General features: G+C 31.9%; 2 protein-coding genes across 2 annotated transcripts in view; both read left to right on the forward strand.

Moving 5' to 3' along the window:
• Nucleotides 1–234: 234 nt before the first annotated feature.
• On the forward strand, nucleotides 235–39,489 carry LOC134680760 (receptor-type tyrosine-protein phosphatase epsilon-like). The gene is made up of 24 exons (XM_063539986.1): nucleotides 235–362; nucleotides 1,628–1,697; nucleotides 3,417–3,620; nucleotides 4,060–4,275; nucleotides 5,592–5,792; nucleotides 15,382–15,522; nucleotides 16,948–17,059; nucleotides 18,290–18,369; nucleotides 18,750–19,033; nucleotides 20,881–20,968; nucleotides 22,269–22,336; nucleotides 27,377–27,413; nucleotides 27,798–27,895; nucleotides 29,761–29,892; nucleotides 30,327–30,472; nucleotides 31,157–31,292; nucleotides 33,489–33,638; nucleotides 34,558–34,657; nucleotides 35,324–35,397; nucleotides 35,797–35,922; nucleotides 36,398–36,508; nucleotides 37,221–37,372; nucleotides 37,817–37,952; nucleotides 39,181–39,489. Exons 1-24 carry the CDS (start codon nucleotides 357–359, stop codon nucleotides 39,259–39,261), a joined length of 2,949 nt encoding a protein of 982 aa, XP_063396056.1. The 5' UTR covers nucleotides 235–356; the 3' UTR covers nucleotides 39,262–39,489.
• Nucleotides 39,490–44,647: 5,158 nt separating this feature from the next.
• LOC134680766 (multiple epidermal growth factor-like domains protein 10) overlaps nucleotides 44,648–72,089 on the forward strand; it is a 37,252-nt gene continuing 9,810 nt past the window's right edge. Inside the window, exons 1-9 of the mRNA XM_063539998.1 lie at nucleotides 44,648–44,763; nucleotides 46,624–46,696; nucleotides 47,548–47,763; nucleotides 59,059–59,259; nucleotides 61,849–62,049; nucleotides 62,703–62,885; nucleotides 63,940–64,137; nucleotides 67,507–67,647; nucleotides 69,406–69,543. Of these exons, the coding sequence (XP_063396068.1) occupies nucleotides 46,624–46,696; nucleotides 47,548–47,763; nucleotides 59,059–59,259; nucleotides 61,849–62,049; nucleotides 62,703–62,885; nucleotides 63,940–64,137; nucleotides 67,507–67,647; nucleotides 69,406–69,543 (1,351 nt within the window). The 5' untranslated portion in view covers nucleotides 44,648–44,763. The remainder of the gene's footprint in view (nucleotides 44,764–46,623; nucleotides 46,697–47,547; nucleotides 47,764–59,058; nucleotides 59,260–61,848; nucleotides 62,050–62,702; nucleotides 62,886–63,939; nucleotides 64,138–67,506; nucleotides 67,648–69,405; nucleotides 69,544–72,089) is intronic.

Genomic DNA, 72,089 nt, shown 5'->3' on the forward strand with positions numbered 1-72,089 from the left:
TATGCAGATCTATATATAACAGCCGGTCTTTTTTTGTGAGGGGGGAGGGGGGACGGGTGGCGCGAAACAATCGGTCAAGCGTTTTTCTTTTATCCACCCAAACATTTATTGGGATTTATACGGTTCATTTGCTCTATTGATCATCAACAACAGTTCAGTAATGAATAATGTATTATCACTTTTCTTTACCTTTAAAACTATAAAGTTTGTATTTTTCGATACATAATTAAGATTGTATGCCTGGCTGATCCAGCTTAATACTCTTACTAATGTAAAACGGAAGTATACACAATCGGTATGTCCTATCTGTACTTCCCGGTTAGCAATATACATAAAATTATGTTGATTTGGCTACGATGAAGGTACGTATTTTTCCTCATTTAATATGTTATGCTTTTAAAAATTAGAGCTAGAAAACAGAATTCACAATTAATGCATGAAGTGGTGACAACTGCATGTTAAAAAAAATAGTTTGTTTTTACCGAATTATTTTCATCAAATGTCGAATAGTTTTCGGTGAAAATTAATTGTGTTTTTTGTATTCTTACATTTAATCTGCATATAAAATTCGATAATTGCCATTCAAATAAACGTCACCAAAAAGGTGACGTTTCAACCATCACTATTCACATGTAAGAAATAAATAAGATTAAACAGTAAAGCGATATACATTCAATTTTGCTAATTATGAATTTTATATTTGAATAAGTTACATGTGTTGTGTCAACGACAATGTAAATCTAGACGTACTAAGTTCCTGTCGTATTAACTTCGTGTTTTGATGGTCAAGATATACTGTACACTACATGTAAACGTGTATAAGTTTATGTGGCTTGAACAATAAGAATAGGGTTGAGATATCAAAAACCATGCTTAACCCCGCTGAACTTTTGAAAGTTTTGTGCGGTTTTTTTTTATGTTCATTTGTATGCTTCGAAACTAGTGTGGCAACTATTTCGCTCAACCATTAAACCTTATTGTTAAGTGGTTAGAATAATCCAGCCGCTTGGTTCGGGATTTTCACGGTGAGTTGTAGACCTATTTGTGGTATTGATAAAACATTGAAAACAAAACATGTTTAATTATTTCATGCGTCCGACCTGCTTTTCTGGATTTATCTTTATCAGGAACGCTCAGTGCCAAACATTTGAAATCCGAGAATGTATAAGTACCAAAACGAAACCGTTGAAGAGCTATATGATAAAACCAACTATTTAAATCTAAATATAAGAACAATATGATCACAATAGTCGGCTAAAAAAGACTTAACATGAAAAATGGAATTAAATGCAAACGAGAAAACTACCGGTCTAGTTTATTACAAACAATTTTCCGAAAATAAAATGCGAAAAACATGATTTAACAGGAACCACATTACCTCAGGATCTGCGGTGTTAAATATGTTTCTGAGGGCTTAACCCTTCCCTCACCCGGAACAGATGTGTAGCCGACCACATAGTCTAAGAAACAAACTGTAAAAAACATCAGCAGCAATTAGTTAAACAAATAAAAACAATCATAACGAGGAACAACAACAATTCAAACTTGATACGATGGTGAAAAGATATTCAGCTATTTCAATTATTTTCAAACATGATTTTAATACCAAATTGAAATTGTATTTCAGATCCGTTTTCAGCTAGGACTACTTTTAATTCTAATCATTGAGACTATCATTGTGACAGTATCAGCGCAAAGTAAGTAATAAATACGTAACAATATTACATTTAAAAATGTATCTATCAGTCAAAAGGGGGCTAAAGATACCAGAGTGACAGTCAAACTCATATATCGAAAATAAACTGACAACGCCATGGCTTAAAAGTAAAAAGACAGATAAACAAATAATAGTACAGAAGACACAACATAGAGAACTAAAGACTAGGGAACACGAACCCCACCAAATTTATGACTACGCTGTTTTTCTCGTTTTGTTGGTATAAAGGCTCCTTCTTCTTTTATTAACCATTTTGGACTTTTATATGTTAATGACACAAAATCAAGAATAAGATAGATGTATTGTAATAATTTTGTGAGTGAGAATAACGTCTACTACCCGCGGGCCGCGTTGACAAGAAAATAAGACAGAGATCAGAGCGCAATCATCATACGGATACGGAACGACCCATTCCAATTCCGGAATGATACAGAAACCAGACTGTGAACTTAGCAACCTGTATTTAATAACGAAAGTTATGTATCCAACACTTCAATCATAATGTAGTTTTGAACACCAAGTTAAATAAACTAAAATATTTACAGCCTGTGTATTTATTCGAGCTCACATTCAATATGAAAGATACTTGTAGTAAGCTAAACTGTGAACAAAATCGTCTTTGACTGTTTGCGAAACTTTTTTTTTTGTCTGTTAACCTATACTTTTTTATTGTAAAGTTGCGTGCTTTTCATTTAATGAATATAATTAAGTTTTATACACAATTTTGCTGAAAGTATAGTTGATAACAAATTATGTAGTAACGATGAAGGTGCAAGTTTCGATGTACTCACCAAACTTTTGAACTCAAAGTTACAAAGGGGAACTGAAAAAATCATTATACCAGAAATGATAATTTTAAATGACTGTAAAAATGTATTTACAAAAACTTAACAAGTCTAAGGCAACTGGTTTAGATGATGTTTGACCAAATATTTTGAGTATGTGTAGTGAACTTCTGTAATACATTAACATTTTAGCACAAGCAGCGTTAGAACCATCAACTCAGGCCAAGTGTGTTAATGAATTCACATAAACGGATATTATTTAAAGCATTTTTTAAATTTAATAATAAAACCTAAATTTGAATGAGCAATAAGATAGATAAAATGTCATGTACAATATCTAAAAGAATCGATTTATTACAAAAGATAATAAGATATTTACCTAGTCATGATGCGTATACGTATTATCTATTTTAATGCTAATACTCTGTCATTGTTTGATTATTGTTGCGATATCTGGGGAAGGTAATATTAAAGAAATCTGCTAGGGTTATAATAGAAGGACATAATGACATATCCAGTTTATTGTTTTATAGTTTAAACTAGTTAAATGTGGAAAAACACACCCAATACCAAAAGGAAACACCTGTATTTAACCATTAAATGAACAGACACATTTCATTTGACCGGTAATCAGAATTATAATTTACGTGTTGTTTTTCTCAGACCAGAAGTGATCTTAAGTTAATCAGAAGTTAGACCGGAAGTGACTTTCAATTATCAAAAGTAGCCAATTTTATTTCAGAAAAGTGCGAAGAAACAATAATTTCCATCATTTTAAACGATCTTTGAGTGGACGCAAATGTATAACTTTGAATTAAACGAAAATAGATTATATCTATAGAAACCCATAATTTCGGAAAGACTACCATTTTTATCCAAACAATTTATGAATGATTCTACCATTTTTGTTTCAGTAAATCTTGTACCACAGGGAGTAGCGGTACAAAGAACAACTTATCTTGATCGTAACGCAAACCTTGCAATTGAAGGACCTGCAAATAATGAATGGGCCGACGGATGTTCTGCCACAGCTGCAGGACAAGAATACGCATGGTGGGGCCTTCAACTTCCAGCAGTTGCCCATATGACAAACTTTCTGATTTATTACCGCAAAGATAGTAAGTTATAAACATAACATACATACATTTATGTAAAGGACAGTGGCGCATCTATGGATATGGGTCCAGGGGTTAGACATCACTTTTGTGACGATCACTGCTTTTTTCGAATGTGGACATATGGCTGGATCCGACTGCGAAGCATACACGTACATGTTTCAAGTAAATCTTTTTTATTTTTTTATTTTAACATTTATTTATAGTTTATATTTGTTTTAACACTCAATTATTTCATATGTTCATACTTATTTTGTACTGGAATAATGCAGAAAGAGAGCTATTTTGATCTCAAATCAGTTCATGCAAGGTTTATTTTGAAAGATGTGGTATATTGGCAAGTAAATTAAAAAAATAACTATCCATCATAGATCAAATGGCGTACAAATAGATGTTAACAAATATATATCACGGTACGGCCTCATCTGAATTTTATTTCCAGCTCCTTTTCGCATGGATGGGTTTCGTTTGTATCTTGAGAATGGAACTGCAGACCAAAGTAGCACTAGCGGTCTGTGCTACACAGACCAAGGAATTCCTGGATATCCCGCCATAACTCAAAACTTAACTTGTAATATGCTGGCCGAAAATATGTATTTTGTCAATAGAAGGAACAATTTTGAATGCTATGTAGAACTGTGTTACGTTGCAATCTATGGTAATGTATTTAAATGTAAACAAAACATTATTTATGTAAAAGACATTGCTTTGAATTCGAGAGTTAAATTATAACCCTGTGAATTTCAGTACGGGATACATAAAAGTATGTTCGTCTATAATCGTACACTCTGGCTGCTTTACACGCTAGGCTGTATACAGTATTATATACAAATTTATTCACAAGTGTACAGTTTTGAAGACTGCCCAAGCACCAGTTTGCAATACATACCTTAATTCAAAGTAAATTAAGGGTCTTAAAACATAAAAGGTTCTCATAAAATATAAATATAATTGTCATAATAATCGGATTATTGTCCTCCGGCTAGATGTAGTAATATAGCGACAATTGCTTCTTAATGAAAAAGAAATATATAAATGTAGTTACATTTGTGTAACAAGTAAAAATGTAATAGAATAGTATTTATTTATGTACTATTTATCTGTCCTGAGAGTTCTTGTATTTATTTGTACTGTATTCTAGTCATGTTTTGTTGTCATTTTCAGCGTATATTTAGCATTGCCATAAAGCCCGAGGTTTCGTTTGCTACAAAACAAGGTTCAACGCACCATTTTATTTTCATTTTAAAGAAAAAAGGGAAAGATTAAAACCTTTTTTTAACTTGTAATGTTTAAAAAAACGTATTTTGTATAAGATTAAATCGGGCAGTTAGTTCCCTTCCTGAATTTAGTTTAGATTCAATTTAGTTTACCGTACGGTATTTGTTCAGCTCATTGTTGATAATGTTTTGATGACACTCTCGGTCTTTTAGTCTCTGGACAAGTTTTGTCGTTTGGAACGATAACAGTAAAGCTACATCTGTTTTGTATATAATATAAGACATACATGTACTTTAAGAATATCTTGTAATGTTTCTTAACTTACTATACTTGTTTCAGCTTGCGATGAATCAAATGGTATTGGTTCAGGTAACCTTGCTGTGCCCATATTTTCAGAGGCAGATTTAGCCCCCCCCCCCTTTTTTGGAAAAAATGGTTGCTTATATATAGGAATCACTGAAGCGTGACTGGAGTGGGCCCCCCTCTTAGGTCAGTCAGTGGGCTCCCACTTATGAAAAACCCTGGATCCGCCACTGATTTTGACTTTTGTATTTATAAAGGTGGTCATTACTTGTCGTTGACTTCAAATCTTATATTATAATATGTACATGTATAACAATGGACTCTTGATTTGAGAACTGAACAGACGTGAGTCACGTCAATTTGAAACTAGTCGTCGATCTTAGTTGATAAAATATAAATCATAAATGCACAGTTTTTTCAAAGAACAATAACTTCCACATTTTATGTTTTTAGGATGCTGGAAAGGTACTTGGGGAAGAAATTGTTCTGAATTATGTCCACCGAATTGTATTAATCAAAACTGTTATCCTGAAACTGGATTATGCGTTTGGGGATGTGATGCACATAATTGTTTGAATAATCAATGTGACAATAAAACAGGTTCTTGTACTGACGGGTGTGCAATTGGACAAGCCGGACAGTATTGTAATAAGCGTAAGTATTCTATAAATGAGAGTCACATTTTTCACTCACCATTAAGAATCTTATTACTCAGGGGCGGATTTAGGCGGGGGCGTGGCGGGCGTGCGCCCCCCTAAAATTTGCAAAGCATGGGTTGTCTTCAACTTTTTAGCTCACCTGGCCCGAAGGGCCAAGTGAGCTTTTCTCATCACTTGGCGTCCGTCGTCCGTCGTCCGTCGTCGTCCGTCGTCGTCCGTCGTCGTCCGTCGTCGTCGTCGTCCGTCGTCGTTAACTTTTACAAAAATCTTCTCCTCTGAAACTACTGGGCCAAATCAAACCAAACTTGGCCACAATCATCATTGGGGTATCTAGTTTAAAAAATGTGTGGCGTGACCCGGTCAACCAACCAAGATGGCCGCCACGGCTAAAAATAGAACATAGGTGTAAAATGCAGTTTTTGGCTTATAACTCAAAAACCAAAGCATTTAGAGCAAATCTGTCATGGGGTAAAAATGTTTATCAGGTCAAGATCTATCTGCCCTGAAATTTTCAGATGAATCGGTCAATCGGTTGTTGGGTTGCTGCCCCTGAATTGGTAATTTTGAGGAAATTTTGCTGTTTTTGGTTATTATCTTGAATATAATTATAGTTAGAGATAAACTGTAAACAGCAATAATGTTCAGCAAAGTAAGATCTACAAATAAGTCAACATGACCAAAATGGTCAGTTGACCCGTTTAGGAGTTATTGCCCTTTATAGTCAATTTTTAACCATTTTTCGTTAATTAAAGTAATCTTTTACAAAAATCTTCTCCTCTGAAACTACTTGGCCAAATTAATCCAAACTTGGCCACAATCATCTTTGGGGTATCTAGTTTAAAAAATGTGTGGCGTGACCTGATCAACCAACCAAGATGGCCGCCACGGCTAAAAATAGAACAAAGAGGTAAAATGCATTTTTTGGCTTATAACTCAAAAACCAAAGCATTTTGAGGAAATCTGACATGGGATAAAAATGTTTATCAGGTCAAGATCTATCTGCCCTGAAATTTTCAGATGAATCGGTCAATCGGTTGTTGGGTTGCTGCCCCTGAATTGGTAATTTTGAGGAAATTTTGCTGTTTTTGGTTATTATCTTGAATATTATTATAGATAGAGATAAACTGTACAGCAATAATGTTCAGCAAAGTAAGATCTACAAATAAGTCAACATGACCAAAATGGTCAATTGACCCGTTTAGGAGTTATTGCCCTTTATAGTCAATTTTTAACCATTTTTGTAAATTAAAGTAATCTTTTACAAAAATCTTCTCCTCTGAAACTACTTGGCCAAATTAATCCAAACTTGGCCACAATCATCTTTGGGGTATCTAGTTTAAAAAATGTGTGGCGTGACCTGGTCAACCATCCAAGATGGCTGCCACCGCTAAAAATAGAACATAGGGGTAAAATGCAGTTTTTGGCTTATAACTCAAAAACCAAAGCATTTTGAGGAAATCTTACATGGGATAAAAATGTTTATCAGGTCAAGAACTATCTGCCCTGAAATTTTCAGATGAATCGGTCAATCGGTTGTTGGGTTGCTGCCCCTGAATTGGTAATTTTGAGGAAATTTTGCTGTTTTTGGTTATTATCTTGAATATTATTATAGATAGAGATAAATTGTAAACAGCAATAATGTTCAGCAAAGTAAGATCTACAAATAAGTCAACATGACCAAAATGGTCAGTTGACCCCTTTAGGAGTTATTGCCCTTTATAGTCAATCTTTAACCATTTTTCATAAATCTAAGTAATCTTTTACAAAATCTCCACTGAAACTACTAGGCCACAATCATCTTTGGGGTATCTAGTTTGAAAAATGTGTCCAATGACCTGGCCATTCAACCAAGATGGCCGCCACGGCTAAAAATAGAACATAGGGGTAAAATGCAGTTTTTTGCTTATAACTATGAAACCAAAGCATCTAGAGCAAATCTGACAAGAAGTTAAATTGTTAATCAAGTCAATATCTATCTGCCCAGAATTTTTCAGATGAATTGGACAACTGGTTGTTGGGTTGCTGCCCTCCAATTGGTAATTTTTAAAGAAATTTTGCCGTTTTTGGTTATCTTGAATACTATTATAGATAGCGATAAACTGTAAACAGCAATAATGTTCAGCAAAGTAAGATATACAAACAAGTCAACATGACCTAAATGGTCAATTGACCCCTTAAGGAGTTATTGCCCTTTATAGTCAATTTTTAACAATTTTCATTAATTTGGTAAATTTATGTAAATTTTGACCAAATATAGTTCTCTGTTACTAATGGGCAAAGTTCATGATAGATATAATTGTAAGAAGCAAAATCGTTCAGTAAAGTAAGAACTTCAAACACATCACCATCACCAAAATACAATTTTGTCATGAATCCATTTGTGTCCTTTGTTTAATATGCACATAGACCAAGGTGAGCGACACAGGCTCTTTAGAGCCTCTAGTTTTAAGTATCACACGAGACCATTCCATCTTTTTAACATTCAAGTATATAAAACAGATAGTTTAACAGGATAAGCGTGATTACAAATCAACTTACCTACGATTTATTTAAGTTCTATAAATATTGTATACTTCAATGGAAGGTGTCAAACGCGGAGTTGCGTTTTTAACAAATATAATGTTCGGCTTTATACAGTGGAGATCACTTCTAACCTCTCATTAGAACTGTCAGAATAATCTGTCATAGAACTGTTCTAACCTGTCCTAGAACAGTTCTAGCTAGAACTGTTCTACCCTAGAACTGTTCTAGGTAGAACTGTCAGGATCAGTTCTAGGTAGAACTGTCAGGATCAGTTCTAGGTAGAACTGACTAAATCAGTTCTAGGTAGAACTGTCAGGATCAGTTCTAGGGTAGAACTGTCCAAATCAGTTCTAGGTAGAACTGTCCAAATCAGTTCTAACCGTAGAACTGTCAGCAGAATTGACTAAATCAGTCAGGACTGTAGAACAGTTCTAAATGACGTCACTACAGTAAGGGCACTTTAGAATTTAGAAGAAATAAATCACTTCCAATTACTTTTCTATTTAATAGCAGATTTTCTATATTTTTTACTAATCAAACGTTACATGTACACATATCGAACTGAATTGAAGGTTATCCAACTCATCGGAGAAACATTTATAAGATTGCATAGAAAACATCATTGTTTACGTTTCTTCGTTCCCCGTCTTTAACAGTCTCTTCATAAAACTCTGCATTTGATTCATGGAAGTTTAATCTTAATTTACCTTGTTTACCTTGGATTTACATTCATGATTTAAGATTCTGTTTTGACAAATGTTCAAACGAAAATTGTACAGTGGATGAATTATGGGATATTTTAACGAAAAAAGTGTTGTTAAACGTAAAAAAACTATGTAGGCTACATTTGCATTATCTCGTAAATAATCTGGGAATGTGGAAGTTGGAACGTCAGAAAAATATACTCAAAGTGAACATGAATGAAACATTTGCCACTGGACTTTAGGCTACAAACAAAACCAATCATTTTCCTCCTTCAAATTATTCCAAGAAGAGAACTTCTCATACATGTACTTTTCATTTTAAAATAAAGTATATGAATCAGTCGTGTAGTGTTGGATAATGCCGTTAAATAGTTTTGTTTAAAAAAAAACCATCATGAACTACTGAGTTAACAAGTCACTTTTGTGACGATTCATTATTTTATAATTTAATTAAATTTTTGGATGTAACGGGTCACTGATTGGCTGACGTTATTTTGTTATCCGCCCATAGATAAAAGTTAGTCATGTGACCGTATCGTCATCAACGTTTTTTCATTGTTTGCCAAGGTTTAAATTGGAAGTTAGAATTAAATTATAAGAAATGACTAATATTTTTTTCTGTCTATTTGAATAACATAAAAAATGTGGTGCATGCACACTGTTAAAAAATCCTGCTACCCGCGTTATTCAGTGTGCTCCAAATTTTTTATGTTATTTCTTCATAGACAGAAAAAATATTACAGTCATTTCTTAATAAATAATAATATTATCGATACAGAGAGGAAATAAGGGCTCGCTAAATCGATTTTGAAATTTGGTATTGTCTTTATCATGCAGTATCTATCCTGACATAGAAATATTATTGGTTTACAATGAGGCCATACATGTATTTATTTACATGATGAAGTATATATGTTCAAGTTTTGTTTGATGTGGTCAAATAATGTTGTTATTAAAACAACTCAGTCTGATATATCGAAACTACTGAAATTTGTTAGCAATTCAATATTTTGAATATAAAGAGGACATGCTGTCATTTGAATTATACTATCCATCGTGATCGGTTGTTGTCTGCTCTTTGGTCGGGTTGTTGTCGCTTTGACACCTTTCGCCATTTCCTTTCTCAATTTTATAAGTGATTTACTATGCAGCTATATAATTATCTAATAAAGTGTAAATATGGTCAGTTTTGGTTGCTGCAGACACACAATTTTGTTATACCAGTCTGTCTTCGGTATGAAAACTACTGAAATTTGTTTATGATGCAATATTTTGATTAAAAAGAGGACACGCTGACACTGTTAATTGATGCAAAAGAAATTATGTGTTCCAATATTTCTATCATTTGTATTATACAATCAATTCTTACATAACAATATATAACAGATTTACTATGCAACTAAAAGAGTTAACGGTACATAAAAAAGAGCATATATGGTCATTTTTGGTTGATGCTGTCAAATATGGTCAGGTTTGATTGATGCAGACAAATAATTTCAGATATGAAATCTAACGATGTTTGTTTCTGATGCGATATTTTGAATAAAAGTAGGAAATGCACTCTCAATCAATGAATTTTTTTTTTTGTGGTCTTTAATTTCCAATATTGCAGTAATTTATATACTACAGTCCATCTTGACCTAAAATTATAACTGAAGTACTGTGCAGCTATATAGACTTGCATAAAAAAAGCAGATATGGTCAGTTTTAGTTGATGCGGTCAGTAGATTTTATTACACAACTCAGTCTAAAGTATGAAAATACTGATATTTGTTTACGATGAAATACTTTGAATAAAAAGAGGACATGCTGGCACTATAAATTCATGCGAACAAAGTTTTGAGGTCATCATTGGTCATTGTCTTCCAATATTGCTGTAACTTGTATATTCCAGTCCCTCTTGACCTAAAATTATATCTGAATTACTGTGCAGCTAAATAGATTTGCAGAAAAAAAGAGCAAATAAGGTCAGTTTAGATTGATGTGGTCAAAACATTTTATTACATGACTCAGTCTGAAGTATGAAAACTACTGATATTTGTTTACGATTCAACATGTTCAATACTTTGAATAAAAAGAGGACATGCTGGCACTTTAAATTCATGCGAACAAACTTTTTAGGTCATTGTTTTCCAATATTGCTGTAACTTGTATATTACAGTCCCTCTTGACCTAAAATTATAACTGAATTACTGTGCAGCTATATAGCTTTGCCGAAAGAAAGAGCAAATAAGGTCAGTTTATATATAAAAAAGAAGATGTGGTATGATTGCCAATGAGACAACTATCCACAAAAGACAAAAATGACACAAACATTAACAACTATAGGTCACTGTACGGCCTTAAACAATGAGCAGAGCCCATACCGCATAGTCAGCTTAGATTGATGCGGTCAAAAGATTTTATAACCCGACTCAGTCTGAAGTATGAAAACTACTGATATTTGTTAACGATTCAATACTTTGAATAAAAAGAGGACATGCTGGCACTTTAAATTCATGCGAACAAAATTTTTAGGTCATTGTTTTCCAATATTGCTGTAACTTGTACATGTATATTACAGTCCCTCTTGACCTAAAATTATAACTGAAAACTACTCGTAAACAGATATCACATTTGTTTAAGATTCAATATTTTAAATTAAAAGAGGACATGCTAGTATTATAAATTGATTGCAAATAAAATTTTGAAATCATTAATGTTTGCCAATATAATTGGTATCCTTGCCTTAAAATAAACTGGATTCCTGCAATGTGCAGCTAAAAGTATATAGATTTATGTGAAGAAATCAAATATGGTCAGTTAAAGTTTATAGTGAATCGATGGCAGATCCAGAGGGGGTGACTCATTTTTTGGACGATCAATGCATTTGAATGGGGATATATAGTTGGACCCCCCCTTTTTTCCCTGGGTTGGGACCTCCAACCCCCACCCCCTTTTAAAACTGCTGGATCCGCCGGAACAACGTATTAAATTATAGATGGTAAGATAATTTTGTTATTTAAAACGAGCCATCCTGACTCCCGGAATGACAAATGTAAAACAATTGAAATAATAATGCCCCCTCCCCCATATTAACGGCCTAATTTATGTTAAAAAAATGAATGAAAAACAAATAATTTATGTAATACATCAACAAAAGAAAATCACTGAATAACAGGCTCCTGACTTGGAACAGTCACATACATGCAGAATATGGCGGGGTTAAACATGTTCTCTTGCCGACGAAAAATTTGAAATAAAACCGGCAAAATAGCAAATCTCTTTATAATATTAATCGCTATTTTGTCGAAGCCTTTATATTTAGTCAAAGATTTCTAAAAAATTATATATCAATTCTAGCCGTAGAATTTATAAATCAATTTTAGCAGTAGGATTTATAAATCAATTCTAGCCGTAGAATTTATAAATCAATTCTAGCCGTAGAATTTATAAATCAATTCTAGCCGTAGAATTTGTAATCAATTCTAACCGCAGAACTGTTCTAGAAGTAGAACTGACCAAATATTTGGTCAGTTCTAGGTAGAACTGTCAGGTAGAACTGTCAGGATCAGTTCTAGGTAGAACTGTCCAAATCAGTTCTAGCTAGAACTGACCACGTCAGTTCTAGCTAGAACAGTTCTAACCTAGAACTGACTTAAAGGTGTCAGGCTGACAGTTCTACGTACTGTTCTAGAACAGTTCTCCTGACAGATTCTGACAGATTTAATGAGAGGTTAGAACTGATCTCCACTGTAACTATTTTGATCTGAGCGTCACTGATGAGTCTTATGTAGACACACTGACGATGTGCAAAACAACAGTTATTTTGTGGTGTTCCTGTATTTCTTTATGTTACAACTACCCGCACCTTGTCTTTCAAGGTTTAGTTAAGATATTACCCGATATTGCTATATAGACAATTTTACAACAAGTGCTGGTGTCTTGGTTGTAGATTGGTTTGCATAGGAAAACAGAATCAAAATAAAATGTTCACATAATCTTCAGCTTCTGTTTTTAGGGCTGCAGCTTTATAACTGTAGCTTCATAAACACATATATGCAATATGAATTCCTAAGTGGGTTTTAGGAGATTGTTGTAGATTTTTCCAATTTGTAGGAGACCTTGCCATCACTACTCTGAGGTTCTTCGTGGATTAGGGACATATTGTTTTACCTCTGTCCGTCCATCCGCCAGTCAGTCACTTGATATTTGGTACGGAGAAACCAATAGGACGTATACAAATCTAATAAAATAGTTATTGTTTTCCCCCTGAAGATATTTGATTGATTACTATGAATGCAACACAAGTTTTCCCAGCAACCATTGACATAACATCGCTATATTTTTTATATGGAGTCAGCTTGTGTATTCCGGACTGAGTTCTGTCTCTATCCTTATTGTCTTCAGTTCAGTTTGTTGGGAAATATATGGGGGTAGTCTCAATGAATGGAACCTAAAAGATTTCTTGTTAAATATGGCGACTGTAAGTTGTTCGAATACGTTGTTAGGGGAGGATTTATGCGGTTTCAGCTTGAAACTTTAATTTCTCCCTTGTTTTAACACACAATAATTCGAGATATCTACATTGCACCCTCTTTAGAAAAATATTTCAATAATTTTACCTCCAAAAATTTTTCGCCTCGCTCCGCTCGGCAAATATAACAACTTTGCACCCCCCCTAACTTGAAATCCTGGATCCGCCCCTGTTACTGGAAGATAATTTGCGTTTACATTTGTATATAATATTCAAAAGTCTACAAGTAAGAAGTATGCTAGAATTTTATGTAGTAGCATTTGATCTATATATATATGATCTTTAAAATCAAATTGACAAGCTTCATATATATAGCAACATTTATACTTATGTCAGTATTTTAAATTATTATTGAATTGTCAATCAATAAACTAAGGTTTAATCTACGACCTATTGATATATTTGAAATTCTCGTAAAATTTCGAATATGTATAATTTTCAACACCTGTGAGGAGGGGGGGGGGGGTTACTGTTTTCCGGAATTTATTTACGATTCATACCTTTCCCGACTGGTTGATTCCTTTCGTTAAATTCCATATAAGTCGTATTCAATTAGTAATTCTGAGTTTTAACGAATTGACGTCATGGAGAAAGGCAATCTTGCCTGAAGACATCATATAGAAAGAACACATATTTAGATTGTCATTTTTAAAAAGAAAAGTAAAAGTATGTACAAATATCGTTCAAAATCATTATCAAGACGGATTCTACTAACGTTTCTCTTGTAATTATGTTATTTGTCCAGCCTTTCAAGTGATATTTTAAATGTTCTAAAATCTCGGCAACTCTCGAGTGTTGATATCAAAATTAAAAAGGTTAACTAAATTGGTATTGTGATGTTTCTATTATCGATTATACTTTATCGTTTTAGTGATAATTTTATTCTGCTTCTGATGATATAAATACTGGTTGTCATCGTATTAATTCACAACAATTTAGTTAGTCCTGCAATATATTTTCTAGTTATCATAAAATGAAATTATTAACCATCAAGTACATTATTGCCAAAAATGACTGTTTATTAAAAAATTACATATTTCCTGTAGTGGCTCTGTTTTTCTCTAATAGCCTTGTTTTTTCTCTCTCTGTAATGTCCCTCTTTTTCTGTAAATGCCCTGTTGTTCTGTAATGACCATGTTTTTTCTATAATGGCCCAGTATTAATGCCCAGTTTGCATGAATAAGCCCAGTTAGGTTTTTTTTTAAAATAAAGTTAGTAAAATAAAGTTGTGAAGAGTTTATACCTTTTTGTATTTTATTTAATTTAGTAATCAGCAACCAACATTAAAGAACCATATACATGGGTCACTGTTCATCCCGTTTTTCAACACATAACTTCTTCTCTCATTTTTATAATATCTTAGATATTTGGTATATTTAAACCTTTATCATGGTAAAGTACAAATTATTTTTTTCAAACTAAACTGTCATTAAAAGAGTAGAGAACATCAAGTTGGCAGCAACACAATCATACACTTTTGTTCAGTAGGTTAATAAATGCAATAAGAAATGGGTGTTTTTATAATGGCCCTGTTATATGTCATAGGTCAGTAATAATGGCCTCGGATGTCCGTAATGGCCCTTGGACATATAACAGGGCCATTATAAAAACGCCCATTCATTTATACTATAGTATTGCGTCATTTTGAAATACAAGAGCGATAATCACAAAATCATGAATGTAATTTCCTGGGAAGGGAAACTAAATTTCTCTAAGTCTAACTTACGGATAAAGCATTGTAAGTTTAAAGAAAACACATTTCAATCAACATTTCTTTGTATATTATCTTTGCACATATTGTCAACTATACATCTTTACTATTGTGTTATAATTTTTTCTAGAATGTGAAAATGGTTTTTATGGTTTTAATTGCAAAGAACAGTGCGCAACATGCTTCAACATGTCCTGTGAGAGATTGGAAGGAAATTGCTCATTTGGCTGTATTGACGAAAGATACGAAGGAGTGAGGTGTCAAACCTTAGGTATTCTTGGTTAATCAATGCAATTGATTTAGTTGTGTCTATATTAGGTCTCGGAATATATGTGTTGAAATACGTTCAAAGATTTACATTAACTCAAACCACGAAATATATACTATATTAGAAATGTTTAAAAAAACCCACCATAAAACATCTTTGTAATGGCGGAGAAAAATGCGAGGCCTTCCCCATGTGTCGTGCAGCGTTCACATATGTTCGTGATTGTTCTAAAATGTAATACAGTTATTGTTTTATCAAGTGATTTTGTATATTAACTGAATTATAATTTAGCTATTTTCAAAAGATTTATGATCTCGGACTGTTTTAACTTTTAATGATTTATTAATTAGTGTTGAAGTCTTTTTTTATTCGTCTGTAAAGCTTCATTAACTGTTTATATCAACAAAATATGAAAACATAAATAAACCATATGTGGATAATTATACAGTTTTTCCTGTTCGCCGATACAGTTGAACTTTTTATTTGTTAATAATTACATCAGATGTATGTTTCATTATAATACTTTATTTTGATTGGCTAACCGCACATAACGTGTTATTCCGTAAGCAAATGCATCACTCAATAAAACTTTTCATTCATGATAGCACGTGGTCCCACAATAAAGTGCACAGGTGAATAAAATGTAAAAATTATAAAATTCGTGTTTTCATGATCATAGCTAAAAAATGTAATTATAAGTATTGAATGCTTCTTTTTGTAACTTTATAGGGGTGTAAAAGCGTTGACCGTGCGCACATTTTTAGTATGAAGCGCTTCCGCGCTTCATACAAAATGTACTTCGGTCAACGCTTTTACACCCCAATAAATTTTCAAAAAGAAGCATTCAATTCTTAAATACATTTTAATGTTGCATGCAGTTTTTCGTTACTTATTCCTACACTTATAAATACCAGAACGTCTACATTTTATTAATAATACACATATTTTAAATTGAGTGTGATTGGTGTCTTCAATAATATAGAACTATAGTCAGTTTATGTCTGCACACTTTAAAAGAGGAGAGACATTGGGTTAGGAAAGGGGTCCATCAGTCAGGTCGTTCGTGATTTTGTCTAAATATCGTATCTGTAACTACCTCAAAACTCATTTAAAAATGTCGTAAAAATTGGTAAGAATTTCTTTGAGGTAACAGTTTGGATCAAACAATCAAATTCTTGTTTTTATATATATCTGGTACCAACCGTATGAGATAAGCCAATTGAAACTGAGTCTTACAGTTTGCTATCGTTGGCGACTAGTTGTGGTTTGGGTTTTATCATTGTTAAAAGTCGAACAGTGTTCTAAAGTTATTGCGTATATTAACTTTATCTGAATATAATGTCAATACGAATCGTACCCCATCCCCTCGTTTATATATGATACATAAAAGCACGAATGAATGTAAAACAGTCATCATGTATGTTTTAGTGAATGGAGAGAAGAATACAAGAGACAACAATTCCAGTGCATCAATAGGAGGGGGCATAGGGGCTGTGGTTTTTATTATCGTTGTTGTAGCAATACTTATTATTATATACAGGTAAATTGTCTGGTCAATTGTTCATTTTTTTGTAGTTTTTTTCGTTATATCACTGGCCATTGCAACTCGATTGCATTGCTCACTTTCGCCGTACCGGTTCAAGCGAGAATATCAATCTCGTTGATTTGACCATCGATAATATATGATTACATTTTTAACTAAAAAATCTCTAGTAAATGCTGTGTAACCATTAAGAATTTTTGACAACAAAAATCACGTAGTAAATGAATTTTGAGATGAAGCTTAGTTTAAATAATTTGTTTTTGTCTACAACAAAGCACATTGAATTGTTTACACAAAAGGTTATAAAATTAATGAAGGTACTATTAAATTATAGTACTCGAAAACCGTTTAAAAAAACAATTTAAACTTTGCAATTTTAAAATTAATAAGTAAACAAAACGTGCAAACACACACACACACACACCAACACCAACACACCTACACGCAAATTAAAGGAGTAGGTCCGGTAAGGGCCGATTTTGGCCTCAAATTTCAGGTTCATCTAACGAAAGATGTTGGACACTTTTTAAGCACTTAAGTGTCTATTTCAATTGATTTGATAAGTTTTTGTGAAGATTTCAACTGATTAAGTCATGAAAAACGCTCTGAATCAAGCTTGTATATGGATTATCTATCAAATATGCCCAAAAACGTCACTTTAAGATGGTTTTTTTGTCAAAAATGGAAGAGGCCGCATCCGTGTTCATCATAAACCTCTATATATGTTATGTTTTATCATAAAATACAAACTTATGTTTCAATATTATGAATGAACACGAATGCGGCCACTTTCATTTCAGACGGAAACCATCTAAAATTTGACTAAAATGCTATCATTGTGACGATATCAGTAATTTAGCATGACTTTATGATGCTAGTACCCGATATTTGTACATTGTATTGCCAAAATCAGCTTATATTTATGTAGCAGAAGCATTTTACTTTCCAATGCATGACTTAAAGTATACATTTTAACAGTTTTGCAAAACTGCTATATTTTGGGGCCAAAAAGGGGTCTTACTGAACCTACTCCTTTAATGATAATAATACAAACATAATGTTTAAATCGAAATAGGTCGAACTACACAATACATAATACTCAATTAGCACAATCAAAAGCTTACAAAATACTTAAAAGAAAATCTTAAATTGAGCATCACATCAAAGTTTTTCATGTGTATACTTACATACATTTTAAAACTGTTGTGTCATTAATTTCATTTGTAGGCGACGATCTAAACCAAGAAAAGAAAAGAATATTAGAAATCAAGACAAAATAAGTAAAAGCGAGGAAAACACGTATTGCAGTGAGTATATACTGATATTTAGCTGAATATGTTAATTTTATCAATTTGATATCATTTTTATTTGAATAGCGTTCTTGTTAAGATTGACTAATTAAATATATAAATTATTATTTTTTTCCTCGATGTTTATGTAAAATCATGACTAAGATTACTTTTGGAAAAACAAAAACCTTCGATTGCTATGTTTTGTTTTGTTTTGTTTTTGTTATTTTGGTTGTCTTTATTGAAATGTTTTATTGTTCTTGTTATGGTTTTGTATCAAGAGAAGGTGATGTATTTTAATCATCTATCTAAAAAGAGCATATTTAATATATCTTAGAACGTTCATCATAACATATTATTATTCACCAACAATCATCTGTTTTTCGGTTTACTTTAAGATCATAACGCTGCTTTTAAGACGGAGGATTTATGTCTCAATTTAGATAGCGAACCAAATTTAGCTAAGGAAAAGCCTCCCTTTGCTGGTAAAACAGAGAGTAAAACAAGTGTTATAGAAGTAATTGACGAATATCCAGAAGAGTATGACGAGGAAGAAGAAGGAAACGTTTATAATAATATACCTTCTGAAAAATCAATCACTCAATATAAAATACCTATAGCAGACCTTAAAAAGGTTATCAACGAGAAAAGAAAGGAAGAAGGTTTCAAGAATGAATACGAGGTAAAAATCAATTTTCTGTGTTAAAGGGGCACTAAGCTACGAGATATATAAAAAATCTAAAGTTTGATTTTTTTCTGTTCAATCAATAATGAAAGTGAAATAGTGAAATAATAATTCGCTTTTTGCAGCCAAAACGGTTCAATTTTGTCAAATTACGCTGAGAAACATTGATAATTAGTTATAAAATAAAATCAAACAGACCTATAAAAATCCTATTGCACGTGTTGGTTTAATCTATTTATATCTTTATTTATGTTTGCATCGCTTATATGGTCATCTGAGGTCAAATCGATAGTTAATTAGATTGCGTCTGGACTAAAATACACACGAAACGAACCTATATATTATCTACCCCATGCTCTGTAAACTGTTTATTTTAAACGTTTGATAGTTTGGATAAATGTTTTACATTGTTAAAAATCAAATATAAGAATTTGAGTCAAATCGGTGACCATGAATTTGACAGCTAGTGCCCCTTTAACCATTACGAGATGATCTTTTTTTCTATTGAATATCAAATTTTAGAAATCATATTTTTTTAATGTAAAGATAAATTCCTAATGTGTAATTTAGAATGAGAAAAACTTTGTTCATTGTTGAACATAACAGAAATACGGAAAATGATCCTCCAGCAGGCCACAGTTAAAAATACAGACATCGCAACGAACTTTAACAATAAGTAAATTCAATAATCTATAAACAATTGGACACAATACATTTCTTATATTACGTGAAACAATACTCATTTGACGAATTATTTTAAAAGAAATACCATTTTAATGAGAAATAGCAACCAACGACAATCATTGGACAACACGTTCCATGCATGAGTCATGTACGTGCAGAAAATGTCGGTGGTACATGTAACATGTATTTAAACATTTGACCCTCGTTAAACAATTTTGATCTAAAAAAAAGTCATTTGACTTGAACAGATCTCAAAAAAATAAAGAATAATCGTATAGTGATTTAAATTCAGTTAATCAAATTTTAGACTCATTCACTGGTACAGTAGTAAAATTTGTACTTTTTTCTGAAAATTTGCTTGCAGTTCATTAAAATCTGTTAAACTATATGTACAAATTAACATGATGCCGAATATTTTATAAGGCTAATACAAAGAATGAATTGCAATAAGTGGACAATTGAAAAATTGAGTTGGGTGGACTGAACATGACTTATTTATTTTTTGCTCGATCTCTTCAGATGTCGTACAGATCAGGATAACCGTCTAAGACTAAATTCATTCAATAGTGGCAATTCTTAATCCCATAAATAGAGACAGTGTTTACGGCGGTGCATGAGAACAAACAGTAAAAGTCGAACAGTACTTATTTTATCAGATTGTTACTTGTTAATTTTCTAATTAACACCACTAGATCTGGAATTGAACAATTCGTCATATTCAGTCTAGCAACATTTGAACCGTGTCCGCTTTTAAACTTTACTTATTCGCAGTATGAAGAACCGTAAGTGTAATCACATTGTAATTACAGATATTAATAATATGTTCTTTTAATGTATTTGCAATTAAAATAAAATCTATATTAACAGCCAAAACACAATGTTCAAACATCTTAAATTTATACATTTACATGCTTGTATCATAATTAAAGAGTGTTAATGCCACATCACTGTAACAATTAGAATATAAGAGATTGTATGTTGACCTCGGGTTGTGTTTTGATCCAACGTGTTGTTCAGCTGGTATCTTGTTGTCACATATCTTCGTCTCTGTTTTTATGTTCTGACAGTATTTGTAGCTTTTAATTAATCACTGTGCTTTTTGTCGAACTTGTTACTTAATGAAACGGATGTGTTAATATGATTAAATTTTACTTTTTTAGCTCTTACATAAGGGACTTGTTCATGCTCACTCTGAAGGTTCAAAAGAAGAAAACAAAGTTAAAAATCGCTTTCTTACAACATGGCCATGTACGTATTGTCGCTTCATTATTTTTATACCTATAATCTGTATCGAACAATAGTCTTAGAATCTCTATAGAGTGGGTCTTTCAAACGATCACTGTTCATGTCCCTAAGTTTTCTCATTTTGTTCTCCACTATTACTTTATTTTATATAATTCAGTTTTATATTTTTTGATATTTTGATAAATGAATAAATTAATGAATGAATAACTAGATAATAAAAAAAAAACATTTAACTATAATTCTTAACTATTCTCAATAAACATACATGTATCAATTTACAGTGTGTAAGACGAATATATTTGCTACTCCTTATTTATAATATAAGAGGACTTCGACACAACAGAGACACAACACCGACATGTAAAACATACAGAAACGAACTATAATGTAACAATGGCCATTTTCCTGACTTGGTACAGGACATTTTTATGAAAAAAATGGAAGTGTTAATATTACATTAAAATGACAACATTACACGACAGGACAACAATAAATAAATGGGAGAAAATAAAGGACATAGAAACAAACGAATAATAGCGACAAATGTATCAATAAAATTGAGAATGGATATGGGGAATGTGTCAAAGAGACAACAACCCGACCAAATAAAAAACAACAGCAGAAGGTCAACAACAGGTCTTCAATGTAGCGAGAAATTCCCGCAACCGGAGGAGTCCTTCAGCTGGCTCCTAAACAAATATATACTAGTCCAGTGATAATGAACGCCCTACTAATTTCCAAATTGTAAACAAGAAACTATTATTAAAACAATACAAGACTAATAAAGGCCAGAGGCTCCTGACTTGGGACAGGCGCAAAAATGCGGCGGGGTTAAACATGTTTGTGAGATCTCAACCCTACCCCTATACCTCTAACCAATGTAGAAAAGTAAAAGCATAACAATACGCACATTAAAATTTAGTTCAACTGATGTCAGAAGATGTAACCAAAGAAAATAAACAAAATGACAATAATACATAAATAACAACAGACTACTAGCAGTTAACTGACATGCCAGCTCCAGACTTCAATTAAACTGACTGAAAGATTATGATTTCATCATATGAACATCAGGCACAATGAATACAATGATACATGAATACACAAATAAACTATTAAATTGATAAATAGAGCTATCCTTGAATGTTCTTACTATACAATTTTTACTATTCTAAATGTACAAGTTCCAATGTAAGTGTTAAATTATGTCATATGTATAAAAAAAAATAGTGTAACATGTACATTTTGGTGAACACGTTAAGTATACATAAATGTTGTACAAATCGTATTTTTTTTCTTGTAGATGATCACTCAAGGGTTGTGCTGACTAGAGATAACAAATACGATTACATAAACGCTAGTTACATTGATGTAAGATATATATGTTACCTTTATATAACTCTTTTATAACGTTTTTATTGTCAAGTAAATTAAAAAAAAAATGAAAGTGTAATACATATTTCAGAGTCCTTAACACCACATCTTCCTATATCTATATCTACTTCATGCAATGAAGGCATTTAGTTGAAACATTAGGGCGCCTGATACTTTATTTGTACAATATTATCGTCTCCGATGAAACGATATTAAGAATTGAACGGTGGACAGTCAGTGCGTGAATGCTTCTTACTACCTGATTGGAAGATATTACGAGACGTGAACAATCAAAGTTTATTGATTGGCTAGGAAAATCCAAACCTAGTAAATGTCCTTCAATCCCGTTGAGTATCGGATTTGTCCTCTCTATTCTAGCAACTAGATTTTGCCTGGTCATTAATCATGCATATTCATGACATTGGTACACAGGTAACTTTTTTCTAAAAATAGAGTTTTGTATTAACGATATATACTACTTCATAACGTGTAAACAACGACGTTAAACGATATATACTATTTCATAACGTGTGACCTCGCGTGTGTGGTGGAATTTGATGATTAATATTCTAAATGAATTTATCTACAAAGCGAGAACACGTTCCATTTTCATCAGCTAAAAGACGGCTATCCCTTTTTGAAAGGCTAATACTTGTTTCATTATACTTGAAGAATTACATGTCATTGACATAGTTTGTTTTGACTAAGTGCAGAATTGCATAGCTGGTAGTAGAAGCCTTATCCTATTGATGCAAACGATTTCCGTCCTTTTGGAGTTCATGCGCTTGTCTCTTTTTATTTTCTTAATTCACTGTGTCTAAACCACACCGGCAAAATTTGCTCGGACGTGATGCTATCTAACATCCGGCACAATGACGGAACACCAATAGACAAAAGAAAGATAGGTTTCTCCTTATTTTCTTATTTTTTTTATGATATCGAAGAATATATATACATATACAACTATTTTCTATTGTGAGATGCAATATTTTCTACAACCGTTCTCTATTAACGGAGAAATAAGTGAAAATGCATGTCAAAATGACGAATTGAGTGAACCTTGCCTCGAAATTGTTTAATTTCTCGTTTTAAAATTGTTTACATTGTACGAAAAGAAAGGTACGGGATTCGAAGATAGATATTGACACGGATATTGCAAATTTAGTTATTATGAGCATCTCAATAATTTCATCTTTGTGTATGGAACGAAAGAAAAGGGTCATGTCAAATGAAAATAAACCGGTTTCGTCAATGTTGTTACTACACAATCACCCGGTTTCGTCTATATATATCACCCGGTTTTTTTTGTTTTTTTTTAACAAAAAAATTATGAAAAGCAACTTTGGGACGGATCTGAACATTGTCCTTCGAGAATTTAAATATATATTTATTGTAAGGTAAACTTGGCGTGTTAAAATTTATTTTAAACAGGCACTTTTGAACATAGTTAATTATGATAATACACATTTTCCTAATGAAAGGCGTATCCCTTATTTCACTGAACTTCAAACTAATTTTAAATGGAATATAAATACTCAATAGCAAACACTGGTATCTAATTATTTTGTAACATTATTATATTTTCTTTGTTTATAATAGTAGTATGTAAAGATGAAAAATAAAAGTATATGTTTTGATTGTGCCATAATTTTAATTTACTATACTATATTATATACACTATGCATTCAATCAATGACGAACAGTCCCAAACCAACTATAGTCTATACTGTTCTGCACAAGTTTATCATGCATGCAGTCCTGCCATATTTTCTGGTACTATATATACTGTGTTCCTTAAACACTAAAGCAAGTTTTCACACTTAAGCATCCATAACATAGCAGTTAGATTTGTAACTTTCTCCCCGTTTCTGGTAAGCACATTTATTTTCCTAGGCATGTTTTTCACATTATTTTTACAGTTCAAATTCATCTTTTTTACAGTTCAAATTCAATTGAAACTTCAAGATAACTTTCGAAAACAATACAAACAAACAAACAAACAAATATTTTACATGTATCTGACAGTTTTGTATTTTCAATGTGAATAAAAGTTGGTTTGCAAAACATCACCGTCATTTCTATCTAGGTCTTATTTAGAAGAAGTGACGGTAACCACTTATCCCATACACATTGACACAAAATGAGACAACTTTCTTTTAGACACAAAAATGATGTTGAATTGATCAAGTTTAGGTCACCGTATGACTTAAACAAGTAGAAAAACACACAAACCGCATGAAAGCAAGCTATAACAGGGTCCTAAATTATAAATGTAAAACAATTCAAACAAGAAAACTACCTGCCTATTTTATGTTCAAAACGCATATGATATAAAGCAACCAAAGACAACCATGGAATTACAAGCCTGTGACTCGGGAAATGGACTGAGTCAAAGTGTTGTCGCTGACACAAACAGTACAACAAAAGTACAAATAATAAAAAATGATGAATAAACCTTAACTCGTCCTATGACAGAGCCTGTATAGTAAATTCGCGATTTGTGCCAAAACTTGTGTCATAGTTAAAATTATCCATTAAATATGATAAATAAACATGTATTCGCAGTTTACTATGAAATCCACTATCACTGACCTAGTATACATATGTATTAAGGGGCCAGCTAAAGGACACCACCGGATGCGGGAGTTTCTCGCTTCATTGAAGACCCATTGTGGCCTTCGTCTGTTTTCTGCTCTATGGTCGGGTTGTTGTCGCTTGGAATTTGTATGAACTTTTCATGTTTAAATGCCCCCCCCCCCCCTTTTTTTTGTTTTTGTTTTACCAAAAAAAATTCAATCACTCTAAACCAAAATTTTAAACATCACCAAAAAGTAAACAGAAGTTTATAGTATTTATATAACTAAGAAGTGTATAAAGTTTGATGCAGTTATAATACTTCGTTTTTGAGATATGGCGCGACATGTTACAAAAACCCACATTCCTGTTTCACTTACATTTTCTGTAACTCAAAAAGATTTAATTTGATTTTCACTAAAAGGTTTACAGATCGTTTGGCCATTATAAGAAATAACTGTGTTACATTTTAAGAAAATGAGATAGACGGACGGACGGACGGACAGAATGACTGATAGATGGAGGAACGGACGGATGGAAGGAGGGGGTGTATACAATAATACGGCCAGTCAAAATTGGGACGGGCGTGTAAAAACGCAAAGAAATGAAAAAAAAATCGTAATTAAGGTCAATAAGTTTTATTAGGATATCGGCCAAGTCGATTTATTTGTATATTTGTCTGCCTTATCATTTTCCTATATAACTTTTACATATATTTGAAAAAAAAAATAGAAATCGATAAAAAGAACTTATATTCGCCATTTATTATGAGAAACATAATCCAACTGACATAATCCAATTGCCCGGGTGTCCCTGTTTTCTCATTTCTTACAATATTTTAATTCGGTATACACTTTATAAGATAAGTGGCGAATCTAGATGACGTATATGTTGCACGCCCCGATCCCACCTTTGGTTGCCAAAACTTTATTGATTCCTGTATTTGCAGATTTTGTAAAGCAAAAAATAATCAAAATATTGTTCGACTCGCTACGCTCGGCGGTATGTAAAAGTTGTTCGAAATACGCCCACTTTGAAATAAACTGAATCCGTCTGTCCGTATATATTGTCAAAATATATTGTCCAACATCAGTGTACGATCATCATTACACAATGGCGACAGTGCAGACTGTTTTTTTTTAATAATGTTAACAAAATATGTATTATTGAATTTTATCGATGACCTGAGGCTATTATACTAATTTGTACATAGCAGTATAGTGATGAATAAATTTTATTTTAATGCATGGTAGTTGTAATCCTACATTTATTTTCTATGTCGATTATGCATGCATATCCATTTGTCTTATTATCGACGTTTATCCTTAAGAAAATTTATTTTTAACGATGGTGGAAAAGATTACATACATGGAATGATTAGATTACTTATAAAGGTGTCCATTCTTTTGTGCGAGAAAATCACATATCAATTGTGTGTTTCGATTTTTAGGACCGTAAACTTTAATTTCAAGTCCCATAACTCATAATGAAAAAGCATATTTAGAGAGCTTTAATCTCAATATGCTGTTAAAAAATTTCGGAATGCAAAGTAAAATTAACATATCTGTGTTCTATAAGATAGATATAGGAAGATGTGGTGTGAGTGCCAATGAGACAACTCTCCATCCAAATAACAATTTAAAAATTAAACCATTATAGGTTAAAGTACGGCCTTCAAAGTATGAATTTGCTTATTATTTATTTGAATCTGAGACTCATATAAATAATAAGCCGCTGTCCGGTGAACGAACTTGTTTTCGAACGACCCACAAAACTCCTTTTGAACGCTGAAGTTAAATAATCAATTATAATGTAATGCAATTATGATTTTTTTTTATTTGACCAAACCGGGTTATGCATTTTGAAAACTATGACGAAACCGGCCAGTTCGATTATGACATGACCCATTTCTTTCGTTCCATACACAGAGTTACAATTATTGAGATGCTCATAATAACTAAATTTGCAATCTCCGTGTCAATATCTATCTTCCCGTACCTTTCTTTCCGTGCAATGTGAACAATTTAACGAGAAATTAAACAATTTTGAGGCAAGGTTCACTCAATTCGTCATTTTGACATGCATTTTCACTTATTTCTCCATTAAACGAGAACGGTTGTAGAAAATATTGCATCTCACAATAGAAAATAGTTGTATATGTATATATATTCTTCGATATCATAAAAAGAATAAAAAAATAAGGAGAAACCTACCTTTCTTTTGTCTATTGGTGTTCCGTCATTGTGCCGGATGTTAGATAGCATCGAGTCCGAGCAAATTTGTCAGTGTGGTTTAGACACAGTGTAATTGGTCTTCTTAACCGATATGAGATTTAAACATTGAATTTTCGACCATGTTTAATAGTGGAATTAATTGTATTAAAGTATTGACAGTGTAGTTAATAAAAAAAAACGTTTTTTATGTCATTCTTCTTCTAATTATATCCAGCGTTTTTGATTTCAGAGCTATAGCAAGGAAAAGGCATACATAGCAACACAAGGTTCGTTTATCATGTTTATAATAGTTTGATAATTAAAAAGGTAGATTTGTATTCAATTTAAGTCAGTATTTTTTTTAATATTTAATGTCTGTTTAAATCATGCTAAACTGGCCGTTTTTTTACTAAAATTTAAAAAAAGTGCCTTTTACAGCTGTTAGGGCATTGTACAATTTTAGTTGGTTCATAAAATATTTTCTTTGCTTAGTTGCGAACGCTTTAGAATATAGTTTAAATCGAATCTTCTATCATAACGACTTATATTTTTATGTCGGATAACCCTAAGGGGTTCGGATGCATTATTCAGGTTCAAACCGAACAAATATGATATATTATGCATTTTCTACTATTGTTTAAGTCCTTAAACGCTTTTTGTTTTGTTCGTAGGTCCAAAAAAGAATACCATAAGAGATTTCTGGCATATGATATGGCAGGAAAATGTTTGCAAAATAGTGATGGTAACGCAACTAGAAGAGGGGAGAAGGGTATGTACTTCTATTAATAGTACTAATTTCAGTCACATTATATATATTAAGCCCCAGGCATAAGATGTTTTGAGTTAAAAATCATCAATGTGTATTGAAGTTCTCAGATAGTTGAATGAAAAAAAAAATATACACGCAAAGTAGGAGACTAAACCAATGCTGATGCAACCTATCGCAGTAGATATGGAGTTGATTTGAACCCCTTAGTAAACATGTACGTTTGTTACCTTGATATGTGTCTACCTAATCTGTTTAGGATACTTCTTTTGTCTTAATTCTTGGTGACATCGACATATGACCTTTTGTACCAAAGTGTTCAGACTATATATATTAACGTAGTTAATAATCACATAAGCAGCTCAATGTAAACGGTTTCCTCAGTAATCATAAATGTGCAATTTGTGGGGGCTAATTAGTATGAATAACCGTTCTATTACTGATCGATTTCCCTTCCCTTAGACAGTTTTACGATTGACGAAAGCAATATCAAGAACGTCTCCTTTCACATAGTGACGTCGCTGATAACTTCTCAGTTATTGTGACGTCGCTGATAATGCCTGCTCTCGTCTCATTGTATTGATGCGATAATTAGGCAGCGACAAAGCACGGTGAGATAGTCGCAGGGATGAAAAAACATAGCTCTTATCATCCTTCCATCCACCTGTATGATTTATTCATGATATTCAATTATGCGAGGTGGGGCGTGTCGGTTTTAGTGCTTGTATTGACAGGACAGACAGATTCATAGACATCAATACGCATGTCATTATCAGTCTTTCAGTCAGTTCTAAGACTCATCCGCTGAGGTAAATTACGTATTGTTGTCACATAACGCTTGCAGTAAATCAATAATGTTCAGTAGCGCTTTAGATTATTCAGAATGTGTTGACGTGTAAATGTAAATATCAACTGAATGAAAATTCTGAATTTAGTATGAACAGATCCTAAATGTTTTGCCACCTTGATGGTCTCGTAGTAGTGTGTTTATCTCCAGTGCAGTTGGTTGGGGTTTCAAATCCTGGCCGAGGCATATAAAAAATTGCTGAAAAGAGAATTGCTGTGTTTGTTCTCCGCTAAGCACATGGCATTAATGATTAGACTCCAAAACTGTTCATTTCGGAGTCGAAACCATGTGTCCGAGTAAATATAAAGTGAGACGTTTTCATGTGGACTTACATTGTGAATTAGCAAGTTAAAAAATCAGGTTCAGCATGACGGTCATGTACAATGCAGGGCTACATATTATGTTACATAAACATGGTCTGGTTCTGAATATTACCGAATTACATGATAAATCCAAAAAAAGAATGATGCTTTACTAGTGATATTTCTTGTCTTGTAAGTATCTTTTTTATTGATCGATAACCAACATTATACCATGCCAGTGGTAAACTTGTGTTTCATACAGACATTATGTCGCCTAAAAAACAAAATTACCCAATTAAGAAGATCATCAAGAAATAATTTTAAATAAAAATGACGACCGATCGTACAGTGCAGGATCTTCTTTGTTTGAGTATGTTTTGCTTAAATATTGGTGTACAGTGCATATTATAGCATTAGTCATACAACCTTTAGTCTTGTATGATTTTTAATTTTAGTTTCTTGTGTATAATTCGGAGTTTAGTATGACGTCCATTATCACTGTACTAGTATGCATATTTTTCAGGGGCCAGCTGAAGGACAACTACGGTTGCGGGAATTCTCGCTACATTGAAGACCCATTGGTTGCCTTCGGCTGTTGTCTGCTCTATAATCGGGTGGTTGTCGCTTTGACACATTTACCATTTCCTTTTTCAATTTAATTTGTATATGTAAATATATTATCTTCATGTCACATGCACTTTTGAACTTTTGTATTTCAGAAAAAATGTGAGCAATACTGGCCTGAATCTGTCGATCAATCAACCATTGTAGACAACTTTAAACTTACAATGACCAAGGAGAAGTATCATACAGTTTTTGTGTACAGATTAATTATTGTTTACAATAAAACGGTAATTTTAATTCAATAATTTCAATGAACATCAAAATGTTGGTAAAGTTTATGCAATAAGTTTTACATTGATATTCATTTGAGATCAAGACGTTGCTTCACTTTGACAGCAACATTATGTCAGTAGATGTGACTGATTTAAAAGAGTTTCGATAACAAGTAAACTCAGCGTATACCACAAATAACTCACATCAACAGATTCCCAGAGTGTATGCATTACGGTTTATGAAATACAAACGAAGAGAACACACTGAATTAGTAATATTCAGAAAGAGAAGGTTTTCATACATGTATCAACTAACGAGTATTTTCCTATTTCTGCATATGCTAATAAACAATAAAGTAGTGTTTATTGCTTATAAATATATACACGGTATTGTAGAACCAAAAATAGATTAAGCTCAAATTTAATGTTCTTACTTCTTATAATTGTAGAACAAGCAAGAAAGGAAAGTTCATCATTTTCATTTCACTGAATGGCCAGATCATGGTGTTCCAGATAGCGTCAAACTGGTCACCTTTTACAGGAAAGTGAAAAGCATAACATGTGATATGAATGGTCCAATGGTTGTCCACTGCAGGTAGAAACATATACGATATAATACCAAAATATTAGAGTTATCCAAGCATCTGATCTTCGTTTGAGTGGATTTATTTTTCAGTCATTGTAGTAATGAATAATACATCTCATATCGTAATTCAGATATACATGTATATTTGTTTGCAAGATTTTTTTCCGACTAAAAGATAACCATTTCGTAAAGTACGCATACGGAGAAAGTGTGTTTTATTATTCCCTTAAGAACGACGTTGCAATCACTGTTTTCATATCATATATCTGTTTAACGACACTATTAAAGAAGGAGGTCGGACTAAAATATTACTATTTTACTCGATATTGGCGCAAATGACCGACTGCAAACTAAATCTATGACAAACGTGAGCTGAGCTTAATAATTGTCAATTTCTCATTATTCCTTTTGAAGTGCATGCGGCTTCCGAGGTTTTATGTGATATCGTAATTTGTCGTGCAAGTCATTTAACAGAATTCTACTATCGATAAATTCATAAATATTGCCTTCACAAGTGACATATTGCACTCCAGCATTCAAAGTATACTTATCTGTTTATTTATTAAATACATGTAATAAACAGAATTTTAGAAGGTTTTCATTATGCAATTTCAGGGCCTAAAAAATGTATTCCTCTCTTCAGTTGTATGATAGAATTCTGCACTCATTTATATGTATCATGTATTGTTTTAGCGCTGGCGTTGGTCGGACAGGCACATTCATAGCTGTAGATGCTCTTTATGAAAACAGCAGGAATGTTGGTTTCATTGATATTATGGAGTATGTCCAAATGATGAGGAAAGACCGCATGAATATGATTCAAACACATGTATGTATGATTTTCCCAAATACAAATAAAAAAAAGTCATGGCATTTGAGACCACAATTTAAAAATGGTATAGACTTGTGCGACGTACACATTTTATTCCTTAGACCCTTTTTGGTTTGTTCCAAGATGAAGGACTTGGATGTCTCTAATAAAAACAAACTGGTTTAACTATGTTTATATATGTTAAACATTCCATCTTCAGAGGTAAATTGACAAATATCTGATGCTATTCTGTTCAACAATATAACATCAGTTTCAGTGCAGTCAACACTTGTATAATGATCATAAGTAACTCTTATAATGATTATAAGTCGACCTTTTGGATGATAGCTCTTCATCTTTTATACAAATGTATAAGCTTTGGATTTCAAATATTTTGGCCACGAGCATCACTGAAGAGACATGTATTGTCGAAATGCGCATCTGGTGAAAGAAAATTGGTACCGTTATTTTATTGTATAACATGACCTTTTTTTATATCTATAAACATGATTAGATAATGGTAAGATTTGCATCTACGTAATGCTGATACAGCAATCTTTGAAAGAGTAAAAACATATTCATCACAGAAGCAAGTGTTATCACTAACAGTTCAATTTAAACTTTATAACTTATATATGTAGTTTTATCATAAGGTGGAGGTATCCCTCCCAAACCCAACCCTTTAACAGGAAGTTCAAACGAAACAGGTTTCATTTAAGCGAATCTGATTATAATGCAGCTATATCTTTGCTCCTGTTTTCCGGCTCGTTGATACATAGTTGTAGGTAACTTGTAGCTAAATTCTGTTAAGATGTCACGGTTAAAACAACAAACACCTATATGAGTTCCTGAAATACTTGGGATTAAAGCATACATGGGAGATTTTCTCTCTCATCTTCACCTCACAATAAGATTTTAAAACAAGTTTTTAAAATTTCAAATAGACAGAGACATATAATACGTCTCTGAAATAGCGAATAAGATCTCCGGAATAAACTATTACCGTGTTTGTGTTGAGTCGTTTCATAAGGACATCCAGTTTTCATAACCACTATGCACTATGCATATTCGTAAGTTTAAACTTAATTAAGTAGACATGCAAGTAAGTATTCATTTTAAATTTTGATCAGAATCATGAGGTGAAAACCCCTTACAATCGACTATAACTGTTACATCAGTCTGATTTACAGTAATTATCAATACGTCACTTCTGGAGTATATATATATATATATATATTGTTCAAATAACACAGGCACTTGTTTCTCATAATAAATAATAATAATAATAATAAATAAGCTTTATTTAGAGTCGGCAAGGTATATAAACATAGATAACCATAAGCTCTAATGAGCTTTTAACCGACATATGAGACATTTTTAACAATGCAACATTTACAACAATACAGCACATAATATAGTACACATGCAATAAATATCACAGCACAAAAATGAAGCACTAAAAGCAGAATATAAGCATAAGCTATGTATTAAAGCTAAAAGCATTAAAGTTGGCAAAAATGCATAGCATAAAATTTGAAAAAATGGGATATGATCTAGATGGTAAATTAATTTGCATAATATATAAACTAAATTTTGCACAAACTGTACACTTACAGTATTTCCATTCCATGACTTTAAAATATTTTTGAACTGACTAAAATTAGGAATTTTTCTAAAATCACCATGTAGATCATTCTATAAAACAGCAGCTGTGTATTTAAAAGAGTTCTTACCATAGGTTGATGTTTGGACCCTAGGTATATCTACAATATTAGAATATCTAAAATTATATTAAAATTTGTCAATTATACAAAAGAGGAGATATGATATGATTGCCAATGAGGTAAATATAAGAAATGAAAGGCAACCGTACGGCGTTCATCAATGAGAAAAACTCAACCGCATAGTTAATAAAACTAACGACTTAGTTTATAACAAAAGGTATTTGAAAAAACAAATACTATAGTATGACGATCATGAACCAATGGCAACCAATGGCATACATGCTCTTGACTCATGACAGTCACATGAACAAATGTTGCGGAGTTAAACATGTTGGAATGGGTCATTCCCTCCATTATTTGTTTTTGCGTCAGCTTTTTAAATTGTTAAAAAAGAGTTTGTTGATAGTGATTACTCTAGCCTGTAGACAATATTTGAATACCGTATTTCTAATATGATTCATCCTTTAATTTTGCCATGTTATATTTGCAGGAACAATATGAGATTGTGTTTGAAGCACTGCTGGAGTTATTTACTGTTCCAGATACGTCCATTGAAAAGAATGATTTCTGTGGACAACTTCTAACGCAAGATAATAAAACTTTACCAAAAAATCAAACAATGTACAGTGAAGAGTTTCAGGTAACATATATTATTATCACGACGTATTCTTAGAAACCAGCATGCTTACATCTTACGCGTCCTCAAAACAATTGTTATTCCCCACCTAGGATAGTAGAGAGGCATTATGTTTTTTGGTCTGTGGCTCCGTTCTTCCGTCCGTTCGTTCGTCCGTCTGTCTGTGCGTCTGTTCGTCCCACTTCAGGTTAAAGTTTGTTGGTCAAGTTAGTTTTTGATGAAGCTTAAGTCCAATCAACTTGATACTTAGTACACTAGTTGCTTATGATATAATCTTTTTGATTTTAAAGTCAAATTAGACTTTTGACCCCAATTTCTCGGTCCACTGAACATAGAAAATGAAAGTGGGAGTATCAGGTTTAAGGTTTTGGTCAAGGAAGTTTTTGAATAAATTGAAGTTTAATCAACTTGAAACTTAATACATATGTTCTCTATAATATAATTATTCTAATTTTAATGCTAAATTACATCTTTACCCAATTTTACGGCCAACGGAACTTCGAAAATGAAAGTGCGATTGGGGCATCCGTGTACTTCGGACACATGCTTGTTTATGAATTAAAAAGAAAATAGAAATTAAAAAAATAACACATTCAAAAGTTGGCTTACATGTAACATTAACGTATCTTTTACGCATTGTGTGACTGTTTATAAATTGTCAGATAATATTTAAGTATTAACACATCGTTTTTTCTTATGTTACTTTGCAGTTTAATTGTATGTACTAGGATGCGACAAGTTGACAATATTTGTTTTAAACTGGAAGACACAAAATATGCAATTCTTGATTGTTTGAATGCAAATGTATTATTGTTATGAAATTCATGTACATGATGTATATACTTCTGTTTGAGTAGAGATTTATTTGACTATATCGCGTAAATGGTTCTTATTTTTTCATTTTCTCATTTTAACATTTTAGAGATTGCAGACGCTGAGACCATCATATTCTGCGAAAAGTTTTACTGCTGCAAATTCTAAAGAAAACAAAACAAAGAATTCTTCGACTGCTGTTCTTGCACGTAAATAGTTTTAGTACTAAAACACATTTCCAGATCATTACCTAACGAGTGTGTTATCGTTAATTGAAAGCAATATTAATAACGATTAACATATCTTTTTATATAAAAATCTTATAAAAACAATGTTATCAACAATATTTTGTCTAGAAGAATGTGGTGGTATGTTTGCATACTATAGGACTTAGTAAGTAAATTTCTTTCTATAAAAACATCTAAATAATGATGAGTTTCCCTACTAATTAAAGAATACAAATGCAACAAATTATATTTTGGTAAGAACTAGATTAAAACACAGAAACCAAAACAAGCAACGAGTATGACATTTTTTTTTATTATGTAGACAATCAGTAGTTATAATGAAATGGTCAGTCATACACACTCAATCATTGATAATAACAAATTAAAGAAATCTGTATTAAAGATATCTATGAAAATATTTTGCTACAAACAAAGTTTTCGAATAGGATTATCTGACAGGAGATAAACCACTACATGGTTTGTTTAACTGAATGTACAAAATTACGTTGAAATGTATGTTGTCAACGATTAAGATTAAACTTGTGTATTATGTAATACATCAGTTGATCCTATAGCTATTTGGTACAATGTTGTTATTACATGCACTAGAATGTAGAATTGGTTTTTTTTTCAAATGATATGTTGCAGATGACAATTACAGGCCTTACTTAATGTCTTATAGTAATAGCAGAAGTGACTACCTCAATGCCGTGATGATTCCAGTGAGTTCAATTTATTTAAAAAGTCTTCTCCATTACTATATTAAAAGTGAGGATCTCAACGTCCAATCGAGTACCCGATCATCGCGCGGTAGATTTAAGTATTGAAAACCAAAATAAAAATAAATAGGTTGGCGGTTTAGAAATTATCATCTGCAAAAAACATAAGAAGGTCCAAGACTATTCAATTGTATCTTTAAATGAAATTCCATTTAGTTAGGAAATTGCAAAAACAATACACTCAATTGAAATAGCTTCCCGTAAAAATATGATTTACTTTAGGTCAGAATCTTGATGAATGGTAGAGACTATTCATCAGCACAAATTCAAATTAAATTACTGTGACTTAAAACCTTATTTCAGCCTTTTATCTTGATATATATTTGAAATATTTTATTATAGGGCTATGCATCTGATAGTAAAATGTATGTAACACAGTGCCCACTTGTTGAAACTGTAATTGATTTTTGGACAATGATATATGATCACAGTTCCAGAATAATTGTTTTGTTAGATCCCGAAAATAAGGTAAGATTAATGTTTGTTACCTCGAATATCATTGAGTATCTAGTAATAGTGATCTTTCGAAAAACCTCTTTGTCTAGCTGATGTCATCATTGTAATGTTGACTTGCTTTCAAAGAAAAAGAAAACAAGCAATTTACTGGTATCACCACTGGTATCGACATACTATTCCGATATTAATGTGTTGACTTTGGACCTGCTCCTCCTTATGAGAGGTTTTAATAGTCTAGTTATAGATATTCATAAAGAAAAAAAAAACATTTAGTCAGAACATGAAGTGAATTCAAATTGTCGCAAATATTTTTCAATGGGATATGCATGTACATTGTATGAAAACAACAACGTTATAACGATATTCAATTGTTCTAATGTCCTCTGACACAGAATATCTGAAAAAAAAAGTTGTTGCACAATGCTTAAGAATTGTATATCCTGTTTTTATAATTTATGGTTTCCAGCTGCATTTTATTTTTCTCCAGGGTGCTCCATTATGGTTAGACAAGAAAGAAATGCTTCAGTTTGATAACTTCATTATTATAAAAGAAACGGAAAATTCACCGGAAGAGCCTCAGCTAACTTTACATCATACGGTAAATACGATCATATAAGTTTATAAGTTTGCTCCCGGTTTTTAGTTGAGTTCGTGTTGTTTCTTAATGATTATTTATAACTGCTGATGTAAATGTCCTTTGGTTTTGTGAGTCTTTGTTTACTCCTTGGTTTTAATTGTTATTGTCTTTTTACAATTACTAAATTCAGTGAATTACACGATTTTGATATTGTACAGCATTTGGCTAACGTAACATATTTCATGACTTCTCACAAGCTCAGTGTTTATACCTTTTGACTTTTATTTGTCGTGAAGAACAAGAAAATTTTTTGTTATACTGAATAATTATGAATATCTTATAACAGACTAAACTGTTGAAAAGAAAAATAATAATTTATATTCGTCGGCATTCAATTCAATTATCACGACACATTTCATGAACAAAGAACACCCTGATGATACAATCACGTCTCCTTCACATTCACAAGCCTAAATATGTATATAATGTGTTTAATTTAATTTGTTATAAAGTGAAAACACGCGATTTCTGAGTATAATGCTGTTCGTGTCTCAGACATGTATAACTTGAAGTTAAATAGACTAAGTAAATTGAACAAACCATTTTTTCAGATCAGTAAAATAATATCGTTTTTCTTTTTAATTTCTCCAGATTTTTTTTTAACCAATTCAATTTAAAATCCTCTTGGAGTAAATCTACAAAACATTTTGTTCAGTTAGATATTCTTTTACAGAAAAATAAAGAACAAATCTCAATCAATGTGTTTACTGCTAAAGATTGGACCATCAGTAATGCACCACCTTCACCAGAGTATATGTTATATCTTCTGCAGCGCGTACAAACCTGCTGGGAAACACACAAATGTCCGATCACTGTAGTTTGCAGGTATGTCCTTATATTAAAGTAGAAGGTGTATTTTTTCATATGTGTATGTATAAATATAACTTAATACTGAGTAATTTCTATAGTTTTGTAAAATTGTTCTAAATCTTTTATTAATTGCATTCTGTACATTGGATATTTGAATATAATAATATTAATCTATCGTACCAAATTGTCGGTATTAAAAAGTGGAATATACCAAGGGGCTATCACAAAATGTAACTGTGCAACACTAATCTTAACGTAAACCATTTATGTTCTAAGTGTCCCTGTTCTACAAGTGTTGACAACTGCCGAAGAGCAGGGCATTGGCATGGGAATATCTGATAATGAAAATCTTCACTCTTATGATAACAAACAGTTATTACAAAATGATAAAACGTTTTGCTATTATTTTTATGAATCAAAACAATAAGATGATTTTGCAATCGATTCTCAATATTTCAGAGATGGTTGTAGTAAGAGCGGATTATTTGTGGCTTTGAAATTAATTTTGTACAAAATGCAGATTGATGAAGAAATTGATATTTTCCAAGTAGTAAGAGAACTGCAAACAAGGCGGCCTGAGTTCCTTGTGGAATTTGTAAGTGTGTTTTAAGTCCATGTTATATTTTTCAATCATTAGATATAACATTATTAAACATTTGCATTGTCCCATCATTGGACAACAAAGTATGCTAATAAGAGATGCAAATCAGATACTAATATTTCTAAACAGTGTTTTATAGAATTGTTGATAGTTTTTATTGTTCCTTGAATATAAATTAACATGCGAAGGAGATATATTTATATACTGAAGCTTAGAATTACGTATAATTGTATATCTGATTGCAAGGTACCCCCTTTAAATGAAAAAAAAAACCAACAACAATAAAACAATTCGCTAAATAATGATTTCAAGAATCCAAATGACTGAAAATTTACCGTATGGTTGAAGCGAGTACTTACAATTGATTAATGAACACTTCCTATAACATTTATAAAAGAGGGACGAAAGATACAAAAAGGACAGTCAAACTCATAAATCTAAAACAAACTGACAACGCCATGGCTAAAAATGAAAAAGACAAACAGAAAAAAAATAGTACACATGACACAACATAGAAAACTAAAGAATAAACAACACGAACATAACATTTCATGATTGCTCAATTTGATTTATAACATTTAAAAATTGTGCCATATGTAAGTCTTACTTTATCTCGTGCAAATAGGCAATCAACCACTGACTCAAATATGTCCTTAGTATTGTTATTTGTTCTGTTCCTAAATATGAATTGAACATTCTTGTGCTCTATGATTGAAGTTTTAAGACATTCTTGATTACTACAAAGATTGACAGAAATGGCAATTTTCTTTAAAATATAATGAACAAGTATACATATTTTCCTTGTGCAAAAATTTCTGTGTAACACATTGTATTTCTACCATACATAATAGAATATTGCATCAACATTAAGTGATTCTATTTTCAGTCATTATTAGTGATTATATCCAATAGATAAAATATATGCTACAAAAATTACTGCATTCCATTAAATTAAACATATTGCCACATAAAATAAACATTTTTTCAGTCTTTAAAACCAGGGTGTTTCCAACCTGTACAATTTTATATTTTCAACGTTTTGAAGGATTCAATGTTTAATAACTCCTTTATTTAAAACCAGAAAACTTTTCCCCAATACCTTATATTTCAGATTTGCTCTTCTTCTCCCTTTTGTACATGAATTAATTTTGCAGATAAGACATAAACAAAATTTGGTATGAATTACCGATCTTTTAGACTTAATTTTCTTTGTCAATTGTAGGATCAATACGAGTTTTGTTACAAGTTGGTCAGAGTTCAACTAGAAGGAGATCCCAACGATTCGGTGTATGCGAATACTTAGGAAATTCTTACAGTATAAATAGGCGTCAATATTTTATGTCTTTTAGTTTTGTGTAACTCATTTTATTTGCCTATTATTATTTTCTCCACAGAATTGTGGGATTTATGTTAACATACCATGCAAATTTAAAACATTTATTGCAAAACCTAACACAAATATAAACGGATGCAATTCGTAGTGTTTGAACGATCGAATCATTTGTCATTTAAAAAATCTAAAACACTTACCTTAATAAATTTAAATTACAAGAACAAACATTAATCAAAATGTCCATTGTTTGTTGTTCTATTTTAAACTCTAACCTCAATGTAGAGAGTTTAATTGTTGTTGTTATTTTAAAGAAGATGTTAAAATTTTATTTAGATATTACTAAAATCATATAGTTTAAATGAATGTCCATAAGTAATGAACATAGTTTAAATTCATTGTTAAGGAACTACAATGCATGTGAAATATTGTTGTGGGATAATAGAGAAGGGCACACATGTCCTTGTTTTGTCTTACTGTTACTTGTAATATATTGCCACTTTGCTTAGTCAATCATTATCTCCTAAAACGCATTACACCTTAGCAAGTAATTGGATAATTTATAGAACATTTTGTTCTTTTGTTTGGGAAAAAACTGCTTCTTTCCTCATTTATGAAAAAAGCAAGTCGTTTGATAAATGCACTAGCGTTGTTAATAAATTACCGCTGATATCGTGTTTTCCCTACTCGCAACGATGTCGGCAAAGCATTGTCCAACAACGAAAGGACTTTTTCATGGGACTAAATAAAGGATTGCTAAATATATACTTCTTACCACGGTAGTCTTGAAATATAGTTGGTTTTTCGTTGTGTGTTTTTTTTATTCACATTGTCATGTTTACTGTTGATAACGTATACATTTACCCTAACACATCCGATGATTGTACTGATTGATATGTTAGTCTAGTTGTAACTTGTTATGAACTAGCTGATTTATACAACAACCACTCAATCTGAACTTTGTGGAAAGTTGTCTCCTTGGCAATTTTAACACATCTCTGTATCTTGATTTTTCAAATGAAAAATGTTTCAATTGTAAACAATTAATCGCCAATGAAGGAGGGTCAATAAACACAGATGTTAGATGTCCCGAATAATACTTCTGAAAAACATATACACATTCACCATCTTATGACAATAACATTGCGGATATTGCAGGTTTTAAGCAAAATGTAACATCTCTGTGTCGTCAAATAATTGTACCGGTCTCCAACCAAAAGACCTATGTTAATATGATATCCTCTTACTTTCAAGCTTAAGTATTTTAAGGGAACAACTACATCCATACGGGAACAAAAAATAACCATTATAATTGTAAAACTAAGGAGATGTGGTGTTATATTATTGCCAATGAGACAGCTATCCAACACAGCTCACATGAATTAAATGAAAACAATTGATAAAAACATAAAACCTTCAACCATGAGAAAAAAACATACCTTAAAGTCGGCTATAAAAGATGCGACAAGCATATTATGAACCAATTCAATTCAGAAAAAGGTCTTATTTATTAAAAAAAGATATGAGACAATAACCAACTAATCCTCTGAACCACAGGCTTTTGATTTGGAGAAGGCAGATATTATCAGATTATTACATGGCATTTTTCATATCGCATGTATTATCAGCCCTAGGTTCAATATCAGCCAAAGAGCCGCATGTTGTGATCTTTTTATCATATTCTTCAACAATGGAGAAAACAACAGATTCATTAATTGATCCTTTTACGTGTTTCCCAAACAGAAGTTTAAAAAGTGAAAAGTTCACGACGTCCGGACACCAAATTTAGAACATTCGATATGATTTTTTTTTATTATATGCCTCAACAGAGAAGAAACATATTTGAATATGGACGAATCGACAAAAATATACATAATGACGCTTTGGGAAAGTCAACTGTTTTTCAAGTAACTTTCTAAATTCATGAAAGTATGTTTGAAACTTTTAAAAATGCATTTATTCAATAATTTTGTGTTTATTTTGGTAGTATTTTACACAATATGCTTGCCAGTATCCAAATAATTGTTTTGGACTACTTTTTAATGTTTATCATAGAAAACGTAGCATTGAGGTGTATTTTCCGGAATTTGCCGAGTATCACCGGAATGCCATGCGATAAAGTTACGGAAAGGCATATGATAACAATAGAAACATGTGATAAACTTTTCAAATCAGCCCGCTAAGCACCAATTCGAAAAAATATGGAGTTTACGTTGATTTAATGCTATTATCGTACAGTAAAAATCATATGTTATTTAGTATAAGTGTATGATAAAGAACATTATTTAACATATATAAACCTTTGTGTGAACCCGAACCAGAGACCGTGGCGTAACCCTGATAACAGTACCACGTAAGAACAAGCTATTATAATTATTTGAAAGGATTTGAGCTCATCATATCGACACAAAACAGAAAAAAAAAACCGACGTAAGACCGGAACTGACAGGATACTGAAACATCAATCAATACAAACGACCAAAAGTACACATCTGTGAACAGTCGCATTTAATGAGAGCTAGTTCACAGCCAAAAGCAATTTACAACTTTTAAAGATGTGTGTTTGTATGGCCTCTTATTTGAATAATACTTACTTACACCAAAGAAAATAACGAGCGATTGTCGTTTTTGAAGTTAAACTATAAATTAGTAGTGTCAATTCCCATTTGTGATTAGTCAAACCATGCATGATAATATTGTCTTTTTATGAAAGAGTTGAGTCATTTTTTTTGTAATTTTGTGTGTTTTTGTTTTTTTGCTTGAGAAAACGAGGAATAACCTGGCCCCGTTAAATATCAGGATGGACCCATATGCTTTTATTTGGATTTTTTTAAATGTTGTTATGACGATTTCCTTGCCAAATTTTGGTCTGAAATTCAGTGCGAAGAAATAGACATTTCTGATCTAGAGAGTTTACTCCGATACAAATTAAAGATCCCTTAGTTTCTCACTGCCACGTGCACGTATGTCAGGGACAAGAAGTGGGGTTTAATGGAACGCACTGGTCAGAGGTCCTAACAAATCATGTCAAATAGTTTGTCAAAATCCAAGTCAGTCAACTCATCCAAAACATTTGGCTTCTTTCCGTACCCCAAACGTTTAATTGTTTAGCTTGAAAAACTCGTATTTACGTGTTTCAAATTCATGACCTTTTATTATACTTAATGTAAGTATTTTCATTTCGATATACACATGTACACTACACATAGATATCCTCTCTGTATTGATGATTCCAATTGGAATCCGTTCTGGTCTTTTTATACAGCCATTAAAAATTATCTACATTTTGAAGTACATTGTATGCGTTATACAGATATGTTTTCTATTTCATTTTTACACCAGTCTCCGTATGATAATTTTTGAAAACTTTCTAGGGTAAAATTGGTTTTCTTTTATTATTTGCATTTGTACTTGATTCAAGCTAAGGGCTTAGTAAATTTTTTTCAGTCTGATATATTTTTAAATCTGAAATTCTCTAAGGAATTCGGAGGTAACAGTAGACTTTTTGTACTTGAAACATGTTATTGTGAAACTATATAATTTAATGATATCGAAATCTGGCGATTGGACAGCTTAAATTCAAATCCACCTTTTTTTTTATGTTACATTTTTTTTAAATCATAGCATTCCAATCTGCTTTTCAAATCAAATTTGTTAAATTACACTTATTATAATCAATGGAATTTAGATATCCACCTTCGATGGTTTTTTTCTCAGAATTTCATCTTCTATATTATATGTCACAATACTCGAATACGTATCAGAGAGGGATAAGGACAACATCCATCAAGGTTTATGTTTAGAAGAGATGAATTGAAAAAAATACATTCTTTTACAAAGTTGTTTTATTTCCTATTGTTACTAAACAACTATACCTTCAACACTTCCATACAAATTTAAACATATCCTAGATATCAAAAGTGTAAGCCTTTAAATCTTAATTTGTAGGAAATTTGTTAAAACAATGTAAATGAAGTACTTCAAATTGGTTCCATTCCAGACAACACTTCCATGGGAAACTCAACTTCAAATTTCAAATCATCATGATATTCAGATTTGTATATTTGTGTAACAAGGCTCCAATAACATGACTAAGTATCTTGAATCCAACATAAATAATAGTAATATTACATGTGTATTAACACTTCTTTTGAGAAATAATGATTTGAACACACCTTTTTTTCATTGAGCCTTAAGTTCCTCCCCATGAACATGAAGTTAATGCTGATCTGTGTTTGTATTTATACATGTAGCATCTACATCAATTCTAACCTTAATAGTAAATGCATTACTATGTGCATGAGTTCTATATTCCCAAGTTAATAAAACTATGATATATTTGATTCAAATCTTTAAAATGTTAAAAAGAGAGGCGATAAATACCAGCTGAGTGATACTCAAATTCATTAGTAGAAATAAAATGACAACGCCATGAATAAAAGGAGACAAACACCAACAAACAAACAATAGTACACAAAACACAACATAGAAATCTAAAGATTGAGCATCAAGAACCCTACAAAATATGGGGATGATCTCAGGTGCTCTGGACGGATAATCATATACTGCTTCACAGATGGTACACGTCGTGTTGTTCATGTTAATTCAAACCCCACAATCAGTCTACTTCTGTAGTCTCATTCAGGAAAAGGGGTGGGATTATAATACAACAATAGGAACATATCCGCTATGACACCGATATTCCATAACAGCCAACCAACTCGTGATGGGATTCATACATTAAAATGATAACATATGTGTCGAGGAACATATACAAGTCTATTGAAGATATATCGCTTTGTTTCAGTATAAAACGTTGAGTGTATGTCAGCAAACGGTTTTTGTCTAGCTACTAAACGAAATTATTGTGCAAACGAGCCAAATTAGCCAATATTCCAACTTTTATCATTAATATTGCATGCTTGTGAAAAAGAAAAGAAAAGTATACAAATTTCAATTGGATTGTTGAACAAAAACATCCGGAACTCGGGAAGAGCCGTCTGTCGAAACTACAATGCTGATTGTTCGGAAAATTTAATTAAAAAACCCACAAAAAACATCTATCAAATTTAAAAACCACATGCATTGCTTCGCGTGTTTGGCGTCATAAAATGTAAACGTCACATTGAAAGAAATATAAAATAATTTTGACGTTTAATGTTTATTCAAAAACATTATAATTCAAATGGGGAAGGGTTGTATATAGGGTTAAAAAATCTTAATTATGATAGATCTTATTTCAGAAATACACATATGGTTAATACCCCTACGTATAGATTAAAATCCAGTTAATGCTATAAATAATTTCATTTGTGTTTAAATCGACAGAAATATGATATGTGTATGCCTGACTGCGCATGGTGTACAATGTACCAACTAAAGATACCAAAATTAGGTATATACATATTAACAGTATGTCTTGCACTTCCTGGTTGACAGTGGATACATGGTGACGTTGTTCTTGTTGCTATAAAGGTAGGTTACTTTTTAATATTAAACATAAATAAAACAGAACGAATAAACTTTGTTCAACTCAATGTTATAGATGATGATTTTTACTTCCAGTGGTAAATTAAATGCATTGTGATAACGTGAATATGTTTATGTATTATGAATTTTACAAATATAGTCCTGATTTGTACTAGACTAGACGAATTTTCAACTTTCTATTTAACAACGGGACAGTCCACAGGAAGACATAACCTACCTGTTCAATCAGCGTGACCGAAACAACCAGTATTTGCCATTACAACTTAATCCCATGTGCTTATCAGGGAAGTATCAACAAAACAACCGTTTATTTTTTTATCACTCGGGGCTAACCCGCACCCAAGATATTATTTAGGCGAATTCATAGCATAGACCAAGACAGAAAGGGTTTTAAGTTATAATTTTATAGGGAAGAATTGAGTTTGTTCCCATACAATTTCAATTATCTTTTCAAAATTCTGTGTTGATGTACTAAACGAACATGTAAGATGCAAATTTAAGACTCATTTAATATACAGTTGACTAAATCTTTGGCTAATTGTTACAGTATCAATGTATTTTCATCTTGTTGACTTTCAGCATATGCTGCTACTGTGTCTCTTAAATTCGCATTTTTTTTATAATTTGAAATATAAAACAAATTTTTAAACTAAAACAAAAGGACTTTTACGGACTTGAAAACAACTCGAAGGATTGAGTATTTCAAGTCACTACAATGCAAAAGAGACGAAGGGAAAATGCAACATATCTGTACAAAATATTGCAAAAATTGTTCGAAACATTATTGAAATGTGTTATTATTCTATGATTTTATAATTCCTGTAGGTTTCGGCCTTTTGTATTTGTGACTCTGTTTCTTAAACTAATGCCAAATTTTGATATCAAATAAGTCATACAAATGTACATAAAGAGACGCGTGATATTAGGGAAAAGAAGTATTGTAATGTCGTGCTGACGAAAAAAAGCAGTGATGGAGTTTTTTTTAAATTTTTTTATTGATTTTGACTTTAAGACTATGTCTATGCAAAATAGACACTCGTGATTTGGCGAACAATAAAACTAGAGTTAATCCATCATTTCATTCGGACATAAATGTCAAGAATATGATATTTGTAATTCAATGGTTTGATTAGTTTAAGCGTTTGATTTTGACATTTGGTAAGGGATTTTCCGCATTGAATTTTTACACGTAGTCCAGTATTTCATTTTCTCTTACCAAGCAACTCATGTTTTCGGTTTTCGCACTTTATGGTGTTATTTTATTCTTTAATTCATTATTGAGAACGATCAAACTCGGTGTCACATGATAGCGGTGCGACCAATTAAAAGTTACCGACATGCATACACACATCGAGTTAGATTTCAAGTTATATTCGAGATAAAGTTGAAGTTATGTTTGAGTTAAATTTGAAATAGTGCTCAAATTACTTTTCGAGTTTGAGTCACATTTTGAAAAAAAAAAATTGAGTGAATATTCGTGTAAGAAATCTAGTGATTGATATGAGTTTTTTATAATTCGATACACTTGAGACACATATCAAAGACTTAACAAAAAGGTGAACAGGACAGCAAAAAATGATGAACATTCCCCAGAGTAAATGAAAAGATAAAAACACAAAATACAAAAACAAATCCTCACACCCTCTGGATCCACCCGCTATTTGTCAATTATTATTTGCATATAAAGATGAGTATTTTTTTTTTAGTAAACATGGTAAAAAATAGAGTTTTCTAAACAGTATACCGTGTAGACACACATTTTTTTTTAGGTTTTATGTATTTTATTATGTTGAACATGATAACTTTAAGATGTATATTATATATGCTTACAAAACTCATATTTAGATGATTGCAAAGCTGCCACCAAGTGTATTCTTAATTATTATAGCGAACCTTTTTGTTCCAGTTGAATCACAGAGTAAGTATATATAAAATTGTTCCATCTTGGTAATTGATACATGTGTATATTATATCATCACGACGATATAAAGAAAACAACACAAAAACACTCAACTGTGTCAACTTCAACATTTACTACAATTAGGTTGCATCAATGTTAGTTTTGTAGATAAATTCAGTCTAAATAACTATTATTTCTATGTTTCATAATGATGAACAATAGTGAAAATAGTCAGCCATTATTGACGCGTTATTAACGACTGTCGGCAGGAGGTTTTGAAAAATCGATTTATATACTTAGTTGAAGATATTAACACTATTTTACAATCGTAAATAAAAGAGGTGGAATAATTAATATAAATCTTAAGGAAACACATTGTCTTTTAATTTTAAACTTTATATAGAAGATGTAGATGAATGCATACTTGTTATACGAACATGTCAGGGACGATACAGACAACCTGACGATTCAAAATTTTCGTCGTTTAATATAGTCTCTTATGTTTGTTGTATGTAGTCCACTAACAACATTTGCATGAATTTGTATGAATTACTATAATACTAAGATCCTTAAAAGTATTGACATGCTAGTTTCGATGATTGGTTATATTTGCATGCGTATCAATATATTTGTCATGTTTGTGTATGTTTACATGCACGTAAAATCTAAAACATCAGTGGTAAACCTGAAATCACAATACATCATACGATAACGACCAGTTATCGTTTTTAAAGTATATTATATATTTGAATTATCTATAGAAACAGAATGACAGAAATAAATGTAAGACAATTATTCAAATTTATACATAAGTTGTAAAAATACAATTGGTAAGAAAGTACACTATAATAGTTCACCTCTTTTAACAGTAAATCTGGCTTTATATGGAACAGTAGCACAGGAAACAACGTATACAGACGAAGCTGGTATGTCATATACTGCCAACTTGGCAATAGAAGGACCAGCAAATAATAATTGGGAAGATGGATGTTCATCTACTGGTCATCAGGCGCAAACATGGTGGGGTCTTTTTCTTCCAAGGCTGGCCTACATAACAAATATTAAGAGTTATTATCGGAAGGATGGTAAGTCATGGTTATACTGTCACATACCATTATATCCACCAAACAAACACCAAAACAATATATGACTTATACAGTTTTAGCTGAAAACCTGGAATAAAAGGTATGTTGTTATCCAGGTCATCGTCGGCGTTCGTCATCTGCTGACATTTAACAATACTCTCCTCCCATGAAATTCTTGGCCATCAAAACCATGTTCAAACATGGTCACAATCCTACTTGCGGTTCAAGTTTAAAGCTTTTGTTTGATGTTGATGCCTGCAAACCAAAATGGCCATCGAGACAGAAAATAGATCTTGAGGGTATCATGCCAGCATTTTCCATATTTGTTACCTGAATTATTGAATATTGGAAAAAACCTACAGGACAGAAAGTATCAGAATGTAAAAACTATCAGATGATCATTATTAGGAGTAATAGCTATTGAATAAGTCTTTATTGCGTTTTTTTGCGATGTTATTTATTATCTTTAAAACTATGAAAGATAAGTATAAACTGTACATATCAAAATGAGGAACAGGACAAGATTTATAGATACATTAGTTTGTTAAAATTCACAGTTTACTCCTTAGAGTAGTTATTGCTCTTCTGTGACGATGTTATCAATTTTGATTTCAATACAACAAGCTCTTATAATATGACTAAATCACTGATTCAGTCGACATGTTATGAGAGCAGTTGCTATAATTAAATGACGGTTTTATGTAAAGCACATTGTTGTGACGTCATTCTATTGTATTCGTTCCTTATTTCAGTGATTAGACTATCATTTACCTGTAAGTAATCATTATGTTACCTTCAACAGTTCAATATTTTTAATAATAGCCCTCCCCTTTCTTAAAAATATTGGACAGCTGAAGGTAGCCTAACTGGTTCTTACAGGTAAATGATAACCCATTCACTGAAAAAGCACCTATCAATTCCGCCAATTGTTTTCATCGTGTGAAAAGAAAAAATTCAACCAAATAACAAGACAATTTAAAAAAAAACATTTTATGAAAGATACCAATAACTTTGTCACTCGTCAAAACAGTTTCTTGAGAAAAAAAAACACTTTCATATTGATTGTATCACTACCAAAATATTTATTTTCGTCTGTCTTTGGTTATCAAAATTGACCCCTTTTCATTTACAAAATGAGGGAAACAAAAATAAGTAATGCTTCTAACGTTTTATAGATAACGCTGCAATACAAGGACCATACACAACATAATCATCACCCTGTGTAGAAAGTGCAATTCTTCAACTTGCTTCATGAACTAGGGGACTACAATAGTTTTTATAATTTTCAGATTTCGGCTTTTGATTTACAAGTTGTTTTTTTAAGTCTGATACTATTGCTTGAATATGAGTATGATGCTGTATGTTATAAAATAAAATAAGAAAGAGGGTTTTTTGTTGGCAAAAGGAAATCGAAAGACACAACTAAGTTTCATTAACATAAAAAAACACACGAGGGGCATCTGATCTTTTTATTACCGAACGTGACTTATTCCCGAATGTGACTGTTTTTCTGAAAATGAATTCGTATTGCTTTAAGACGTGGCACGGTACTTATCCATCCCAAACTAATTTGTTTGGTTTTGATGGTGTATTTGTTGTTGTCATCGGATTGTTTCAAATCTTTTAATGTTTGTAGTTGTAAATCGTATTTTTTTCTGTTGCATTATTGTGTTGTATTGGGGGATAACTACTCATTCAGTTCATTTGGTAGATTTAATTTTGGATCAACGAAATTTACACTATATATTTTTGGTTTGCAGTTTGATCAGAAGAAACAACCATAAAGCTAGATTATACAATTAATTATCTAAGTACTACTTCCATTTATTAGTAAAATTAGTATAATAATTATAATTTTTAGTGTTATTAATATAAGTTAGATGAGTCATACAAATCTAATCTTGAATTTCATTCAAATTCTCTTTATTTTCGGAACACATTTAAAAAATGTATATGTGACGTCACTTTGAGCGTTGCATTGACTAAGGCTAACCGAGCTGTGATTTTTTAATGTATTCGTTTTTTTTATTCTATAACTAGTCACTACTTCAGTTTAATCATGTTAATCTATTATATAGTAAATTACAGTTTGCAAAACTATGTATAATTCTTGATAATAATGATGGTTTGTCCCAGGGGGACAACCCTGGCCTCACATCCAATTGGAACTTTTGGACCTCGGCTATCTTCAACTTGTTAGTTGTTATGGCTTTCAAACTTTTTACATCCGAGCATAGTTTTGGGTGGACGTAGCGCGCGTCTGGTGTGTAAATTTTTTTTGAGCCTGTTACCTTTAGATGGCTATTATTCGTTTGTTTCTCTGTCTTATATTTTCTCCCATTTATCTATTTTTCTATTGTTACCCTGTCGTGTAATTTTGTAATTCTAATATATAATTAACACTGCGGGAGGTTTGGCATGCAACAAAACAAGGTTCAACCCACCGTTTTTTCATAAAATGCCCTGTACCAAGTCAGGAAAATGGCCATTGTTACATTATAGTTCGTTTCTCTGTGTGTTACGTTTCGGTGTTGTGTCTCTGTAGTTCGCTTATATTTGACACGTTTCCCTCAGTTTAAGTTTGTTACACGGATTTGTTTATCTCTATCGATTTATGAATTTTAAACAGCGGTATACTACTGTTGCCTTTATTCAATACACAAATAATCGGAATAAAAAAGGTAACACGACCTTCCAGGAAATAATAAATAAAAAAGGGGAGGGTATAATGAGATGGTGCCGTTTCTGTAAACAATAACTTTCTCTTTAAAATTTCGATGAACAACAAAAGAATTTTAAATGATTGCACGTTGTTATCTCTTCAATTGTCAATCCAAATATAAAATTTGAAACAAAATCGACTGCAGTGCACTCGATATGGTAAAACGTGAACCTGTCGTCACATGTGATTTTTTTTTGATTTTTTTTCTCATTCACCTAATAAGAAACAAAACCACAGAATACACAAGAAATTAATAGTAGAGGACTACATTTTGAAATATAATACTAGTACATATTAAACAGTTAAAATTGCCATTATCGGCTGCTATATATGTGTTCTCTGTGTAATCCATACTTAAATCGAATAAACCGGATATATCACTGAATACACATTTGATCTCAGACCTGTCCAATATTTTACAGAATTGACTGTTATCGGCTTATATCTTTTACTGAAAGACAGTAATAGTCAGTATATTTCTTCAATAAGTGATCGCTCTTGGGTAATGCTTTCCATTCATTTTTTGCTAGTGTTTGTTCATGGAAACGTATCATTGTTTTGTATCAATTTCATTAAAAACAAACACATAATGTCCGCGATAAAGGCTCGTTACAAATTATATTTCTTTTTTTTTAATTAAAGTATACACTTTAATCAATGATATTACTTTGCAACAAATATGGCCTAAAAATTATTTGTTAATCTAATGAGAGCAAATTCGAGACCACATGTTTTGTTAAGATAGTCATACATGGTAAAATCAATATATATGACAATAAATGTGTTTTTTTTCTTCAAATATAACCTGTATTTTGCGATATGGTGAACAATCATATTAATAAACAACTATTGACGAATGTTCGAAAGGCCAAAAATATTTGTATCTTTCATATTGTTGAATGCGACAAGCTTGCATCAAACCTAATTATGCAAGTAAGATTGCTGCAAACTTGTCGCAATTATTTGCTACAAAATTAGGGCAAACTTGCAGGACCTACACATATACCAATGTCATGTGTGTAGCCACATTCAATTCATCTCTTTAAAATTACACATTGAAATTAATTAAATTAACAAAAACACGTCCTGCTTAAATTCAAACAGTCATTGAAGGAATACTTGCAAACTTATCTTTTATTTTAGGAAATACATACATGCATTTCATTTTTGAAAAAGGGACAGGGTTCATTCTCCAAAAATTTCATATGCCGGTATAAAGAAATAAAAAAAGACAAATCTTTGATGGGTTTTCAACATACATCTTAATCATAATTGCGTAATTAACTGTGTCCACAATTTAAGATTGTTAGCATCTAGGAAGTGCCAATTAGACATGTCCAGTCAATATTATGTAATTCTTGCAATGTTCTGGCAAATATATAGAATGGTCAAAGTTTTCTGCAATCTTGCGGCAAACATATAGAATGGCACACATTCTTTATTATCTTAACTTTCTTGCAAACGGCAAACATTGATGGGCAAAAATCTAAATTGTTTGCCGAGAGATTGCAGGTATCAGCCATCATTTGAAAAGACTATTTTCTGTGTTCCTGTAAATATTTTGTCTGCTGCAAGCTTGCCGCAAGTCTGCTTCAAATTTGCGGCAAATATTTCAGTTCTTTAAGGGATTTGCGCTTTAGTAAATAAATATTTATAACTGCATTATAAACCAGAAGATTTTTTTATGGCAGGATCATATGAAAGCAATATTGGAAAAACAATGAATACAAAATCTTGTCTTCATCAATTAAGAGTGCTAGCATTTCAACTCTGTATTCGTAATATTGAATTGTCACTAAATTCAGTAATTCAGGATGGTTTGTATGACACTATTCAACCGCATAATCAAACACTGACATGACTGATTTCATTTGTACATTATGATGAAAATTATTAGAAGTTCTCCTATGGAAAAAGTATACTTTGGAATACACTACAAACCAATAAAAGTCTGAAACGGCCTATATATGTACTCGAATGTTCTGATTTTTACTCGATCAGTCTGAATGGGCTGGAATTTACTTGATAATACTCGACTGTAGTCTGAACCACACTTAACAGTTTGAACTTGTACTCGACCAGTTTTGAAGCATTTTATACGATTCTGAACCATTCTAAATCTAGTCTGAACAATAATCGACCAAGTCTTAACCAATCTGAATTTTATCAATTTAGGAATTGTTTTTAAAAGAAAATGCGTATTGAAATTAAAATTTCACAATAACAAATAATTATACAACTTCAACACAATATTTATCAACACTTCAATATTTATATATATATATTTTTAAATATAAATAAAACAAACTGATCAAATAATCTCAAAAATGAATTGTGACTAATTTTTATGTTTTTTTGAATATTTTTGGAATGTTTCAGAAGTATTTTATTGCGACTGGAATATTTGAACTATTAACCTAAGTTTAGTATATATTTATGGCATCAGTTCAGTTGAGTTAATAATGCAGTGAATATTTTTTTTTTATTAATATAGATATAAAATAGATTATAAATTTAAAGCAACTTAATAAATTTTAAAAGATGAGACCTTTGTTGTGTTGAATGTAGGACAGAAAGTCACGAACAAAAAGTCATAAGACAAAAAGTCACAGAACAAAAAGTCACAATTCAGTTTTGAGATTATTTTTCTTTGAACAAGAAACCCCTTATCTTAGAAATAAAATTTTGTTTTGTTCTTGAAATGTTATATACGAAGCAACTCTGTATTTAAAAATCTATTAAAAAAAATATCAAAAATAATCATATATTATTATGTAAACAAAATGTCATGGTGACTTGATTCCAAAATGGCCTCATTCTGACAAGAATTATCTCTTTTTAATAATTAGATTTGAATAAATTTTCATTTATCAAGGCTCATGAATAATGCCCCGAAAAATTCCCTAAATATAAAGATAAATATATGTTACAAAAACAAAATCTTTCAAGATCTTTGTCACAAATATTCAAACAATTTTTAATAAATTAATTGTAACAATTTGTCCTGTGACTTTTTGTCCTATCAAATTTTGACTCTATGTCCTGTGACTTTTTGTCATGTGACTTTCTGTCCCTTACCGTTTTGTTATTTAAACCAAGAATTTAATATAATCATGATAATTGAATTTCCATAGCAATCCTTGATGACCTTTTTAAAAAGGGAAATGTGTTCCAAAGTAACAGTAAAAACTTATCATTAAAATTTAAGTAGTTTTTGTCAAATTAAAGATATGGCATACAGAAAGCGGTACGTCTAAACACCATCTACGCCGCCTTGGTGCACTAAGCCCCTGCAACTGCACTAATCCCATGGACGAACAGTCATATAAGCACCAAGGTCATTCAGTAAGTAAAAGAATTGATTAAAGAGCATATATTTAAATTTTAGTATTATATTCTAAAACGAAATAGTTATTAGCATTTCATATGGCACGCACCGATTTTGTAGAATGTGTCCAGTTGTCATATTATTAATTGAATCCACTGAAGCTTGATGAATTCATAAACACTGCACTAAGGATATGAATGCAAGGTTAACAAAATCATTGATTCAGATAAATTATAATATTAACAAAAATATCTTTAAAAAAGATATACGACGTATTCAAATTTGAGTATATGTTTAAAACTATCATTTCGATAACCTTCAGAAGCACAATGACTTAATGATGCAGGACCTCTTTAATAAAATCTCCATCTGAATGAAACTACAAGAAATTCTTTACTAAGTCTTTAATATTAAGGCAATAATATATAAGAATATTGTGATGACACCTTAAAATTTTATTTGTCAAAAATTTGACAAATAAAAAGAAACAAATAAACATTTACTTCTGTGTACATTAAACTTTATTCATGGTTACAATAATGTAATAAAGCTAGAAACGATTTGTAGTATAAGTAGTATTTGTCTGTTTACATTCACCAAAACCCCACGGAAATCTCACATGCGTAGGTGCGTTCTAAAAGTCATGTACGTTCGTACAACAAAGTTTACATTAAAAATTATATAATTATATAATTGTCCCGAATAAACAGCTGTCATGGATGCAAAGAGCTATTGGAGAAACAATTCTTTTGATAAAAATATTAATCTTTGTAAGATCTAGTTCCAATATTTATAGTTTTTCACTTGCTTTCCATCATGATATAATTTTCGAGACGTTTTTTCAAACACAACCAAATCACCCACCATGACAGCATTTTGTCCAATCACAGAACGGATTTTCGAGCATGCGTAGTCTGTTGCAATAGTGAAGCGTCCTTAAGTTCAAAGTGCACAAACCGAAACTATACCCGACAACGTCGGAAAAAAAATATGCAAAAAGTTTGTTTGATGATCTAAAGAGATTTTAAAGTAATTGACATTTTTAACGTTATGCAACCCTTAGTCCACACATGAACCTTACATATGAAATATAATTTGATTCCTTCTCTATAAAATATTGTTGCAGGTTTTGTCAACTATAGTAACATTGTTGTTATACATCAATAAATAAGTTGTTCGGTATCCGTTCAGTAAAATGTTTAGCTTTATGTATCATGATTTGTCATAAATCGTGGACATTTTAAAATTACACGAAGTTTATCTTCAATAGTATACGTACAGTTAAATATGTCCTCTAATGTATTTCTTTTCTTTGGTACTTTCCAATTTTAATGAAAGTAGACATGGTATTGTCATGTTTATTTTTTTCTTCAGGGGTTAGTGATTTTATTACCTGTTAATTAGTGGCACGTGCCGTCAGAACAAAACCTTTGATGACAGAAAAAATCAAATAACGACAAAACTACAATATATATTGACAAAAAAAATCAGATATATTATCTTAAGGAAAACTACATCGGGTGGTATGCTTGTTTTATTCATAGCACCATCCCAAGCAGAGGTAATACTTTATACTTCGCCACTATTTAATTAGAAGATAAATGTTATTAATTTCTTGAATTTTATCCCATTTTTTAAATTAAATATAATGTAAAAAAAAGTATCCCAAACTATAATAATAGATTTATTTCTAAAATGATAAGAGTAAACAATTCATTCATTTTACTTGCTGTTGTTATATATGTCCGTGAAAAAGAAATTTATTTTAACAGTCAGAAAACATAGAGGCTATTTGGTCCAGTATTGTTCATACTGGTAGAGTATTTTTCAGACCTTTTGTTTAGTATGGTTAAGTCTGGTAAAACAGGTCGAGTAAAGGTCGAGAATGGGTTAAGACTGTTTCAGACTGGTCCAGTAATAGTTCAGACTATTTTCAATGACAAATATAAGGGTCAATAGATATAAAAAGATGTGGTATGAGTGCCAATGAGACAACTTTCCATCCAAATAACAATTTATAAAAGTAAACCATTATAGGTCAATGTACGGCCTTCAAAACGGAGCCTAGGCTCACACCGAACAACAAGCTATAAAGGATCCCAAAATTACTAGTGTAAAACCATTTAAACGGGAAAACCAACGGTCTAATCTATATAAAAAACGAGAAACTAGAAACACGTATAAATTACAAAAACAAACGACAACTACTGTACATCAGATTCCTGACTTAGTGTCAGATTTAATGGTAGCAAACATTCTCCCTTTTTCTGAAACAAGAGTATAACACCACAACATAGAAAAACACACGATAAAATATCAATTGGCAGGCTTAACTCAATAAAAAAAAAGTACGAGTCAGTACAGTCGAGTATGGTTCAGACAAGGATCAAGTAATGTCAAGTAAAAGTCAGACCAATTCAGACTGGTCGAGTAAAAATCAGTACAATCAAGAACAGATATAGGCTATTTCAGACTTTAACTGGTTTGAAGTGATATTGTATCGGTTGAATGCTTCTGTTGGTAGCTAAACATCAAGTGGTAAATATTTAATTCATGTTCAAAACGAGTATATTTTTTCGGACGTCCAGGACATCGTATTTATCCGTTAAGATAAATCTGAAGAAATTGATGATATTGTTTATAATTATACAACACCTATTGGACAATAACACTGTACAGTTTTCTTTTAATCATTTTGTCGAAAACATAATTGTAAATCAAAGGCAAAATTTGTTAGTTACGATAAAATATCTATGTTATGCATAGTATTTAATTTAGTAAGAGACTGAAAAAAAATGGGGAACGAAGAAAAGTCAACAATGAGGTTGGTATTCCATGATATAAAAAAGTTGTTCCAATGCGTTGGAAAACTTCAAAATAATAAAAAAAAACATGCCTAACAACTCACGAAAACCAAGATGGCCGCCTTCCACAATTGCACATTCCATCTGTTCCTGAAATACTGCACACAATATTGAAATGCTCACCAAGCGCCTTCGGGCACCGATACGACCATGCGAGGGCTGCAAAGCCAGTCAAAGTCATTAAACTCTTTCATCATTTCTTGATACCCTTTCTTTCCGCCTTCTTATTAAAACAACTTTCTTTTATGATAGCTGCATGTAATCAAAAATTTAAAAGTGTTAACGAGTAAAGCAATTTGCTATACTGGGAAAAATAACAATATGATTGTTGTTCACAAAATAAAAGGTCAGGTCTAATATGATTTTTTTTAAACACGGTATTTGGTCAGAAGCAAACATGCCCTAATGTCTGATCAGAAGCAGACCTGTAAACATGTCTGGTCAGTTGCAGACATGTTCACAGGTCTTGGCAAATCTGTCATCAGAACAGGTAAACGGAAGACTTGATAATAGGTCTGCATCAGTCCTAAAAAGGCAGATCAGAGGTCTGGTCTACCAACAACAAAGTAAGCTTAAGTGTCTGCTTAAAATTTCTCAAATTAATGTATAAGGCAATCAAAAAGTCTCTTCCAAGTTAACTTGTGTACAGGTAAGGCCTGCACTCATCTGCTTCATGTATATTTCCATAATTGACAAAATAAAATTAAAGTTTGTATAAGTAAGTACACAATATACTTATATGTATTTGTTTTTATTATGAGTATTTAATTTGTTTGTTTTGTCATGATCGTATATTTTTGTAATATTTTTCTTTTTCTAGCATATATTAACCATACATGTACCTATACATGCTATATGTTGTAAAAAATTTGGTTAATAAATTATTGAACTGAATAGTTATAATAAATCCCTTTATCAAACTGCTAGCGATTACGTTGGTGCCTTTAAAATGAAATATATTTCAAACTACAAATTTGAATACATGTAATATTTAAGAAATAATTCATGGGGGCTTGAATATATCGTGATTTTACCACGGGTTGGCCCTTTATGACAAATATTTTACCCTGAGCGATAGCGAGGGGTAAAATATCGGCATAAAGGGACAACCCGTGGTAAAATTTAGATATATTCAAGCCCCCATGAATTATTTCGATTCTAATAGGACAAATACGGCATTTTTTTTGGATCGAAGCGCTCTAGGTGGAGGCCATTATTTGCCGTTCCCATAAATATACGCACTTTTAGATTGGCGTAAAAGAACGGAGCAAACAGAATAAGTGACATGCTCAAACTATTCACAAAACTTATTTAGATAGATTTGGATGAATTTATTTTAATGATAACTTACTTATACGTGTTCTATGTATATAAAAAATGGGCTTATACCACATTTTAGCATCGTTTGTTTTACGTTTCCTTGTTGTGATGATTTTCGGTATCAAAAGCGTGTATTTTCCCGTAAAATGCTTAAATTATAACGTCATCATTCTATGACGTCGGGTACTTCATTCATAAAAAAACATATGACGTGGGAATACGATCGGAACAGCCAATGCAATATATTCATATTTTACCACGGGTGTGTACTCAAAGCGTTTGAAGGACGTCATGTTAGAATAAGGCTTATAAACCGTTAATAATATTTTCACATGTCTATTGTTATTTCAAATACATTTGGCGACTCATTAATTACTTTAGATTGATATATGATAGACGAATTCTAAAGCATGGTGTGATTTTGTTAGGAATATTAATTGCCTTTAAAGTTTTATAATTTAAGGTGTAAATTATGTGATCTTATCGTACATCTTCATTTGAATTGTGAAACGTCACATGTAAATTTCATTCAACAAAATGTTGAACTTATTCATAAAATTGTATATGAAGGCTTGATCCTTGATATAGTTTGTTTCCACATTTTTTTTGTTTGATCGAATTAGTCTAAAGAAATATTTCGGTTGTGATCATATCCGGAAGCATCTGCTTGATATTTACAGTTTTCAACTCTTTCACGAATCAAGCTTTCCAACTTCTCTTTCTCTATCACACCTATTATTGAATACTTTTATTCATATAATTGCGATACAACTTCATTTTCGTATTGGCATGATAATTATGCATTTTATAGTAGTAGTTCAAGACGGACCTTATTAATATTGAACATTTATTCCTATTTTCCTGTTCTGTTGTTTCGAAAATAGTTTATTATAAGCAGGGGACATGCAATCATTTGAAATTAGAAAGTAAACTGCAACTGATCAAGCATCCAATTTTTTCTCTTACATGTGACTTAATTAAATGCAAGTTTTCCGTCGCTAGCTTGACAATATCGCGAGAGCCATTATACTTCATTACACTTTTATGTTGTTTTTTTACAGAGGCACATCGCATGAACGATTTCCGGGTGTACTTTGCAAATGGCAGTGTGTTTAAGAAAACTGAATTGTGCTTTAGAGATAATGAAAAACAGGCACATAGTTATCTGCATCAGAGCATCGATTGTAATTTAAGCCCTACAAGGAATATGTATTACTTCAACAGAAACACGTTTATCGAATTATGTTACATAGAAATAAATGGTAAATTATTAAAAAAACATATACTCGAACTGCATTTGTGCAATTAAAACAAATACAAGTTGCGTTTGCATTAAATAAAACAAATAATCACTGAATTGACATTGATTGTCGAAATAAAACTGGTGCAGTCAAATTGGTAGTGTTGGTGTTTTTTTGGCGCCAATATAGTTTAATATGATCGCAGGCATTTTATGGGCAGCGTGTTTCATAAAAGTAGATGGAGTGTATACGTCAATGGCAGTAAAATATTTCGAGGGTAACATACAGAGTTCAATTGAAGGCAGGAGTTTAAAATATATAGTAAGTATAAAACTAAATATTTTAACTCAACTGTACAGATAATGACAATTAATAGTGTGTGTGGGAATCATGTTCTAGCTCTCAGGACACACATTTGTGTTTCTCATCAACAAATGTAATAAAACACGTGATTTTCAATAACAAAAAGAACCAGATACACAATTTGTTACCTGATTTTTACCCATAATTTAGCACGGAATACATATATTGTACTTTTTCGCCTGATGTGATCATCAAACAACTTTTAAAAAATCTAAATCAAACTATTTATCCAACAAACAATAGACAAATGGGGAATGCGTCTTTGGGCCAGAATCTTGCCGCTTGTTTATATTCATAAGTCAATGTACTAAGTGTAAAAGTGTCACTACCCAATTTCGAACCTGATCTGTGTTTTGTGGTAATAAGCAGCATTGTGTATAAGTTTTACATTATTTGATTGGGGCAAACTAAAGTCAGAGAACGAAAACAACAGATTTACATTTTTTTCAATTATAAAGGGTCATAACTCAACAACAGTTAACTTGACACCAACCTAATTTCAACGCGTTGATCTGCATTTTGTGGTAAAACTTATTGTGTATAAGTGTCATAAGATTTAGTTGAGACAAACAACAAGTTATTTTTATGTTTATAAAGGGCATACATTGTAACTCATGAACAATAAAAGTGACACTACCCGATATCGATATTTTCTATCTGTGTTTTTTGGTGATAAGCATTGTACTGTGTAAAAGATTCAATAACGTTTGGTCGAGGCAAACCAAAGTTGTGAAACGAAAACGTAAAATACAACATTTTTTATGTTTATAAAGGGACATACCTTATGAACAGTAAAGCCTCTGTCACACCTTACCGGATAGCATGAACAGACGCCTAACGGATGAAAATAAAAGTTGTCCGTTGACAAAATTGTTATGCGTTGGGAGTCCGTTGATTTGAAACGGATGCGTAACGAATCCATAACGGACACACATCGGATATGCAACGTACGAGTAACGGAAACTTACCGGACACAACGGATGTCCAACGTACATACAACGGACGATTACCGCATAAAACGGACACCTAACGGAAACGTATCGGATAAAACAGATAAACAAGATATACGGAAAAATTAAAGGCGACAATAATAATACATGTAAATCACATAAATATTCAAATTGCTTCTTTTTAAGTGGTTTTGGTTTGTTCTTCAAAATGCCACCAAAGGGCAGTGTGTGTCCTGAACAAGAGCTGCTTGATTGTAAAGACGTGCCCTTACTCTTAAAATTTTTTATGAATATTAAGAATTCGTGAGCCTTAAGAAAACTGACATACCAATAATTGGCATTTATCCGTATCAGATCCGTTCATCATCCGTTTTATCCGTTATAAGTCCGGTAGAAGTCCGTTTCTCATTCGTTCAACATCCGTTTTATCCGTTAAACGTCCGTTAGGAGTCCGTTGGTAAATTTATCTCACAAACCTCGAACGGATGTATAACGGATAGAAACGGAAACTAAACGAAAGAGTACCGTACAAAAAATTAAAATCACAAAAATACTGAACTTAGAGCCTAATCAATTCGGAAAGTCCATAATCAAAATCAAAAAACAAAACGCATAAAAAACGAATGGACAAGAACTGTCATTTTCCTGACTTGGTACAGGCATTTTCAATACAAAACGGACGCCTAGTGGACTTTCAACGGACAATTTATCAAAAATTTCTAACGGACAGAACGGACGTCGACGGATAAAACGTACGCTAAAAGTACATGCAACGGATATAAAAGGACGTCTAACGGATAAAAACGGACGTCTGATGGACATGAACGTATTGACAAAAAGTTATCCGTTAGGCATCCGTTCGTGCTATCCGGTGAAGTGTAACCGAGGCAAAAATAGACGCCACCCCATATCGAAATTGAACTGTGTTTTTTCTTGTAAAAGGCATTGTACATAAGTTGCATCCATCATAACATTTTGTTGAGGCAAACAAGAGCTGAAAAGTGGAAACGAAAAATTCAGCAATGTTTATGTTTATCAATGGGGCATAACTCATAAACGTTAAAGTTAGAGCCCCAATTTCGAACGTAATCTTTGTTATGTGGTAATAATCATTGTAATGAAGTTTTATAACATTTGGTTGCAGCAAACTAAAATTAGTGAACGGATTTTTGGAGAAGTTCTATAATTGTGTCTTGAATGTCTTCATTTCAGAAATGAATACATGCTATATAAAGGAGTTTTTGTTATACTTTTTCACACTGAACATGAGAAATTATATTGTATAAACGTGTTTTAGGATGTTGGAAAGGTTTCTGGGGAAAAAACTGTACAGTACCATGTCCACCGACTTGTATTGACCAACATTGTAATCCTGCAAATGGGAGCTGTGTTTGGGGATGTGACTCTACAAACTGTATGAATAGAAATTGTTATAAAAATACAGGTGTTTGCTATGAAGGGTGTGTACTTGGACGAGCCGGACAATACTGTAATAAATGTAGGTATAGTTGCATGGCTTTTGTTATTCTTTTTGTCCTTTTTGATTTACATCTCTTTATCTTTTTAAAAGCTTTACATTTTTAAATATTTTGGCCGCGAGCATCACCGAAGAGTCATTTATTGTCGAAATATGTATGTGGTGCTACAAAACTGGTACTTTTTTGGTATTTGTCAGAAAATCAATATTTTTTTTTTACATTTTTACATGTTACGAATAAAATATTGCAATGCATCTTCATGTTAAAGCGATGTTTTAGTTGTTGTTCATATGTTATATGGTGATTGTTATATATACTTTCCTCCTTCAACCTAAATAAACCACCCGATATGAGTCAACGAGTAAATAACATTTCATTTGCCAAAGCAAAACCGAATAGAGAAGTACTGCCTTCTCTGATGGGCAAAAAAGAAACAACTTATTGCCTTGGCTTTTCATGTTTAATTTTTGGGATATTATTCTGTATTATACATGTTATAAGTCATGACTATTTTAGTTTCTTTTTAGCACATACATCGTTAACTGTGTAAGCTCTTATATCATTGGTTTTCATATAATTAATTATTTGATTATCTTTTTTTTTTCAATATGTGGCAAAGGAATTTACTAAATCTATATTTGTAAACATAATTATACACTTATTTACTTTACAGATAATTTAGCCTATAATCAAACAGCAAACATACTTCCTGTTGGTCAAAGTAATGCAGGACTTTCAATCGATGGACTCATATCAACGTGTATTATTTTTTCTTCTACTGCATCCAGTTCCTACTTACAGGTTGAATTTGAATCTTTAAGTGCTTTAACTCTAGTGCATATTGTTTTTGGAAGAGGTGAGCAGATTTCGATAAGTTATTCTGAAGAATATAATATGAACAAAAATGTACCCATCAAGCTTGTAATTCTTTCTCTTTCTATGAAGCTTTTGTTTTTGGCTATTGATTTGAAACAGTGAAATTTTTCTGTGACACTATAGCTAGATTGTAGGTGTCTACAGCTTTTTATTTTTCTTGAATAAATAGTCATTTTTGGATAGATTGGCATCAGAGGATATATATTTGTATATATCAATATGATCAGTAACCAAACGAAAATCTAATCTATAAAAGTTGAGAATAAATTGAACACCAACAATCAAAGATCTATCAATAAAACAACATTTTAAAATTGACAAAGACATTATTATTATAATGATTGCATTAAATAATGGTTACCACAGGTCAAGCCTTGGAACAGGCACATTTATATAAAGGTTTATCATATTTTTTCTTTAGCTCAAGCTTCCAGTTTCTAACATTGACCAGTAGGACAACAAATTAGTACATATTAATGTACAATAAAAACCAACCCAGGAAAATGGTTAACTCACAATCGTATTCCTTAAACAAATGACTGCTTCTGTAATATAATAATTAGGAGATGTGATATGATAAAAAGCAACCCTTCTATTCAACCCAAAAGAGAAAAAAAGTGAAAAAAGTAACTGTCACCGTACAACCTTCAACAATGAACAGAATTAATTCCGCATGCTATTGTGAGCTCTTTGAGACCTCATTTTGAAAACGTTTTGAACAAATTATAAGAAAATACCAACGACCTGATGTTTGCAAAAAAGTAATAAGAACCAAGTTTAACAACAGACTACCGATTAAACTTCGGGTTTGGGATCAGTCTATAAAGACTGTAGCGTCATGATATGTGTTAGTACGATATTGGCCATCTGCCTTAAATTTGCCATTGATGTTGCAGTACACTAACATCGAAATTGTAGACGGACTATATACGACCAATTTGTGGTTATCATAATTGCAAACTACTAGAAAACAAACTACTAAAAGAAAAATTAACAAAATGTTATAGTATTTTTTTGCTTTTTGTCTTTCATAGATAAAACAATTGCTGACGATGGAAATGCTGTCTATTGCTCTAATACTACTGACAAGTGGAATGATGGCATTTTATTGTACAGTGGACTACGGTTGGACACCGACATAATTACTTTTGCTGTTTGCAAATATTTGACGTATGTACCACCAACTTTAAGTGGAAATAATATGATCGAATTGTGTGAAATAGAAATCGGTGGTAAGTGTCTTCATATGCCCTACAATGTATCTATCTGTATAACATTACTACATTTTCTAAAGTGTGTGTTTATAAAAAACTAGTGTCAACAATTTGACAAATAGCTTTTATAGAAATATAGTTTTAGTACATTTGCTTATAATACTCTTTGATTGACATTTTATCATGGATTTGCAGCATTTCTTGAAAGTCAAAGTGAGCAAAACAACTAAGAATGTTTGGCCTTCCACAATGAACAAAATCATAGCGTATAGTCAGCTATTAAAGGCCCCCCAATGACGGAAAAATTCAGAGGAGAAAACGAGCAGCGCAAATGTATATAACGAAGAAATACTTAACATATACTGTCATAATTTGCACGAAAGTAAAATATACAGAAAACACTATTAATCTACGAGCCAGATCAAGATATGACCTACACGTGTAGTTTGACATAACGTATATATATAAGTTTATAGATTCGGACTAAAAAGGTTCGCAAAACACAATTCCAATATAAATGTGTTTCATGGTAATTTAATATGAGAATACATCTCAAGTATAGAAAACTTTATACTGCATCAAACAGCGCTCTTAAGACAAACTCTGCTTTAACAATTACAAATGGATATTCTGGCATTTTCTACACTTATATGTAGGACTCGAAAGTGCGATAGGGACGCTAAAATGCGATGGTCTGCTTAAGTGCGGTGGCCTACGCTAAAGTACGATGATTTGATACGCTAAAGTGCGTTTTTTCCCGCAAATACATCGACGTTAGCAACGTTCGACAGCATTATGACGATAATGTTTGTCCAGATTAAGGATTTTTATTACACGAGAAAAGAAAGAAGAGAAGAGAAAAACAAATAATCACAATCTGGAATGTTTGGTCGTTGCTGGAAGAAGTTAACTTAATTTGTGAAATTGTAGAAATAGCTAGAATAAAAACGGTAACTTTCTAATTGAATTATTCAATACAAAAAAAATACTATACAGTTTGTTATTTCTGTTAAATAATAAATATATGTCAATAAGACAGCAACCTAACAAACATATGTGAAGTATCATCATACTATATGATTGCCAATACGACAACTATATCTATCTATCTTCGACCTAATGTCATTGAAATATGCAACTTCAAGTGTGACCTTTAACACGGGGCATTATCTTATAACATAATATTTGATAAAAAAAAAGGACTTCCACTAAATTCCGGATGTACTAACTATACTGCATTGTAACCATGAAACCTTTTGAACTCGTACTATAAATAAACTTAAGAAGATGTAGAATAAACTATCCATCCAATCCCAAATGCCATTCATGTATGCAACTAATAATCAAACATTTTGTGTAAATAATATTCACAAGCACGTCAATATGAATTTATAGGCACATTGCTTTTCACAAGTTATTAAAATTATCTACTTATAGGTGAAAACATTAATATACAAGTAAAAATTTAAATTTACAGATATATTAGAATTGTAGTAAATATTCCTTGAAACACAGCCCTAAATTTTGAGTGTCAAAACATACTTGTTGCAGCAAGGCACCGAAAAGTAAACTTGTCTAAATTGACATTTAAATAGAACATGAAGTCAACACGGTAATATACTGCACTAAATTGAACAAACAAACTAGTACAAAAAAAATATTCTTAATCAAAAGGGGGTGAACGATACCAGAGGGACAGATAAACTCATAGATCGAAAGTTAACTGACAGCGCAATGGTCTGACTGTTAACTGATTGCTAATGAGACACTATCCTTAATAGACAAAATGACACACCAAATCACAACTATATATGTCTACATACGGCCTTCAGCAATGAACCAACATAGTACCTCGTCTACTCTTAGTTGCATTCTGTCTAAGTGGTGATTGTAGTTACATGAAGCTACTACTTTGTTTAGTATGTTGTTGTCTGTGTTGATGGTGGCAGGGCAGTTACGGGTAGAGCATTTCCAATAACATCTGTCTCCACGACTGTATGCAGAACCTGTAGGTATGGTGTAGTAAGTTCTGGTTGCCTAATTTTTTAGTTGTAAATCATACGTTATTCAAATAATGAGAATAATTAATTCTTTGAAGAACTTGAACATTCTGGTCACTATTATTTTGCAACTCTACGTCTGAGTTAATGATAACTTAACCATGTCAGGGTAGAGATTCGATCCCAGTACTCAAAATTGTTCAATATTTATGGTTGAATTTAACATAGATAAATACAATCGTATGATTAAAAAAAGCAATGAATGAGGTTGTTATTGGATATGCCTTTTTGTAATTCTTTGTTACATATTTGTTTGTATGTATAGTGAATACGAATAAACACAACGATGACTGCTATACCCATATTTTTTTTAACATTTTTATTTATGATGTATGTTTGATTTGTTCACGCATGGTTGTTAATTTAATGGAATTTGATGCGATTGTCACACAAGTGAGAGGTTAAGCTAGCTATAAAACCAGGTTAAGACTTCCATTTTCTTCATAAGAAAATGCCTGTACCAAGTCAGGACAGTTAGTTTTCGTTCGTTTGATGTGTTTGAGCTTTTGATTTGGTCACATTTGATGTGGGACTTTCCGTTTTTGAATGTTTCATATTAGTTACACTTAGTTATAACACTTGATACATGTTTCCTAAACAAAATAATACGTTTGTTTTGTACATAGATTTTAATTCAATTTCAACAGGTAAATTTACCTGCAATCTTTTTTTCACTAGTGACTAAAACAACATATGTTGCAATAAAACCTCTAGTGTTTTTTCCAGAACTTTCAATGTCGGAATAACTAGAATAGTAAAATAAAAAGGTAGGAAAAGCTAGAAGACACCACATTAATTACGTTTTTACATGGTAACACCAAAATTCGTACACCTGCTGTGAAAGGTTTATGACAATATTTTAGCCGATATTTTTACAGTATGATATTTTCTCATTGTTGGAGCCCATACAGGTTCCTCTGATTTTTGTATCCTCATCGTTTGCCATTATCTCATTGGCAATCATATCATTTCTCCCTTTTTTGTATCATCGTTATGTGTACCCCATCACCATTCTGAACAGCCAGAAATAAGACACATGTAACAAAATATATTAATTCGTCTATCCATGCATACCATTAATTGTTTGTGCGGTCATATATCGATTTTTTTTCCGGCGACTTCTAAATTTTATAGATTTTTTTCAAAGCTGTGATACATCAAACGAATTGAGACAATTTCAGTAACGTGTATATATAAATAAAGAGAGAGAAAAAAATATGCTTTTTGTTTAATCTGATAAGATTTGCAAGCATATGCACTACTCTAAATGGTATTATACAATAATGTTTTGCTTCTGACAATTGTTAACATTTTGCATTGTTTTTAGGATGTCCATATAGACGATACGGAGACAAGTGTGAGCATGTTTGTTCAGAAAACTGTTTGGGACAAGGACAGTGTGATTTAGTCAGTGGAAATTGTTTATTGGGATGTTCAGATGGTTGGGTTGGTGAAAAATGTGACCAAGGTACTCATATATTATGTTTGTCATCTTTATATCATTTTTTGGAGAATTGAATATACCATTAATGATAAACTAGAACCGCTTCAATCAAGAGACTTCCTAACAAACAGCTCCCAAGTACACACACATACAAATATAGTTATGGAACATCTGTTTCGATGACGATGTTTATACAAGTATTTCCATTGTAGTAACCTCAAAACTGGTCTATTTTACTCGAATATGACAAACCGTATTGGACTTATCACTGAATATGTACAAACATATAAAAAAAGATTTTGTTGGGTAATTGTTGCCCAGACTTTAGTTTTCTGTGTTATGTTTTGTGTACTTTTGTTTGTTTTTGACATATTGATTTATGCTATGGCGCCGTTATCGGTTTTATTTTCGACTTATGAGTTCTATGTCCCTTTGGTGTCTTCGTCGTTCTTTTATTTCAAAAGAAAACACAGCTTATCATTATTGAATATGTTTAGTAAACAGAGTTCACACAATATAACAAAAAAATACAAGGTACGGCTTTGTAAAGTAGGTTTTCAAAACTATTTATGATACAATGAAGCAAATTAAATAACTACAAAAATATAAATTATCAAATTTAAACGTTTGAAATACAGTTATTGTCTTTTCTGTTTAATAAAACTATTTTGCTAACTAAGCAAACTATTGATATGTTAAAGTTGCAAGTTCAAAATTTAATGATAATCTTGTGATGCTTTTTTGTCAGATTGTGTATTCGTTTAAAGGTTTGTTCTTAACTCTCATGCCTTATTTTTCTAAATTGCATTGATTCACCGTTTTTATTTCGGGGTATTTTTTAGCTTGCTTCGGTGATATATACTACCTACTATGCCTTTGGTTTGTGATTAATACCACATTTTTTTTAATCTTTTTAAAAAATATAATTGTATCTATTACATAGTAGATGTTATACTATTTCTTTTTAATTCATTTCTGATGATAATAATGATGATTAAAAAAATGTCTCTTTTTTTCCATTTCGTACATGTATGTTTGTCAAATTATGTACATTGTTTTCAAAAACATATTTCGTCATTTATGTCAATTTAAAGCTATATTTACACTGCCGATCAGATCAAGCCCGATCAAAACATACTGAGTGATCGAGAAACTGGTCTGACTCAATCGACAATATGTTCGGGGTAGTCTTCCTTGCTCGTTATCGATCTGCCTTTCTACCTGAGAATTTTTGACATCCGAAAATCGTTTGAGTAAGGATCGAGAAGTCGTCACTCACGAAGATATTGGGGATTCGTCGGCAAGCGGTCGAATTGATCAGGAAAGAATCGTATAGAGATTGAGTGTGGTCGGAATGCACATAAATATAATCAATCATCTTGACCTGTGCTCGACTAACATCCGCTCATTTCCCAATTTACGCTAACCTGTTTTATATGTGGTGTAGATTAACTGGACCAATGCTTGAGTGCTACCAGATCACTGCGACTTCTGTTAATTGTTTTTATTTAAGACCAAAACGACAAATACCCGATCTGTGCATCTATGCTAAAACAGTTTTAAAGTGATTTCCTGTCCCTTTGCTTCGATTTTTCAAATACTCATACTTTCACCTTATTTCGTGCATTTAAATTTTAAATCTGTTGTAAGAATATTGATCTTGCATTCGAATGAGTATAGACTTGATGACTACAAAATAAATTGGTTATTTGCAATGTTGCATTGGCACTGACAGTATCAAACAAATTATTCTAAATGTTAACTTCTCATTTTATCAAACAGCCTGTGATGAAGATAAATTCGGTGGTCAGTGTCTACGTGACTGCTCAGTTAACTGTTTATCATCACCTTGTGATCATGTGACGGGACAATGTAAATCAGGCTGTCTGAAAGGATGGGAAGGATTAAACTGCTCAAAAGGTTTGAATATTTTTCTTCTTCTCAAAAACACTTAATACTATATCACAATATTCCCATACATTGTCAGGAGCATTTGTAAATGAGACGGTGCACCACAATGTCAAGCAGTACCTTATCTGACCATTATTTATCTCAATGCAGCGAACAATTACTGTAAATTCAGAAATTATTGCGTGCATTTATTATTGCGATTTTGTCAGTTATCAGTTTAGACTTCTATTCGATTTTAACTTTTACGGTTTTGAGAAAAATCCTGAGAAAAAAATCATATAAAATATTTCAAAATGCGAGTTAAAATTGTTGCGTTTACAACTTAGTTTAGTTTAAACATATTTATTTATAGTGGATTGGGAAACAAGTTTTACAACTTATATTAATCCCTTTCCTCTTTGCGGGTGCGAGTGCTGCCTTGTAGCGGCATTAGCCTACTCTTTTTCGAAATCTACAAGGGTGTCTTTAACGTGCAAGAGATATGGCTCTCTCTTAACACGGGCCAGCCATTTATCGTCCCCGTCCGACGGACTATCGTCGTTTCCTCAAGATCATACTCGCAAATGGTGTCAAGGGAGAGCCGAAAATTGAGTTCCTGAAATCTTCATCCCAAACGGGAATCGAACCAGGAACCTTTTTTCATTTTTTGTAATAATAAAAACCTCGCAGTTATTTCTGAATTTACTGTTATTGTTCGCTGCACTATTAAGTTAACTTAGGGTCAGCTTTTAAATATTTAAGATGAGATATTATTCATTTTGGGGTATTGATGGTTTGTGAATGCTAACATAGAAAAGCGAAATAGTCGTGCGAAATTATTCAACTGCTTATTCTATTTTTTTGTACTAATTTGATATCATTTTTTGTTGACGGTTTCTCAATCCCCGATGATATTATCAACACAGTAGTCAGTGCGACGGGCTTACATGATATTTAACAATTTGTTGCTCAACATAATTAGATCATAGAATATTTAGAAGCTGAAGGACGCCTCCGGGTGCGGGAATTTCTCGCTACAGTGAAGACCTGTTGGTGACCTTCTGTTGTTGTTTTTTATTTGGTCGGGTTGTTGTCTCTTTGACACATTCCCCATTTCCATTCTCAATTTTATATCCCCGTCATGTAAAATTATTAAAAAAATTACATTGTTTTTGCTTTCATATTTTAGGCTTCATATTTTAGGGTTTGAGCATTCCTGGCCATGGTGTAGGTAAATTAATAAAGACAAAAAAAGTTAGTCTTTCAGTCATTTTTCAAATTTTTTTATGAGGTAAATATAGTATGAGCGTCACTGATGAGTCTCATTTAGACGAAAAAACGTAATCACAAAAATACTATACCTAGAGGAAAATCCAACCGGAAAGCCATAATCACATGGCAAAATCAAAAACAAAACTCATCAAAAAGGAAACGAAACGCGCGTCTGGCGTACTAAGTAATAATCCTGTTACCTTTGATAGCTATTAGTACTGTTCGGGGAATTTTCTGTCAGTCGGTTAAGGTCCGTTTTATCAATGGTCAGACTGTTTAGTAGATGCAATTAGACTATAGATATCATCTTAATTCTAAACTGTCTTAAAATCTTCTGATGAAATCTGAAATGACAAAAAGGAAATTGTCTGAGCAGTACTGAATTAACTGCAGTGAATTAGTTTTAATTTTTTTTTTATCTTCGATGGTTTTAATTTCAATAACCGATTTGCAGCTGTGACGAGAATTATTAGTAATATCTGTAGACAAGATACAAACAAATTGATATCCTTTTCTGCCACTAACAGCAAACTACTATCATCTACATCGTACAATGACAGAAGCATAGATATATTTGTAACTGACAATCATGAATTCGTCAATTCTTACTTACTACGTATCGGACAGCAATCCCGTGTTGATTTTGTATTTTGTTCTAGACGTGGAGTATCCATTTAACTTCAAAGGGGGGTTACTTGTTTTTGTCTGAGACACAACAAACTTTTTCAACGCTATCAATCAAATAATTTCGATTTTGTTCACATCTAAAACTTTATAAGCAAAATCAGGTTTTAAAAGATTTTTTTTCGACAATTTGGGAATCATAATATTCTTTTAGGATAATTGGTCGTTCTCTTAGTTTACTCTGACAAATGACGGCTAGAAAGTGATACTTCCACACATACCGCCTGATATAGGCCAACAAACCCTCCCCTGATTGGACAGTGAAATATCGGCCCACCAAAAAATACCGATTACAGATAAAAAAAAAAAAAAGCAACATTTACGTCCTACACTGACCAAAACGCGGGAAAATGGTATTTTTATACCCTTTGTTGATGGATTAGGTTGTTATGTTTTGAAATACCTTAGCTTGATTAAGAAGCTTTCGTTTAATGTTTTGTGTTCGTTAAGGATGTATTCTTCTGACTTTTCAGTCTCGTTCAGTCTCGTTGAAATCTCGTTCTTAAATTATTTCCAAAACATATGATAGAAGTGGAAAATATCAATGAATTTTAAAAATATTATAATCAAACATTACTCTGTGAAAAAATTGTGTATTTACCATGAACGGTTTTTGAATA

This window comes from Mytilus trossulus, chromosome 1 (assembly GCF_036588685.1).
Source record: "Mytilus trossulus isolate FHL-02 chromosome 1, PNRI_Mtr1.1.1.hap1, whole genome shotgun sequence".
Lineage (NCBI taxonomy): Eukaryota > Metazoa > Mollusca > Bivalvia > Mytilida > Mytilidae > Mytilus > Mytilus trossulus.

What these genes read in the sequence shown, in the direction of transcription:
- LOC134680760 (XM_063539986.1), top strand. An exon ending in GGCATACATAGCAACACAAG is followed by an intron (nt 27,414 to 27,797) that starts GTTCGTTTATCA and finishes TTTTGTTCGTAG; the next exon opens with GTCCAAAAAAGAATACCATA. An exon ending in TTCGACTGCTGTTCTTGCAC is followed by an intron (nt 34,658 to 35,323) that starts GTAAATAGTTTT and finishes GATATGTTGCAG; the next exon opens with ATGACAATTACAGGCCTTAC.